The sequence below is a fragment of the Malus domestica genome, chromosome 03, assembly GCF_042453785.1.
Source record: "Malus domestica chromosome 03, GDT2T_hap1".
NCBI classification, from domain to species: domain Eukaryota; kingdom Viridiplantae; phylum Streptophyta; class Magnoliopsida; order Rosales; family Rosaceae; genus Malus; species Malus domestica.
This window is the reverse complement of record NC_091663.1, coordinates 12500873-12572961: the sequence shown is the minus strand read 5'-3', so window position 1 is coordinate 12572961 and position 72089 is coordinate 12500873. Positions and strand designations below refer to the sequence as shown.

Genomic DNA, 72089 nt, shown 5'->3' with positions numbered 1-72089 from the left:
ATAAATTGTGAACCGTTGGATTTCCAACGGTAAAAAAAATAAAAAAAACTTCATTTAATATCACCCATTAGATCTGAGATCAACGGTCCACGTTATTAGACTTTAAAAATAAAATAAAAAGAAAAAACTGTTAAAAAATCAGAAATATTACCGTTGGGCCACGTGGCACAATCTGGAGTGTTGGAATTCAAATTGGTTTAAATGAAACAGTATAGATTAATTAGGTGAATAAAAAAAATTTAAAATGTAAAAAATTATTAAAAATCCAAAAAAAAAAAAAATTGAAAAATTAAAAAAAAAAAGATTTTACTTTTCTATTAATACCTTCTTATTATCTTCTACCTTACACAACAATTTCATATCTTCTCAAAGTTTGAATCCAATTTCATATATTGTCAAGTTTGAATCCAATTTCATAGTTTTATATATTTGGTTTTCTATAAATTCAACATATATTGTCAAGTTTGAATTCAATTTCATAGTTTTATATATTTACTTTTCTATAAATTCAACATATATTATCAAGTTTGAATTCAATTTCATACTTTTATATATTTACTTTTCTATAAATCTAATTTCATATATTGTCAAGTTTCAATCCAATTTCATAGTTTTATATATTTACTTTTCTATAAATTCAACATATATTGTCAAGCTTGAATTCAATTTCATACTTTTATATATTTACTTTTCTATAAATCTAAGTTCATATATTGTCAAGTTTCAATCCAATTTCATACCTATCTTTCTTAAATACCTACCTTTTCTATAATCTACTTTTCTATCTTTCTATAAATCTAATTTTATATATTTGCTTTTTCTTAAATACCTATCTTTCTCTCAAAGTTTCAATCCAATTTTTTCCCAAGAAAATGACTAATGATGCAGATACGAATTGGATGCTTACTGAAGATGTTACGTTGTGTACTAGCTGGGTTGAAGTTACTCATGATCCGATTTCGGGTAATGAGATGCAGTTGAGATAAATGTGGGGTCTTATTCATACCAATTATCTTGAGAAAATTGGTGGGAAAAGAACCAAACAATCTTTGTCCAGTCGTTGGAGACTACTGAGCAAATCGTTTAATACATGGAGAAACGCCTTGGAACAAGCTAGTGATAATCTTCGAAGTGGGGAAAGTTTAGCGGATCAGGTAACGATATATTTTTTATTTGTTTGTACTATACCCAAATTTACATTACCTACTTTGATTATAATTATTTCTTCTCCTGCATTGTGTAGGACCTTCAAGCACAAGCTTGGTATAATGCCAAAACCACAAGCAAAAACTAATCGTTCAATCGGTGGGAGAGTTGGAATATTGTCAAAGATTGTCCTAAATTCAAAGTTGTGCCTATCAATCCAGAAGTGGTCTTTAACAGCACCCCTTTACCCTCTACGCCCGATCATGCCTCTCACGATCATGATGAAGATGATGCAGAAGAAGTGCCCGAAAGCCTCCCGTTGAACAAGCGTCGGGGTCGACCCGTTTTCCAATTAGGCCACAACAAGGTAGGAAGGCTTCAAAGAGAAAAGGTAATGCTTCTAAGAATGATTATGCAAAGTATATGGAAGAACTTGCCCGCCAAGGTGAATTGAGTTTGGCCCAGGAAATTGCCAAATTTAAGGCTGATAAGGCTAGAGAGGATGCAAAAGCTGCAACTATTGAGAAAGAATTTCAAGCTAATGAGAGAGAAAGAGAACTACTTCGGTAAGAAAGGGAACGAGTTAGAGAAGAAAGAATGGCTCAACGAGATCGTGACATTATGAAAGAGCCTTTAGAAGGGAAGTCTCCAAACTCTAAATATTTTTGGAAGTCAAAGAAAGCAGACGTGGTGCGAAGGAGGCGTGCAAGAGAAGTGAGAGCAAGAGGAGATGGTCCTAGCACGACAAGAGAAGAGCATCCTAGCACCACAAGAGAAGATCATCCTAGCACCATAAATTGGTTAGGTGATGATTATCCATTCACGAACTCATAATTTTCCAATCACTTTGTTTGTAATCGGAGCCCATAATTTTTCAAGCAATTTGGGTTGTAATTTCTTATTTAACGAATAGAGTACTTTATGTTGTTTCCAATTTATTGAATTTAGTACTTTATTTAAACTAAGAGTATATTTATTTAATTTGGTAATTTATTTATACTAAGATAATCTTTATTCAAAACACATTTAAACACACCAAATAAAATTACATCAATATACCAAATAAAATTACATCAACATACACCAAATCAAATTACATCAACATACCAAAAAAAAAATCACTAAATGAACTTTAAAAAACACACCACATAAAATTAAATAAACACACCAAATAAAAACAAACACTAATGAACTTAAGTATCTTCAGCTTGTTTCAATTCCCAATGGTGCTTTATCAAGTCAATTTGGCGGGCATTGTGCATATATGGCCTTTGAAGTGCAGTATATCGTTGAATGACCCTATCATTGTAACGTCCATCCCTTTCTAATGGCTCGTGTTACACGGGTTCTTCGGTGGTGTCATGAGCACAATATATTTGTGTTCTGGAATTTTTCATCGTGTATGGCTCATATTTATCAACGACATCATAATCGTACTCATCTTCCACAATCATGTTGTGAAGAATGATGCACGTCATCATAATGGATTGAAGTGACTCTAAATCAAACATTCTGGCAGCACCCCTAACAATCGCCCAGCGAGCTTGGAGGATACCAAAATAATGCTCCACATCCTTCCTACACCCTTCTTGATAGCTTGCAAAGTGTTTTTTCTTTGCACTACGCGGACGTGGCACTGTTTTGACAAATGTTTCCCACTTTGGGTAAATGCCATCTGCTAAGTAGTATGGCCCATTGTACTTATGTCCGTTGACATAGTATGTGACTTTTGGTGCATTTCTTTGCAGGACATTGTTGAACACTGGGGATTGTGCAAAGACATTGAGGTCATTTTGAGCTCCCGAAAAAGGCATGCCAAATCCATGTATCAAAAGATGCCACCGCCTCCAAAATTATACTTTTTGATCCTTTCCTGTCCCCATAAGCGCCTTGCCATGCACTTGGACAATTTTTCCAAGTCCAGTGCATATAGTCAATGCTTCCAATCATCCCTGGAAAACCTCGCATCTCCCCTTTCTTTAGAAGCCTTTCCAAGTCCATATTAGTAGGTCTCCGGAGGTACTCTGCGATGTAGATAGATTCGATTACCGAGAAAAACCTCATCAGGGACTCAAGAATGGTTGATTTTCCCATCCTCGCTATCTCGTCCACTTGGTCTGCATATGCTCCATACGCAAACATTCGCAAAGCAGCAGTAATTTTTTGCTCAGGCAGAAGACCCATAACACCAAAAGCATCTAGCTTTTGCACAAAGTAAGAATCATGGTTGCAAACAGCGCCCATGATTTTGTTGAACAAATGACGTTCCATTCTAAAACGACGTCTAAATTACATATCAAGGAATGCACTGTTACGGACAAAATAATCGTCCAAGAGATACTCACCTCGTCGTTGCCTGTCTCTATCAATGTTTACAGCATGGCTGGGCCTGTAGATCTGACCCACAGCTTGGATGACTCGACGGAAATGTGAGGCTCTTGCCATTCTTGATTTGTCGTCTCTCCTTCTACGCTCCTCATCCTCTTCCCTCTGATTTTGGGCCGCTTGGTGTTTGAACATTCCTTCTGATTAGTTAAACAATTCTTCCTCTTGTTGATCGATTTCCCATATCATCCTTGAGGAAGAAGAAGACATTGTAAGAAGGAAGCAAAAACTATGAATAATGATAGAGATCTTGAGAAAATTGGTGTGAGATTTCTGAGGATGGATGATGGATTATATGGAGGATTCAGAAAGGATTAGGTTGTAGATAATGCCACGTGACATGCTGCCATTCGTTAAAAATCTGGTGGAAATCTATCCTTAAAGATTGTAAACAGATTGTAACACGTGACGCGACGTGATAGGTTAAAAATCTTATCGGAAATCCATCACCAATAATTGTCTTTTCGGATAATGACACGTAGCACAACAAGAACGATTAAAAATCTTATCGGAAATCCATCATCAATAATTGTCTTTTCGAATAATGACACGTGGCACAACAAGAACGATTAAAAGTTTTATCCGAAATTACGAATAAAATTATTTTGTATTATTTTATAAATAAAAAAAATTCTAATATTTTATTGCTATATTATTTTCGATTAATGACACGTGGCGCAACAAGAACAATTAAAAATCTTATCCGAAATTACAAATAAAATTATTTTGTATTATTTTATAAATTAAAAAAATATTAATATTTTATTACCAATTGCCAGGGCTATTGAGTGCAGGGGTAGAGATGCAAAAGGCGATTACTGTTCATTAAGGGCAGTTACTGTTCATTGGATGGATAGCATAGTGGATTGCCTTAGGGACAATGGACCATGCTGGAACTGCTTTAAAAGCCCTCGATCTTGGGTGGAGATGGTAAATGGGAGGTTGTGGAGTAGGTTGCAAGTGATGGATGGATGAATTTTGCTTGAAAAAATGGTGGAAGTGGCCGAAATTCACACCGGTAAAAACCAGGTAAGGTGTGTGGGTGTACGGTCAATGGGAAGGGGATTCTCCCTTTCCTGATTGGCTGTTGCCTTTTCTTCTAATTTTCTAATTTGTCTTCCTTTCTTTAATTTGATTGGTCCCTTATCTATCATAATTGATTGGTCACCTAAAAGACTTCATAATCTATAGTTTAGTAAAACGACTTCAAATGTTTGTAACTATACCGTTATAATTCGAACTCGCAAACGGCTTTCGCCTATGCGTTTGTGGTTTCGAGATCCATTCAGAAATATTACTTATGACTTCAAACAATGAACGAATTTTAAAGATTAATTACGAAAATTCAAACCCAATAACTATTCGATTTAATTCCTAAAATTAACGGAATTAAAATTAAGTAATGAAAATAACGTAAACATGAAATACGAATTTAAATAACGAGATGTGTAATGAATAGTGAAATTCTGGGGATGGATTTTACAGGCTGGCTCCTGAGTGATAGTAGAAGGCTGAAATAGAAAAATCAAGTACATTAGATATATGAAGAGCCAAGGCTGAGCTAAAGATTGGACAAATCAATAGCATACCTAAGTAGGAGCATGGGAAGCAAAAGTTGTAGTATCTATCCCACCTTTTGCACGTATTTTGGAGACCAACTCAACCTGGGAGATTACGGTATATGAATAGGATGAACCTGCAGGATCCAAGGGAGCATTCATGGCTTCAGCAGACAATGACCCACTTGGGCTCAACGCCTAATAAATGAAAAAACCAAGGACATGATCAAGCTTAGTTCTAAAAATAACCAATAGGGGCAATATAACAAGCAAGGGTTTAAGGGATGAGCATTTACCCCAACCTTCTTAGCAGTTACTTCTTTGGTAGATTTGGGTTGGACTTGCCACCCTAGAAGAAGGAGAGACTGGTGCTGCTTCCTGAGCAACCCCTTGGGACTCATTAATTTTAGACTGCTCACAACGAATAGGCCATGGCTGAAAAGAATGAGCGTGAAAGGAGGTTGGAGGTCTCTTTGGTGTCTCAATGATCCCAGGAACCTGAAAATAGTTATCAGATAAAGATCAACTCAAAAATTCTGGCAAGATGATTAATTAAATTGGTTAAGTAAAATACTCTGAGGGTTGAAGTAATCGAGCAATAGCCTTTTAGACACTCATGTCCTCATGACCCTGATTGGGAAGCTTATTGGGAAAAGAAGTTGGTGAATGAAGCCTATCTTCCTTAGAAGTTTGGGACTCTGAAATATAAACCAAAGAACAAATCAAGATTCACATCATTCCTCACCAAGAAAGACAAGGAATGAAGGACTTACTAAGGGCCCTTTGCTTTTTCCTCTAACGAGAGCATTCACTCATTTGAGGCCTAACCTTTTTTTGAAAAGCAGGTGGAAGGGACACAGAGGCAGGCTGGCTGTTCCTCAGTGTCTTTTGTTCCTGTGGAGCTTTAAATGACTTTTCTAAAAGGTCAAGGGTTACCTAACGAGAGCCTGAAGTATGAAGAACTTCCTGCAATGAAGGAGCTAGAGAATGAGTAGGGTTGGGAAACAATTCTGTTGATGGAAAGTGGCCCGAGCGACGCATAGCCTATTGGATCTGCTGCTCCAGCTTAACCATATCCTTCTCAACTAGAAATATGGCAAAGCAAAGTTAGAAGGGCAGTGTATGATCAAGGGTTAAGACCATCAATAAAGGAATGAGTAAAACATACTTTTTAAAAGATTGGAAACCTTGTTCAAGACCAAGTTTTTCCTCCTCCTGAACTCTTCATCGGAGGGTTTTGACTTAAAAACAAGTTGTTCATAAAGCCTCAGATGAGCGAGATGAGGTTCATCTTAGTATCGGGCTGTAAATTTGGCTTCCCACCACTTGGCAAATTCTGGAGTACACTTGAAATTCATGACAGTAGGCTTTCAGGGAACCTTAGACACCATTGCATGCCTTCCCCTAATGCTTCAATAGCATCATTCACCCATTGATAAAAAGGCAGTGGCATTATTCACCCTTTGATAAAAAGGCACAAAGATAAACTACCTAAAACCCAATTGCCTAAAGCAATATTAGGGTTTATAAGCCTTTTAAAGGAAAGTTTGTGAAAAATATGTTCATTTGAACAACATCTATGGCATGCAATTAATATTTAAAGGCGGAATCATGCTTGTATGCACTCAAAACAAAACATTACCCATGAAATTCAAAGCCTAGTAGAAGGGTGAACCAAGACTCAACTCAAGAACATAGTGAGTTGAGATATTTTATACCTTTGTTGATTCCTCTTTGCATAAGCAAAGGCTAACCACCCAAGGAGAGGGCCTTCATTCCTTGCTTCTTAGTTCCATCTATTTCTTGGAGGAGGATGGTAGAAAGGATTCTCCAAGTTCCTAAAATTGAGAACCTCTAATTTTTCCACACCAAGGAGGGACTTGAAGAAGAGATGAGTGACCTTGGAGGATGAGAGATTGCTAGCTAATCTCCTCCAAGGGGGCCGGCCTCTTAGAGAGAAAATGAGAGCATTGTGTTCTCATCCTTTCCCCAAAAGAAAACCCTAAGGATGAAATGGCTATAAAGTTGCCTTTATACCACCTCACAATGGAGTGGCAAACTTGCAATTAAAGCAAGTTCACTACCCTCCTCTATTTGGCCGGCCTTAAGGGTTTATTGGGCTTTCAAGCCCTTTGTTTATTCAAGTTGTCATACAACTTGAGTTAATGGGCTTGACATTCAAATCCCATTGGGCCTTGCGGCCCAAAACTAACCCTAGGTCTATAACGAACTTATTCGTTTGATTAATTAACATATTAATTAATCCTAGCCATAAATAATTAAACCATTTAATTATCCTTACTCATCTCCGTTGTTTCTTCAATCTCTACCTTACACGGTGTACGATCCATTAGGTTCCTTTTAGCGAGGCAGTGGGCGATTGTTACTCTTAACGATCGATTGTGAATTGAAACTTACTTTCAATTCTCCCTTTAGTGATTATACACATTTAGGGCTTCCACAAACCATGAGTGACACCTGGCAGTATGTCATGGTTACCCAAGCTAATTAGAAGAGGTGGAGAACCTATTCAGTTTAGGATTACAATGCAATACGGTCTTTCTCTAATACAATACTCTTGACCACATTGTTTGGTTTGATAGTTTAATCATGTCTACTATCCAATGTGATTCATTTACGTATATGATTACCTTGAATGTGATTTGGAACGACTTCCTAAATCTCATTCATACTCTGGCTAGAGATTCTTAATCATATCATAGAGTATTCTCCCTCAAACGGTTTGAAGGTTAGAGATCCCTTATTGCGCATTCACTTGCCTCCATGGCTAAGTGGCTTAACCCCAACTATGTCGTGGACACCCTCTGACAGAGTGACTTTGACATAGTCAAAGATCAAGGACCTAACCACAAGACAACTATGATGCCTTAGGGCAAATGACTACTTTGCATTATCCCAACCATGAGTTCTCATGTGACATGAGTATAAGAACTCCTCGTTGATCGTGTTCAGTGGACTCATTCTCTATTGAGCATCTACATGCTTGTCTTGGTGTCAATCACACCAATGACTCGAGACCAGTCACTCTCCCTGAGAGAAGACACATCACGTACTGATCTTAACGGACTGTCAATGCCCAATTGGCAATCCTATGATCAGAAACGTTTAGGATATGTATACGAAAGAGAATGGTCTCATGAATCTAACTTCTTTAAATTACATTCTCCTAATTACATATTCCTTGGACTTATCGTTTAAGCATATAACATTTATATGAGACGGCTTAAAACAATAATCTTTGCCCTTGATATTAAACTAGATTAGTTTAACATGTGAAATGTCTGTAAAGTATCATCATATGATTGGTTTTAGGGCACATTTCCAACACCTTTATCCCATAAGCATACGAGAAATCGGTCCTTACTCCCTAAGAAATATCCCTGACTTGAATGCAACTGAAAAACTTATTCATGCCCCACTTAGCATCCGAATAGCTCAACTCCAACAAAAAGTGCCCTTCCACCTTGAACTAAGGATAACCCCTGAATAATGAGAAACCACATTCTTCCATTGAAAGTACCTAACACTCTCCAAAGAAATATAGGCACTCTAAGGTGGTATGGCGAGTAAGGGGAGCAAGGGCCAATTAAGATACTTTATTTTCAAAGAAAATGATATCTGGATTCCTGAATTCTACAAAATACCACTAGGGCCAAATCTGAACCATCCAGATTAGCTCTTGGTGACCCAGTTGGAAAGGCTTGTCCCTGGTCATTTTGTCCAGCATTGAGTAAATTTGAGCCAGGACAAATAGACCGAGGGCAACATCATCATACAAATGCAAGGTTTCGTCCAATGGGATCTACTCCATTTTCATGCACTTGGAAGGATTAGGGAACAAGAATTTGGAGAGTTAATAGAGGAGAAAGCATATATGTTCTTGATCTTGATTAGAACAAAGAGAGCTAGGCCTATATGCTCTTCTAATGTTCATAATGAAGTTATAATAAGCAATACCTGCTGTTTTAATCTCCATGGTCTAGTTCTTGAGTCAAACGATACCTAAGATGACATCAACCTCCCCTCTTTTCTTTTGGTTTTTTTTTTTTTTGTTACCTAGGGGGCAACCCAATCATGTGAAATATCAACACACTTGCCTACTGGCTTCAGACCAAAAAGTTAGGCCATGTCCAAAATGCTGAAGGTCATGGGTCCCATCCTGAAATTGAAATGGTTGTGGTGTTGTCCCAGAATACCATAGATTAAGCAACTCGGGCTTTAGGGTGATACCTCATTTGGCCGTAATGATGAGGTCATAGAGCATTTATCCACAAGGTCCATGCTTCTATGAAGAAAGTTGGGAAACATTGAGAGATGTGGCTCCAACCTTTAGGACATAGACCCTCCTTGACAGGGTATGGGTTGGGAGATATCCAGGTGTCACCAAAAGGGTTGCATTCTACAAGGTTTAGCATGACACCATCGCATGCAAGGCCTAGAGAGAAAGCCTCGCCATGCTCAAAGAATGCCTCTTCATGAAGGCCGACCTGGGTTTGTATATAAGGCCAAATTCATATCAAAGGTTGTTGAGGCCATCCCCAGTTTCGTGGCAAGGTTGAACAGAGGAAAACATTGTTGCAAAGGTTTTTGAGGTTTGAAGAGCTTTTAGAAGGCGCAGTAGTATTCAGAAGACAAGAGTAAAGTAGAAGCTCTCTTCTTGGTTCTCTCTCAAAACTTATAGGGCAGAAGGCCAGACGTCAAAACTGTTAAGAATCGTGGGTTAGTGGACCAGTTTAAAGATACGAGTTGACACAGGCGGCATTAAATCATGACCTTGACAGGGAAAGGGAAACTTTAAAACATAATTAAAACCCGCATGCCAACAGTTTAATCATGTTTAAAAGGGGCACTGTTTGGGCCCAAATTGGACATTAGGCCAGAAGCTTAACCCAATTGCACGTGAAGCCCCAGGAAAGCACTAGACTATCAAAGTAAAAAGGACTGAAGATGGAAGCTCGGCCTAGAATTCAAGATATTGGCTGATGTGGAAAAACTGGGCGGCAAACCTATGTAACTGGACATGCATAAAGGTAATTAACGAAGGGTTTTGCAAAAAGGCAAAAACACTTTTTTAGAGGTAAAACCCCGTAATTTAGAGAGGGTTAAGTGTGAAATCACCACTTGTCTGGCACATCAAGCCAAGGGGGTTTAACCAGAATGGTGAAGGTCCTATAAAAGCTACAAAAGAACACAAAGAAAATGACACTTAACTTAACTTTCAGAAAAACACTTAAAAGCTCTATCACTTTCTTTACATTCTCTTTGCACCCCCAGTTATTCCCTTTAAGTTATAGCTCTGCTACAACGTTCTCGCAATATCAATTTAATTTGTAGCCATTACTGCAACCTTTTTCATTCCGAAAGTCGACCCATACTCTGTAAGTTTGCAGAAGAAGTGCTTGAGAGGTAGGGACTTGAGCCCGATAAGGTTTATAACCTGCCCGAACTTACTTATTTACCTTTTAATGCATTAAATACTGTCTTTATTTACTTCATTTTCACTCTTGACTTCATTTATTACGTTCTAACATGGAATGTTCTGCTTATTGAAACTTTCATTGTCGCTCTACTTTTGGTTGTTCCCTATCAGTTTTGATGCAATCATGGACTAAACCTGGTAATCTTGACCTAATTAAAACTTGGTAAATATGAAGGGAAAATTATGAGATTCATGTATGGGTTTCTAAATGACTATCATGCATATACAAATCAAATTTAATATACGAAAGCAGCGGAAGCATTTATAACAAATTATCAAAGCTATAGTCATGCAAATCCCCTTCAAGGTTCATAGGTTTATATATAATGCATCAAATAAAATTTATAGAGAAGAACAAAGTGAAGGTATAGTCTAATACCTCTTGATCTAGACTTGAGACCAAGGATGGACCACCTCCAAGCCCTTTGTTCCTTGAACTCCTTGAGCCTAGCTTCCCTCCTTGCCTCCTCCACTTTGTTAGAATGAGTGCTCCTAGGTTCTCTTCAAGTTTCCAAAGTAGGAAACCTCTAAAGATCCTCACCCACTAGTGTAGTGAGAAGGATGAAGGAATAACCAAAAGGGTGTAAGATATGTTAGTAAAAACACCCCTAAGGTGGCCGGCCTTTGTAGTGTTTAGAGAGCTATTTTTCTTTTGCCTCTTTGTTGTTTTAACACTTCAAAAACTCTTTTGAACAACATCTCTATAAAGTTCCTTATATAGACAAAAGAAACCTAGCCAACAACTTGACTAAATATCTCACCCTTTCCACACCTAAAATGGCCGGCCCTTTAGTGTTTGGTTTGGGCTTTGGGCTTTTATTATTTCAAGTCATCCAATGCTTGAATAAAAGCCCAATGGGTTTAGGCCCAATGGGCCCAATTAAACCCGAACGTTTCTTTAAGCCCAAAACGATCTTTATCGCTTTTATGATTTCTTTAGACTTTCTAAATTAATCACAACACTCAATTAATCCAATTAATTATTTCCATCATCCATTAGTTACTCACTACAATAGTGTATTGGTGAACAATCTTTTAGGTTCTAATTAGCAAGGCAGTGAGGTGATTGGCATCAATCCAATTGATTATATTTAATTCAATCACTTAGTGAATTAAAACTTCATTTTAATTCACCTTTCTTCTTTGACGACTACATTTAATCTTCTAGAAGAACTCACAAGCTATGAGTGACATCTAACCATATGTCATAGCTACCCAAGCTAATGTAGAAGTTTATTCGGAGAACCTATTCAGTTGGAATTACAATGTAATTCGATCCTTCTCTAAAACAATACTCTCAATCACATCATTAGGGTATGGATATATTATGTCAAACCCCTAATGTGATTATTCCTTCTTATATGATTCATTTGAGTCGTATAGGAACGCTTTCCTTTATTACGCTCGATACTTCGGCCGAAGATTCCCGAATCATATCTTAGAGTATTCTTCCTCTCTTATCGAGGATTAGAGATTCCTTGTTACGCATACACTTGCCTTCATGACTAAGTGGCTTAACCCCAACTATGCCGTTGACATTCTGATAGAGCGACTTTTGAGATAATCAAATATCAAGTACTTAACCACAAGACAACGACGATGCCTCAGGTCAAAGGACTACTTACATTATTCCAACCATTAGAGTTACTTGCTTGACATGTGAGTAGACCTCCATGCAAGTACTCTCGTTCGATTGTGTTCAGTGAACTCATTCCCTTAATGAGCACCTACATACTTGTCTTAGTGTCATAACACGAATGGGATGAGACTTTCCATCCTTCCAATTGAAGCGGACACAGTATGTACCGGTCTACGCATTGTCAGTATCCCTCCGACAATCCAATGACCAGGAACCTTTTTGGATATTTGGTTATGTGAAGAAGGTCTCTGTAGTCTAACATCATTAGATTACTTCTTCAATCGATCCATTGTCCATGGATACACTATTTAGGACATATATCGTTTATTGAGATAGTCCTAATTAGTATCTTTGCCAGTTGATGTATAAGAGTCATCCATACATCGATTCAATTGTCCTGAAAGGTTTCTTCCAAAGATTAACTTTCAGGGCATATTTCCAACAAAATAACTACAACACAAGCCCTTGATCGAAAGACAGTAAAAATGACCTTTTATGGACTTAACCCCTCTATAAACAATCCCTTAATAAAAGAAGTCAAATTACTTGCGGCATAAGTAATCAATCCAGTCATGCCTGAATGACTCACAATCTGTTAGTCTTGGCCAACAGTGGCATGCTCAACATTCATCTAGTTTTGATAGATAGCCTGAGATCCTAACCAGAGGCCCCGCAGAGGCATCTTTCAAGCTAATCATCACTTTCACCATACACACATGGGGAATTGCGCAAGGCGCATCCAAGGCCAAACAGAAGTGTATGATGTTTTTAGGTTGTTTTTGCTCGATCAGAACAACGACAACTAATTTGTTTGTCAAGGTACTATTTCTTTCATTCTATTCAAACAATCAACAAGCTTATAGTTATTTGCAAAGCATCGTCTCATTTTCTTATATGTTTTCCATGTGCAATGCTTAGAACAAAATGAAAGGTGCTTTCATGGATGAAACTCGATTAAGGGTTTGATCAATTTCTCTTCCCAAAGCTTTCACTAAAGCTTCCAATGAATTGTGCATGCTGTGTTGGTTGTTGTTCCTGGACTAACAAGAAAAATTCTATTGTGCATAACATGCATACATTTTAAGGATCAAAACAAGTAGAAGTGAAGGCTTAATTGTTAGGGTATTTATCCTAAACCTCATTATTCTTGTTTAAATGGAGCCTCCTCTAACTGATTCAAGTTTGTATTCTATTCTCGAACTATTATTTAGTTGAAAAGAAAAAAGAAGTTGAGTTGATGAAAATAGTCTTTCCTGGTCAATTTCGCTATCATTGGCACACTTATCACCAAATTCTCTATTGGTCTCAATGGTACTCCATCCCTCCCTTTTTTATATCATTGGCACATTTATGTAAAACTAGATTTTGCTTTGATCGATTTAGGGATGTACAACTTTGGCAGAGTAGGACGCGAAGAATTCTCTATTCATACGGAGGCATAAGAAGTATGCATCTCAAACCCTAATCTCTTGAAAAATTCAATCATAATTTGAGTTTATTATAATTAATTTCTCACCCCTGTCTTTGATCCAAAATTTTGATTTCCTGAATCACTCAAAACCTCAAACCAACCAAAACAAACCTTCTCACGTTCAGTCTAACCCTGAAAACGATTTCTAGAAATTCTTTGCCTTTTTCAAGTATTGGGAACTTAGGACTCAAACAAACTTAAAATCTCTGTTAAATTTTCTTTCATCATATCTTTGGCACATTAAAGCACCATCAAAATTTAAAATTTTGGTAATTTTCCATGCGGCTGTTGATGAAGGTTGTTGGAGGTAGATGCACCCTTTTAAGGTTGGCATCAAAGGTCAAATCAGGAACAAAAATATACACACAATATAGAATGAATTTCCATCAGATCATATGAGATCAGAGTAACTGACAAATACATCCAACCAAGTAACATATAATATATCCAGTTCAAAATATTCTAACTCCACCACTAGTCAAAGTGTTTGGGCTGAAATAATTAATAATGGACTTAATGTATGGAAGGCCCAAGCTCGCAAAAGCCTCTTGACTCTAGGTTGATTGAAGCACAAGCCCAAGACAGATTTAAAAACCATTTTCAATCGTTAATAGGCAGCAACCCTATGATGGAAATGACAAGTGACAGGGGGCAGCTCACCTCCAGCAAAAGTGCTTTTCTGTGGCATGAGTGGGTCAATAACAAAAGTAGATGATGACTCACCCCACTCCAAAAGCTATCTCTGGAGGGGAGAACCTGGCATTCAATCTAAGAAGTCTATAAAAGCAGTAAAGAAAGCAAGCAGAACTCTCTCTCAACCAATCAAAATCAACTCTACATTCTAACAGCTCCATATCAAAAAGCTTTAGTTTGTTGAGCATTCACCTTTGTAGGACCACTATAGAAAGTTATCTTTTCTCAGTTTTATAACCTCTGCTATCTTCCTTTGTGTTGTGGTATTGAATCCCTTTAGTGATCCTAGCTTATATTTCATTTTCCAAGTCTTAAATCTTTGTAAAATACAAGGAGAAGTAGCTGCAAGAGGATGAACCTTGCCCAACAAGGTTGTAATCTTCCCCAAATCTTCTCTATTTGTACTTATATAAAGTAGATCTATTATTTATGCATCTTTCATTAGATCCCATGCTATTTTCAAACACTTTTGTTCAAGTCTCATCTTTGGTTAATCTTGTCAAAGTTCATTAATCTGTTTTCCTTGTTAACTTAAACTGGTAACTAAAAAAATAACTTGAAGGACCTTGAACTCCCCTTACTTGGACATACATATTTATGAGATAAAAGTACTTGTTTACAAGGCAAGAAAACGACTTTATATAGATTTAACCCATCTATGAACAATCCGATCGAACTAAGACGTCGAAATAACTTGTGGCGAAAGTAATTGACCTATTTACATAACTAAAAAGACAATATGTTATACAAAGATAACAGAGGGACGCTTAGACTCATATTAGCTTTGATTGTGAGCCTCAAGGCCTAACAAATGCCCCATAAAGGTACCACTCAAACTAATAACAAACTTCTATTGTAGTACACCAAACTACAAATCTTGCCTGACAGGCAAAACCTAGGGGAGTTATGCGAGGGATGGATCTAGCTCGAACATAGTTTTGGCATGCCTAGTGGGACCCTATCTTGTGTTTTGTATGCCAAAAAGAAGGAAGGATCAAATATTCATGTGAAAGGTAAAATTCGGGTAACCTCTTTGCCCACCAGAAGCAAACATGGTCGATCACCTAGAAGATTTTTCTTCACTTGCACTCTGGGATCATAGAAAGCCCGACCTCTTCTGAGAAGTCGGGTGGAAAGGTTACTAATTTAAATTTGCAAGCCACCAGGATGCAAGTGCTAAGAAGTATGGAAAATATCTCATTAGAAACCAGAAGGGAGGTCAGGATACTATATTCCTTAATAAAGACATTACAGAGGAAGTTAGAGTTGGAATACTCCCTACCAAATGAGGAGTTTGTGAATAAAGGAAGTTCAATCTTGGATCTGGAAAGAAAACCAACTACCCCTAGTTTCCCTTGCTCAGGAAAAAGAGAGGATAAAGGGAAAAAGAATAAGCAGACAAAGACTAGCCAGCAAAGAAAAGTTGGGAACGAGCTACATGAATCAAGCTTACTATACCTCCTACCACCACAATCGGGGATCAAGAAGCCAAGAGGGCTAGATGTGATAAGGTTAGGCATGCACGACCAAGAAGAAGGCCCAGGTGCCAGAAGCTTACCCGATGATGGAGGCAAACCTTCTCCTAATCGACCACCTTCATTAGTTAATAAGGAATGAGGATAAGGAACTAGTTGGAGACAACTAGATGCAGCAAAAGATGTTTTCTCAAACGCAGATCATGGCCTGAAATAAGGAAATTCTTTATCCCCAAGGAACAACTTGGCCAATCAGTAGCTTAAAAATAAGTTGGCAGAATTAAGAATGGTGATCAGAATGCTCAGCATCAAGCCTGCCCGATGTTCAGGGTCACATATTAAAAGCCTTACCCAACATATATGGATGAACATAATCATTTCCCGCTCAATTTCAAAATGCCTGCATTCCCAACCTTCAGCGAAAAAGATTGTACTGTGTCTTCCAGAGTTCACATTTTCAAATTTTCAAATCATTATATGGCGTTCAAGGACAACTCGAACTACAAACTGAAATTGTTTGGGAATTCATTAGTGAGATTGGCTTCCCAGTAGTATTCTCTGTTACCCCCTAATTCCATTAATAATTAGGGCAAATGAAGATGGCATTTCATGAGCAGTTAGCCTAATATGACCATTAATGATTTGGTAGAAGTAAAGCAATATGAACACGAGTCCACATAGGATTTTATGATGAAGTTTAGGAAAACTAGGATGAGATGTTAGTTCCTATCAACCATGCCCAACTTATAGCCATTGCCCAGAAGGCTCTAAGACTACCTTTAAGGAAGAAGTTTTATGACGTGCAATTTAATGAACTATAAGAGTTGGTGAATGCAGCCACCAAGTATGAAAAACTATTGGCCAAAGAACAGCAAATGAAGCACTCTTGTAAAGCACACCCATTTTTTATAAGAATCAAGCTCTAATACATCAACTAGAGTTCGAAGGCCTAGAGTTATGAGACAATGACAACAGCTTGGGATAAAGGATTGAGTTATGTGCTGCAGAGATGACTACTCTTTTCAAACCTTTAATGGTGAAAGGATTGGTTCAACCCATCAAGGACCAAAAGATTGTGATGAATGATGGAGGTTTTATACCTATTAAACCTCCAAAGTATCAGTCATAATCTTTTGACCTAACCAAGGCAACAGATATCTACGAGGTACAGGTGAGAGCTTGGGTAATCTTGCTCGATCCCACTTAAAAGATGCCTAAACCTAAAGAACTTAAAGGAAAGAAGTATTGCAAGGCCCATTATACTTTCAATCACTCCATTGCTAATTGTGTATAGTTCAGAGATTGAATTCAAGACCTTATGGTCAAGAGGAAGCTGCTGTTAGAAAAAAACCCAGGCCAACATGATGATTAACACAGATCCACTCCCTGAAGCCCTAATTAACATGATAAATCTTAATTAGGTCAAGAGGGGGAAAGGAAAGGTCATCCAGGATGAAAGAAGAAAAGTGGTTAGGCCAAAAGATGGGTAGCAAAAGGTTGCCCAACAGACCCCAAGCAGCTGTAGTAAAAGGAGTAGTCTTGTACAGTAGGTGTCAATATGAATATGAGCTTGAGGTACCAGCATCAGGCGCCATTATTGATCAAGAGTTGGTCAAGAGGAAATAGAAAGAAGAACAAGATGCCTGTAGAAGTGTTCTCTAAGTTATTAAGATAAGGCAAAAAGATACCAAGAATGTGTTCCAGAGGTTGGGAGGGGATTCAAAGCTTAAAAATCTATCTAAAATGTTCAGGGACTTTGAAGCCTCTGAAAAAATGGAAGATAATGAGATATAAAGGTACCACGCTGGATGGAGGTTAAGGCCCCCCAACCAACTAGCCATAGTGGCATGAGACAGGGGAGACCAAGAAGGATCATGAGCCCGATATCGCAAACTACCAAGATGAATTCAGCTCGACTTGGCTGAAAATGGTATGTAATAAGCAATGATGGAACGCCTATCAGAGAAATGGGGGCATCCATGATAAGAAAGGTGCAAAGACAGCATAAAGCTTATATTAACTCATTAAAGATCCCCACTATTTAAGACATTTCTAAGAATATTAAAGTTGAGAAGTTTACCCAAGAAGATTAGAGACAACCTAGCTAGATGAGCAGCAAAAATGATGAAGAAAGCTAACAGGAAAACTGAAAGAGAAGGAGAACATGTCCCTCAAAATCCTCATCCGGGCAAATACAGAGTATTAGGAAGAATGCAAGAAAGCATGGTCATGGTACCCACACCAGGATGGAATCTAGTGCCTATGCTTTGGAACCATGTCCCCTGAAAGAAAGGCACCTTTAATATCACAAGAAGGAATGTTTTTTTTAACTCAGGAACCCTTACTTGGTTTCAATATGAGCCCAACAGAAAGGGTAGAAGAGGCATCAGAGTTGATGTTGAATGAAACGGCACAAGCCTAGATGGATCAATTCATGTGCCAGATTGGGGAGAAGAAAGAATGTGTACATAGGCTTAGCAATTTTCATGTCAACATGACCTATGTATTATCCTTCATGTTCTGTGCAGATCCAGATCAGCAAGCTGTAATGGAAGATGATTATTTAGCACAAGAGCCAATGATGGCCTTAGTGAACATTGAAGAGGTTAGTAAGGTGAAGTCTAGTGTGACAGACACGCCCAACACCACACTAAAAGAGCCCGAGAGAGTTTATTTTGATAAGATGGTGTTTAGAAGCCCGAGTCTGGCCTTAGCAAACCATTCAAAGCCTATATATGTAACAGTTCATTTGGAAATGGTACTTTTAAAATAGTGTTAATGGACTAGAGGAGGCAGCAGTTAATGTACTGCCACTTAAACAAATAAAGAAGCTTTGCAGAGGTGAAGATGACCTTATTCCCACTTATCTCACAGTGTCTAGTTTCTTTGGGGCCATCACCAAAACATATGGGATACTGACTTTAGAAGTAAACTTACGGTCCAAGAAGATTATGATGGCTTTCTTTGTAGTAGACAATAGCTCTACATATGGGGCTTTGTTGGGAAGGGATTGGATACACCAGAGTTTGTCAGAGCCATTTACCCTGCACCTATAAGTTGCTTTGTATCATGAACCCACTGTTGCAATATAAGGATTTTGTGAAATAGTGGAGGCCGAAATAAGGGATTCTGCAATGTTTAGGAACTGATCAGAATGACCTCCCTTCCAAGGTGACGGCCCAAAAGCTCTTAGAACAAGGACTTTCTCTCACTCATGAGGAATGGGACATGCCTCATATTATTCTTGCCAAACAACACCAATGATCACAGACCAGAAGAGAAATGACTAGGTAGTAGCAGTCGGGTCTTTAATCAAGAGACTGTTGGAATATAGAAGACAAAGAAGAGAGATCAAGGAAAGGTCAACAAGGCAGAATGGGAAGAAGGAACTTCAGGCACCAAAGATGATCAAGGAAGAGAAATTTTGGAAGAAGAAGAAGTGAAGGCAGCTATCTGCATGGCAGAAGTGAATACGTCTATCCACATGGTAAAATGTATATATGACTTGGATCTACTGGAGGAAGAGCCCAAGACTCCGAAGTCGGTAGAATTTTTGTCTACAGAGGCTAATAAACCAACATCAGATGTTCAAGACCCCTTAGAAACCATTAACCTGGCAACTAAAGAGGATATAAGGCTAATACAACTTAGTGGTCTGCTGAAAGCAGAAGATCGGGCAAAAATAATTAATCTTTTGCATGAATTCAAAGACTGTTTTGCATGATATTATACAGAAATGCCAAGATTAGACTCCAGTTTGGTAGAGCATAAAATGCCTATTAAGGAGGGGTACAGACCTATAAAGCAAGCAGCAAAGAGGATGTAAAAAGAACTAAAAGAAATAGTTAAGAAGGAAATAGAGAAGCTGGTAAAGGCAGACTTTATTAGACCAGTTAAATATGTAGAATGGATGTCTAACATTGAACCTATATTAAAAGATTTAACTAATGTCATTCAATGTTATATGGATTATAGAAATATTAATGAAGCAACTCCCAAATATGAATATCATATGCCTATGGCTAACCTATCCATTGATGCAGTTGCAAAACAACATTCAGATGCCAAGGACATATAGGAGCTTATGAATATGTTGTTATGCCCTTCGGGCTAAAAAATGTTGGTGCTACTTATCAAAGGGCGATGAATGTTATTTTCTAAGATCTGATCGAGCATAGTATGAAGGTGTACATTGATGACATCGTGGTGAAGTCTAAAATTGAATAGTAGCACTTGGAAGACCTCAAGCAAGCCCTGCTAAGAATGAGAGCTCACAAGTTGAAGATGAATCCTAGGAAATGTGCCTTTAGAGTGAGATCAAGTAACTTTCTGGGATTCTTGGTCTATCAGAAAGGCATGGAAGTGGACAAGAACAAGGCTAGAGCCATAATGGAGTCACCTGCACCTACTAGCAAAGTGCAATTGCAAAGGTTGCTGGGGAAGATTAACTTTTTGAGAAGATTCATTGCTAATCTTGCGGGCAAAATCCATCATTTGACTTCTTTGTTGAGATTAAAGAATCAAGACAAGTTTGAATGGGGCCTCCAACATCAAGAGGCTTTTGATAAAGTGAAGACTTATTTAGCCTCTCCTCTAGTGCTCATGCCTTTCCAGAGGCGAAAGCCTTTAAAGCTCTATATCTCGGCGTCTGAAAGATTAATAGGGAGTTTGTTGGCTCAAAATAATGAAGGGGAAAGGAACAAGCAGTATACCACCTCAGTAGGATCCTTACAGAGGTGGAAACAAGATATACCCTGATTGAGAAATTATGCTTAGCATTATATTTCACTGCCAATAAATTGAGACACTACATGTTGCCTTGCCATATCCATATAATCGCCAAGACAAATGTGATCAAGTATATAATGTGCAAGCTAATGCTAACTAGAAGAATTGGAAAATGGATTCTAGCATTGTCAGAGTTCAGTTTCCAATATGTACCCCAGAGGGCAGTAAATGGGCAAGCAATTGCAAACTTCCTAGTTGAGCACTAAAAGCCCGAAGAAAAGCTAATCAATATCCTTAGAACCTTGGAGGTGGCTAGCCTTTGGATCCTGCCCAGCCAAGCTCAGTTGGGCAAAAAGAAATGGATACAGCAAGAAGTAAAAAGGATAACCAGCTTATGGATCACTCATTGGAGGTTGTATTTCGATAGTTCATGCACACAACATGTTGCAGGAGCTGGAGTTGTCATCATTGACCCCAAGGGATTCCAGCATTACTACTTATTTCTTTTAGATTATAAGGACACTACCATTAATAGAGCTGAGTATGAAGCATTGATCATTGGTTTAGAAATCGTAATGGAGTTTGGGGCAGTTGAAGTAGAAATATATGGTGATTCTAAGCTAATAATTAATCAATTAAATTAAGAGTACAAGTGTAAACACATCACAATGGCAAAATATTACCTAGCACCTACTCAATTATTGGGATATTGGGGTAATGAAGTAGTAATTAGCCATATTCCCAGAGAAGCAAACTTAATTGCCAATAAAAGGGTGTAGATAGCTTATGGAGCACAAGTTGAAGAAGAAGTACCTGAAATGAGAATAGAGATTCAAAGGAAAAGTCTTTTCTCTATCTTTGAAAGAGAATTCATCTTGGATATGATGATTGAAAAGCCTGAGATAGAGAACTGAAGGACATTCATCATCCAATACTTGAAAAACCTTTTTCTTCCCACTAGTAAGAAGATCAGACAACAAGCAACTAGATTTGTTATGCGGGATAAGACATTGTTGAGGAAAACCCCAGATGGATTTATGTTGAAATGTTTAGGCTTGGAAGAATCAATGAGGGTGATAACTGAGGTGCATGAAGGCATCTGTGGAGCATATTAGGAAGGAACGAAGATGAGGTGGTTGCTGAGAAGATATGGCTACTTTTGGCCTAACATGGAGAAAGATTGTAAAGCTTATGCTAGAGGACATGAAGATTGCCAAAGACATAGACCACTCCAACACATACCATCAGTACCTTTGAATCCAGTAGTAAAGCCATGACCTTTCAAAAGGTGGGCTATAAACTTTGTCGGGCAAATATATCTAGCTTCTAGCAAGGGGCATACCTTCATAATTGTAGCAACTAATTACTTTACTAAGTGGGCATGAGGCTTTAGTTGTGAAAACCATTAATTCAGCTATTGTGAAGAAGTTCATTGAGACCAAAATCTTACACAGATATGGAGTGCCTGAAATGATTACAAACAGGGGGCTATCATTTATTTCAAGAGAAGTTGAAGAGTTTGTTGCTAAGTTCAAGATAAAAATAATCTAGTTTAGTCGATATTATCCCTAATCTAATGGTCAAGCAAAAGCTAGCAACAAGATATTAGTGAACATCATTAAAAGAGTGGTGGCAAATAGCCCAAAAAGATGGTGTGAGAAGTTGGGAGATGCTCTTTGGGCTTATAAAACTTCAAAGAAAGCAAGAACTGGGACTACTCCTTATGCATTAACATTCGAGCAAGATGTAGTGCTTCCAATGGAGATCAATGTGAGTTCTATAAGGCTTCAAAACCAATTTGGTCTACCCAGTGATGAATTTGTTCAAGCTATGTGCCAAGGGATTAGAGACTTGGATGTTGGCCGAATTGAAGCTCTGAACAAGATCCAAGAAGGGAAAAGGGTTGTTGCCTGAGCCTACAATAAGAAAGTCAAATTGAAGACTTTTGAAGAATGAGAGCTAGTATGGAAGGCAGTTTTGCCCTTGGGAGCTCAAGTCAGAGGATTTGGGAAATTGAGTCCAGGCCATTTTACAATTGCCAAAGTCTTGGACAGAGGAGGATATTATTTGACTGATTTAGAAGGGAATTCACAGAAGCACCTAGTCAATGCTAAATTCCTTAAGAAGTATCACCCAACTATGTGGGATGCAAGAGATTGTTATATTGATGAAGAGTGATACTTAGGGGTGTTTTCTGAAGTTCTTTATGTTTAAAAAAAAAGTTACTTCGGATAAGTGATAGCCAAAAATAAATAAACAAGTAAAGAAACACAAATATGAAAGTCATTTCATTTAATAAGTAATAGAGTATAAGAGCCTTGATCTACAGGCTTACATCCCTAGCTAAAGCAGTTATCCTAGAACAGTAAGTCTGCATTATAGTAAAAATGTGACTTGGTTCTTCTAAGGCTATATTGTTGTTAGCTAGTTGGGCTTCTAAGTCTTCCACCTCTTGGTTGACAGTCTTCACCTTCTCGATCTTTTTGTATAGTTTGCTGGAAAGGGTCATCTGTTCATCCTTCAAAACAGAGATTTGTTCTTCTAGCTTCTGGATCTTTGAGGCTACCACCATAATCTGGTCCTTTATAGCTGAACCCTCATCCACTAGCTGCTGCAGCGTAGTTGAGGTCCGAGTATGCTTTTCCTTGTAGCACATCACCATGTTAGCTTGCCTCTCAGCCCGAATGTGTTGTTCCCTCAGAGCCCTCAGGTTCTCAAAGAATGAGAGGAATGATTCATACTACACCTTGGTTATCAGTTGTGATTGATACAACTTAGTGAAGGATTTCTCAGTTTCTTGAAGGGTCTTGAGACTGAAAAAGAAAGTAAAGTCCTTCTGCATCCATTCCCTGAAAATCATGCATTGTTCTTTAAGATAAGTGGCACTTAAGGGATCCTAGCTTGGTCTTAATTTTCCTGAACTCTCTCACTAGTTTAGGCAAGGAAGCCATGGCTGGAAAGGAAGCCAGGGGATGAAGAAGCACACCAGCACCCTCATAAGCAGCAGCAACAGTGGCAACCTTAACAGAGATGGAGGGATCAGTAACAGTAGCAACTTTCTAAGGCCGAGGGATTGGAATCCCTGAAGCTCCAGTAGCCCAATGAGGTTCCACCCTACTCATAACGGGCTGGGAAGACTGGCCCGAGCCCTCACCAAAAGCCTATTAAAACATAAGGAAGACGGGTTAATGAAGCAATCTTAACCCAAGTTAAGAAATGACAAGACTGAGAACACGTTTATACCTTAGGATTACTTTGTGCTCGCGATGAGGGTTGGTTGTTGTAGTTGCTTTGGAGGAAGTTGGCTGGCCTACTGGAGTCAAAGCTTGGGAAGCCTTGGGTATAATCACCTCTGAGACAATAGGTATCTCAGTAACTATAGGCTCCCCAACTGTTGGCTCTAGAAGGGTGGTAGCCTCTAGCAAAGGAGAAGGCTAGCAAAAGGCAAAAAGAAAAACATAAGTTCAAAAATAAAAGATATTAATAAAGCTTAAAATTACTTAAGGAAGAAAACTTACAAGGTTGCTGTCATCTTCCACGAAGTGGACCATTTCCCCAGTTGTGGGATCAAATTGGGAAGTAGGGGTCACCACTATTACTAGAGAAATAGGAAAGGAAAAAGGAGTTCGTGTTTGTCCAACTGAGGGCTCAGCCCGAGAAGGAGGAATGCGTATAGATCAGGCTGGAGATGAAAAAGGTTTGGCCTATGAAGCCTCTTATGCTTTGGAAGCCTATAATGAAGAACAACAAAACTAATTCAGTATAAGAAGTTAACTTCAAAAATAATAATTAAGGATTAACAGTTTAAGAGCATTACCTTCAACTTCTCCAAGGTTTTGGAGATGGCCTCTATATCACTTTGGTCCTCCTCCTCACCTGCCTTCATCTCTTTAGAAGGAGAATCAAGCTTCTTGTTGACAATAAGTCCTAATTACAAGAAAGAACATATTCAGCTCAAAATTTAAGAGAAAAAGACTATATGAAGAAAGATCAAGTTTGAATCACTTACTGGCAAACTTCTATTTTTTCCTGCCAGCTCCAGCTGGAAAGGCAGGAAGAGCTTGAGAGACTTAGGACGTCTATGACCTTGTCCTCTTCTTGGTAGGAATGGCTATGGGAGCAGAGAGATCATGCTTGGCCTTGGACCCCTTTTCGAGCTCAGAATCAGAAGAATCCACGACGTTAAGTCTTGCCCGAGAATGAGCCCTAGTTTCAGCTTCAAGCCTAGCCTCTATCTCTGAGTCACTTAACATGGCATAAATATTTTCAATATCCTCAGGGGTATGGATGAAGCTTGCTTCTTTCCCAGCCACCTCTATAGCAGCCTCTTAAAATACCAAGGCATCAACAGCCTTTTCTTCTTGCCCAACCTCAGCTTCACCAAGAGTGCCTTAGGCTGCAAGATTAAAGAAAGAGCTAGCAATCACAACTATGGGATAATAAATTAGAGAAATAGACAACAATGCAGGGTACCTATCAGCAGAAGTTGGTTTTTGTGGTTGATGGCCTCTCTCAAGCCATCAACCTATTCTTTCTTAGGCAAGGCTTTGAAAAACACTTGCTTGAATAGCCTGCCATGGGGTTCTCTAATGTCTCCATCATACTTCTTGCACCATTTAGCTTCCCATCAAGTAGTGAATAAAGTAGTGCACTCGAAGTTGAAAGTTGCAAGCTTATGGGCTATCTTTGTGATCACCTCTAGGTTGCGTCTTCTCACCCGAAATGTAGCCCCTGGAAACTAATGGAAGTGATAGGAAGTCCCACATTGGACTGAGTCAAAAAAAGGAACTAAGATTACTTGTCTAAACCCCAGTTGCCTACCACAAAAGTTGGGGTGGTAGACTTCTAGCCAACGCTCATAGCCCATTCGATCACTTCTGACTCCCCAGGCTAGGTCCCTCTGTTGGATACAGCTGATGAATTTCTCCTTGTAAAAGTTGTTGGCATATTCACCAAAGAACTCTTAGAAAAGGTGATCTGAGAACCAATAGTACCTCCTAAACACAGAAGCACCCCACTCAAGATTAGCCCGAGCCTTGCAAACTCTGAAGAAGTAGAGACAGGCCAAAATTGAGTGGTTGGTGGGAAGAGCGGCTGCCAAAATTTAGGCTGGAGCCACTCCTTCTGGAAATTCAAAGTTTGGAGCCCGAAACTCTAGAAAGTATCATTGGAGCCAGAGTTGCACCATCTAGGTAGCTTTATTGATATTGGTCTCGAAAGGCTAGCCCTTTGTCATCTCATAGAGGAGATGGTAGAGATGTGCTAGGATGAATGGGCCAATGACAACGTCATCAAATGAGTGTAGAGCCTCCACCAGAGGGATCCACTCTAGCTTCACTCCTTTGGATTTGTTGGGAAACACATGCTTGTTCAACAAGTACAAAATGAAGTAAATGTGCTCCTAAGCTGGGTTAGCAATAAGGGAACTTGGGTTGAACATCTTCTGGGCGAATGGGATGAAGCCTGCGAATGAGGTCCTATAGGCCTTGAAGGCAGTGGGGTTGTACTCCAAATTGGTGACAGACTGGGAAGTCTCTAAGCCTTTAGTGGCAGGACGTGAGGGCGCTGACTAGTTATGTATGATGTCCACACACCTGCCCGATGGTCTTAAACCGAAGACATGAGCCATATCCAGAATGGTGAAAGACATGTGACCCATTATGAAGTTGAAGGTATTGGTCAAGGTGTTCCAGAATAGAAGAGTTGTTGATAGGAGCTCATGCTTGATGGAGACAGTAACCTTGGACATCATAATTAACTTGTAGATGCCATTTGCCATCCACTTCTTCTTCTAGATGGGCTCTATTTCGTCCACCCACTTCGACCAAGCTACGTCAATCATAGAAGGAAAGCCCCTCTTAAAGTTCGACCATTTTGCAGCAGAAATGCTCTCATCAGCTTCATAGGGGTTAAGGGTAAGCCACTCCTTAGCGGGCATGTTGTTTTCCACAACAATTGGAACCTTGGAGGTCCATGCAGGTCCTAGTAAGTGTACTCCACCTTTTTCTAAAAAGATAAGGAGTTGAAGGCCAGCCCAAAAGTGATGAAGGCTATTCAGACAGCAGCGGAGATTGACGATGCCCTCTCCAAACTCGTAGGCAGAACGAGATTTGGGAGCCATTGTTGAAATTGGAGAATGGAGAAGGTAACTGGAGTTAAGTTAAAAAGCAATTGAGAATTTGGGAAAGTCTGTTTGCACTAGAAATCAAGATTGTGGAAGGTGTTGCCCGAAAATAGTAAAGTGGGTGTTATGTAACGAGCAGTTAGTTAACGTTTAAAAGTCGTGGGTTAGTGCAAGGGTTTATTTAAAAATGGCTAAGGTAATTGGTGCTGATACCCAATTATGGCAAGCATTCAATTTTAATCATTATCAATGTCTTGATTAGCAGACTTAATAATGATTAAATGGGGCATTGTTTGGGTTGAAATAATTAATAATGGGCTTAACATATGGAAGGCCCAAGCTCACAAAAGCCTCTTGACTCTGGGTTGATTGAAGCATAGCCCAAGATGGATTTAAAAACCATTTCCGGCGATTAATAGGCAGCAACCCTATAATGGAAGTGACAAGTGACAGGGGGCCACTCACCTCCAGCAAAAGGTGCTTTTCTTTGACATGGGTGGGTAAATAACAAAAGCAGATGATAACTCGTGTCTAAGAACTACACTCAAGCATAACTCTCTGGAGGGGAGAACTTGGCATTCGTTCTAAGAAGTCTATAAAAGTAGTAAAGAAAGCAAGCATAACTCTCTCTCAACCAATCAAACAACTACACTCAACTCAGCATTCCAATAGCTCCATATCAGAAAGCTTTAGTTTGTTCAGCATTCACCTTTGTAGGACCACCATAAAAAGTTATCTTTTGTCAGTTTTAGAAGCTTTGCTATCTTCCTTTGTGTTGTAGTATCGAATCCCTTTAGTGAGCCTAGCTTATATTTCATTTTCCAAGTCTTCAACCTCTGTAAAATACAAGGAAAAGTGGCTGCAAGAGGACGAACCTTGCCTGACAAGGTTGTAATCTTGCCCGAATCTTCTTTATTTGTACTTATATAAAGTAGATCTGTTATTTATGCATCATTCATTAGATCCCATGCTATTTTCAAACACTTTTGTTCAAGTCTCATCTTTGGTTAATCTTGACAAAGTTCATTAATCTGGTTTCTTTGTTGTTCACTTAAACTGGTAACTAAACAAATAACTGGAAAGGTCTTGAACTCCCCTTACTTGGACATACATATTTATGAGATAAAAGTCCTTGCTTACAAGGCAAGAAAAGGACTTTATACAGATTTAACCCATCTATAAACAATCTGATCAAACTAAGAAGTCGAAATAACTTATGGCACAAGTAATTGACCTATTTACATAACTGACAAGACAATATGTTATACAAAGATAACAGTGACACGCTCAGACTCGTATTAGCTTTGATTGTGAGCCTCAAGGCCTAACAAAGATTACAAAGGCACCACTCAAACTAATAACAAACTTCTATTGCAGTACACCAAGTTACAAACCTTGCCTAACATGCAAGACCCAAGGAAGTTGTGCAACGGACGGATTTAGCCCGAACACAAGAGTTACGGACCGACCTACAAAACTAGTTTCATAAGCCTCCCTAGGACACAAAACTAGTTTCATAAGCCCCCCATAGGACACAAAACTACCATCACGGATAAGATTAGAGTCTTGTACAACTTTAGTTCATACAACCTAGACAAAACACGACTGCTAGAAACTAACCGGCACCAGTGACAAAACGGACCTTGACAAAACACGACTATTAACACCACCAGTGACAAAACGGACCTCAAGACTGATTCAGCAGTAGAACATGACTTCCTTCACATTTTCCTTGATCTCTGAAAAGGCACGGAACGTCACACCACCAGCACCCCTGGCACCCCCAGCCGTAGATCCGGTACTAGAACCTCCATCAGAATACTCGCCCTTAATGTAGTATCTTCCACGGAAGGCAGCCAAATGAGCATAGTATGCAGGAGGAACTGCATGAAAGAACGGAAACATCGGTGGTGCAATCAGGAAAAAGCATAATTTCTGAAAACATATATACAAATCCAACTCAAATACGTACCAATGGAAACTGAACGAGTGCACCTTGCATACCTGAAAATTCACATGCCAAACGATTAGAAGTTAGCAAACAAAATGTTATCAAACGATTAGAAGTTAGCAAACAAAATGTTATCTTCAAATTGGCATCGTACAAGTGCAAAAGCCAGAGAAAGAATTGAAATTATTGTCTGCTTACGTATAGCATAGGTTGTTCGTTAGCATTTGCAAGGCATCAGGGGTGAATTTGTTCTCATCAAATAAGACATGGTAATGTGCAGGCCTACTAGTTCCCTACGCGAACAGAAGATAACAATCCAAACTTTAGCACAACAAAAAATGGTATCATATTTAGCAGTGAATAGAACATATACATCCTCAGAAGAGGGCAATGAAACTACCGCTAAAAACGGAATTGGCACATATAAATCCACAACACAAATAGTACCCGAATGCCAGCATGACTGTTGAGATAGAAGTCAAACTCCGTCGGATGACAAATCTGGGTGTCAATGACAGTGCCTAGACAACATAAAGTGAGAGTTAATGCACAAAACGGAAAAGAATCAAATTAATATATCTCAATGCATCTAAATTTGTAACCTGGTTGAATATTGCCACTCTGATCAGTCTTCCGATGATCAGTAGGGAATAGGCGAGTATGATGCCTTCTCTGCACCACAACAAAAGTAACTGGTGGTAGATATCCCTCCTGAAGCGATTGACAAGCCTGAAAATCTAGTAACACACATTAGATAAAGTCGCTTGTCTTATAAAATAATTCTAGAATTCAAGTAGTCAGCATACCTTTCTTATAGAATCCATTTCATACAGCAGAAGTTGACTAAATTGCCCTTCACAAACTCCATCTCTGTCAAACAAACATCAAAGCAAATATTAGCGGAGTGTTGTGTAATTTTCCTTGACCACAGAACAAACAATTATTACCTGAAGTAGATAATTCTCTCTGGTTTTAGGCCAGTTGCTTGTCGAAATGCTATTAAATGCTCCCTAGCATAATGAAAATAATCATGTTAAGAAAATACACTCACAACTATTATCTATAAAAAAAATAGAAACAATAACAAAAGAAGGTGCATGTTGACCCAATTACCTCATCATTCCTCCAGCAACCAGACCTCTGCTAGGGTCCTGTTTAATACTATAAAGATCTTGGATTATTTCTTCACGGTGAGCCTGTGCAGAAACAATTCCTCGGTACTTAGTGACCTCTGGCCAATCCATGGACGCCACCACCTGAAAGTATAAATTAACAGGTTAGCACATTATGCATTTTAATTAAAATGAAATCAAAATAGAAGACAGAAACTTACAGCTGCAACTGACGGACGGTTGCAATTCCATGATTGCGGATGGGTAACATCCGCACCAAAGATGATTGTGGGAATGTCACTAACCAGAGGAATCCTTCTTTGAATGGCGTCTGTTAGAACAGTGTTCCTTCCACCAACCTACAACAGTTTTAAATGTTGTCTCAATATTTCAATGCTAATAGAAGACAGCAAGTTATGTGAGAGACAATACATAAAGAACAAACGCAATAAGTAATGTGACAGACAATACAAAAAAAGGAACCTTCACATTTATCTTGAGTGACAAATTTTCTAGGTATTGTTTTCTGAGCTTTGATGCTGCCCTAGGCCGACAGCACTGAGATACAATTCCTAACTCAGTTTCACATATTCGTTTTATCATACCTGAAAGCATTTCATATGTCAGATTTTAAACATGATTTTCTTGAAATACAATGTTTTTAGATTGCTACTCACCATATGATCCAGGGACATCAGGCAAAATGATAATTAACAACTGAAGAGGCTTTCCCTTATGTCCACTTTCTTCAAGTTTCTTCCTAGACATCTTATGGATATCTCTTAGCACCCTCTCTATTTGCCCAGGATGAGCTGATTGATGAGGAATTAAAGGTTGCGGATGGAAATGCTACGAAGATAAACAATTTGGTTAGGAAAAGAACAAAAACAATTCAATGCAAAAAGAGGAGAGAGTTAAGAAAGGGAGTCGTACCACTCCCTTGCTGTTGCACATGTTGACCAAATCATCACAAAATCGGAAGTTAAAACTTGGGTCCAATCGGGAGAGATTGACACATGCCCAGAAATCTACTCGACCACCATTAACCATTTTCTACAGAACCAGAATAAATTAAAAATAATCAGAAATCAAATTTCTAACAAGAAAAATGTTTTAATTTTGGTGCTGCATCACATATCACAAAAGCAGTAAAAGACAGTATTTTAAATTGTTTACAAATCCATAATAAATATGAACAAGTGAAGTTACTGGCTGCAAAGACTCTTACATTGCAAAAATCTTGTGTAACTAACCTCAAAACACATCAAAGATTTCAAATTTATGCAATGGAATTCAACATACACAGATCCATCTAAACAAATGAAAAACCAATACCATACCTTGTTGATCATATTCCAATGCCCCATTCGTGGATTTTCAGACTTCTCACGACCAGCGTCATGGTATTTCAGCTGTTGTCATCAATTCAAACACCAGCAAAGAAAACAAGATGAATAAAAGAACAGTTGAGATGAATAAAAGAACACTTGCACTATTCAAACGAGTTTGGAAACAAATAATTACCGTAGGTGGCGGCAGAACACGAGCATTAACTAAAGCCATATCTTCTTTTATTTTCATTCCAAATTCCCGCTGGATAAGCTCATCCTTATTGTAACCATTGTATTTAACCATCTGCACTGATGCGGAAACAAGATGAAAGCCATCTGGATTAGAAAAAGAGTTCCATTGATTGAAAGATGAAATCACATTCAGACCTGGTTTATACTTAGCTCCCTGTCTCCAGGGCGTTGACAAGTTAATCTCAGAAGAGCTGTTACTTGTCTCTCATTCAGCTTCCTAGTGTACCTCTGCCGAGCAACAATGGAACAAAGCTGCCAAAAAGGTAAATAAGTAAATTATCTCCTCAAGCAAGCTACCGTACTTAAAACAGAAACATGCTAGGAAATAAAATGGTTAAGAAGTCAAGAAAGGAACCTCCATAGGCAAATAAACAGGGTTTGAATCACTCCCAGATTGAAGCGCAGGCATTGCCACATCCCATAGCACAATATTGTACCTCTCACGATAATACTGTACTACTGAAGTTCTAGTTTTATCGTCCAGAGTGAACCTAAAACGCATAGATGGATAATAAGTTATGAATGTTCTATTACCATTGAACACCGTTGTAACTCAATTTGATTTTCTTTCCATATTTACCCTTTATGATGTATGACATTGCAAATTCAATCAAAATAGTTCAATCGAAAATAAGATAATGAGCATGAAAATTCCAGTTCTACATTTCAAGCGAATCAAGTACCACAACAATCTATATACATATAAACAAGACATAAGCGTAAATGTAAAGATTACAAGACTCACGCTAACTTGCTCAACGGTTCCACTGAGACCCCGGTGATTTTATAAGATATATTCTGACGATAAGAAATTGCTACATGGACCCCCTTTAAGGCCTTTTTCACCTATAAGTAACAGAATGCCAATCAGTTTTGTTCAAGACAAATATTTTTAAGTAACCATTTGTGGACAAACATAAGTAAATACGTAGAACTCTGAATAATTTAGTCTGTGTGGACATCTACACCCGATCCAAAGGAAGTGAATCCAAAAGGAACAAGTCAATTCAAAATAAAAGCAAATGATTACACGCTACGCAGCTTCAAAATCAAATGAGTATAAATACTAACAAATCTACATAAATATAACCTGTAACTAGTATATAATATAACTTGTACTTTCGTTGTATTTTATTCATATAGCTTTACTTTTAGATGAGTAGCCTAACAAAACCGCATGAAACAAATCGAAATATAAATGGAGAATACCTTCAAACGATCACAATTAGGCAAAGGCCTTGACAGTTCTCTGTAGTTCAAAAGTTTTTTCACAAACTCAGTTACAAGAATAGGTTCATAAAATGCTTTGGCAGTGACATCTGCAAATATATGAATAAAAAATGTTAGTCACAACCATAGTTGCCAGATACAGAGAGCAGTTCGAGTTTGCAGTTCGGTTCGGGTATGGAATTTGCTAGTAACCTATAATACTCTTCGCCAGAGATAGGCATAGACATTACGATATTTAATTTGGTTTGTTCTACATTCGTTAAACAATGTAAATTGGTTTGATTGTAAAAATATTTATAACCATACATTTTACAATTATATGTTATAGTTATTATTTATTGTAAGCAATTATAGTGAGTGGGTCACATGGAAGCACAGCGCCACACCAACAAGAAATTTTTCAGGGTTCTGGGTACGAATGACAGTAGGTGTTCCAATGAAAACAAACATGCAGCTTTTCCTATTTTAATTAAATTACAGTCATAAAAATCTATAACAGTGGGCCCCGAAAACTGGGAAAGATAAACTCCGTCAGACTCTTCATCTTTGTAGTCTAAAAGAGGAGAAAAGGCATCCAAAAAATTGGTCTTATCTAGTTTTGAAATCACTGTTCTAAAAAAGCCTGACTAGCCCTCCATCCCTGATTAATCCCTTTGCGTTTAAAAATTAATAAAATGGGCCTAGACTTGCTTAGGCGCCCGTCTAAATCCGCCTACACATCCACTTAGATCACAACTCTCAATTATACAGAAGATAAATAACTTTCATTTTGCCTTTCTTTAATAAATTATAAGAGACTTGTTGAATACTTGGATGAACACTCATTATGTTCTGATTCCCCATGTTTATAATATGTTCTAATACTTTTTAATCTATATGTCATTCTATTTTTCAATTTTTGTATCCCGATACAATTTTATATTTTTTTAAATATAAACAAATACTTATTTATACGATATATAATAATAAGTTTACTTAAATCTGATTAGTCCTCCTAAGCCCCAAGCTGCCGTCTAACTAGCGCCTAGTGTCTTTTACAGCTTTGTTTGAAATAAAGTCATCCAGATTGCTTGCCATGTGCAATGGCCTACTCCTCCATCGTTAATTTCCCAGTCGACAATAGGTTCTTTGTGATTTGTTATTCTTTTATGTGTATTTCTGGGGTTTTATTTTCTTCTTCTGGATTTTTATATTCTGATTTCATGAAGCCAAAGCAAGGAGTATTGAATGATTTATGCTTGAGAAAAAAAAATGCATCGCAGTGGATTGGCACTGATTTCATCAAATTTCTCAACGGAGTTAAACAATTTTCAATTCTCATTGAAATCCGGTAGAAATTAACCTTCTCTAATTTCTTTACTTTGGATTAAATATATTTCTTTGAAAACCAAATGGCCCAAAGAACACAGCCAAAACAACTGTACAATACAAAGAAACTAAAACCTGGAGTAATTGTTCATAAAATGCAGTACTAGATTGGTGTCTCCAAAGGAGGGCAAGGAAGGTCAGCGGAACGAAGGACGAGGACCAAAGATAATTACGTTGAATGGTTCAGATCATTGATATCACGCTATAATATTTTCAGTTAACTGATATATGAGTCGATACTATATAATTTCTAAACACTTCATAAACTTTGATCGATATTTTCACCAACTGTAAAAATTTGAACATGATATCAACGATCTGAACCTTTTATCTTTATGCATGCTAAAACATCATGTTTTAAAATAAAATAAAAAATCTGAAAAAACGAAAATCGGATCAAAAGAATAATGAGTGTTTGTAAACGATAATCGACGATAAAATACAATTTTTGTGTTTATGGATTATGATGTCGAATTTCGGAGTTGACCCTCCACAAAAGTTGTAGAGCTTGTTAGTACAAGCGTTTATATATATATATATATATATATTACATTTTTCACACTTGTACATTAATTTTGCACTCAAACAAAAAACACTATTCATGAGGTTTGAAGGGTGTTAAAAATCCAAACACTATTCATTAATTTTTACATTTTCTAATTTGCTTTGGCATGAAAATAATCAAATTACATTAAAAATTCATAATAATTAGTTTACAAGTGTGAAAAATGTGAAACAATTTGCACACGCTCATGACTGCATCCTTTCTGCTTTGACAATGGGTACATTGTCATTTGAATTTTTAAAACCCTCGTAAACAGTGTTTTTAATGTGGAGTTGAAAATGTGTAATAATTTATAATAATTAATTTATAAATGCAGAAAATGTGAAAAAAAAATTGTTAACACTCATGATCAAGTCCTCTACACTTTGACGATGGTTACATCGTCGTTTAGACTTTTAGGGCGTGTTTGTTTGGCCTCGTTAAGTTTCATTGGACTAGACTGGATTAGATATTGGTGTAAGCATGTGTTTGTTATAGGCAGGACTAAGTTTAATGGGACAAAGGAGGACTCGCCTCGACTAAGTTCCTCACTAGGAGGTCTTAGCGAGACCACCCAAAAACAATATGGATTCTGAGTCCCCTCTCCCTCGTTTGCAAGCAGTGAACCCAGTCATTCTCCTTCGTGCATGAGCAGAAGCTGCAACCCCATTCTCTAATGACCAAAGCAAAGACAACTCTCGCAGATCTCCACTGTCTCGCAAACACAACGCCGATTTAGGGTCTTCCACCATCTGAGTTGGCCCGAACACGACAAAGACGAATCTTTTGCTATCTTGGACCACACGCACATCGCTATCTTGGACCACACGCACATCGCTATCTCAACCTCACAAATGCCTAAATTTTCACCCTTACCTAACACCTGCTTCCATTGATTCTCCCCTACCAATCGCGCTTCATCGCAAGATTTTAGCGAACCGTGATCTGAATTTGTGCGACAGATAAGGTGAGCAGTTAGTAGGAATTGGGAATTTTGAAAGGTGTTTGGTTGGTGAGAAAATTAATAGAGAAAACGAAAATGGAATGGCAATTAGTAGGAATTGGAGATTTTGAAATGTGAATTTATGCAAATGGGAATCTCTACAAATGGGAATGCCATGAAAGCATGGTTGATGAAGGAAAAACAATTTGTGTGTCTAAATTGGAGAGCTTTGTAAAGCATGGTTGATGTAGGCAAAGAGGATTAAGATTTCGAGAGAGAGATAGGAAGTTCTAGAAAGTTAGAAACGAAGGGAAAAAAATAGAATTAATAATAAAATATTAATAGATATCAATTAAATAATATAATTTGAGAGTTTGTTAATAATCCTGCTTCTTAATCCGACACTACACCAAACACTTCACTAAGTCAGTCTAGTTTAGTCTAATCTAAATCAGTCCAACTTACTTCCTAAAGCTAGTCCAGTCCAAGATAGTCTAGTGTAATAAACGCATCCTTAGGGTTTAGGGTTTTAAGAGGCGTTTGTTTGCCCTCACTAAAGTTCATTAGACTGGACAAGACTTGTCCAGTCCCGTGTTTGTTCCCCACACGGACTAGATTGTCAAGTCCCGTGTTTGTTCTCCACAAGGACTAGATTTAATGAGACTAACTCACTCTCGCCTCAACTAAAGCAGGGGCTAGCCAATCTTAGCAAGACCTCCGAAAACCATGGGACTAATTAAGATTGTCTTCTCTCTCGTCCTTGTTATGCTTGACGACCACTCAGTACGACTCCTCGTCATCTCCAACCACTCATTCTGCTAGATCGATCGTTAACTTTCTAATTTGACTCACTCTTTTAGATTTGTTTCACAACCAATTTTCACATAAGATATACCAAATTGAAGCTGGGAGTGAGGGAATTACGATTCTACCTAAATTGAGGCCAAAAGGTGGTCGAAGGTAGTCAAAAAATAGCCTAGAAGTCTCGGCCTATTTGAGTTTCTTCAAATCCATTACAAATTCGAGCATCCAAAGGTCGAATCTAGGTTTAGGAATGGTGAAGAGTTTGTTGGTGGTGCTAACGTCATCCAATTCAACAAGGTTTGATCGAAAAACTCGTCGTAAAACCTACAACTCATCAAGAAAAATAGAGCCATGAGGTTCCGCTCGAATAGTGTAGAGCTAGAGAAAGATAGAAACTGGAATCAAGAAGGAGTTGGATGGGAAAAGAAAGATAGAAGAATGGAATCAAAAGGTCCAACCTGAGGAGGAAGAGAGTGGGACGAAGAACTGAGAAAAAGATGGAGAGAGTGGGACGGAGAACAGAGAAAAAGATGGAGAAAGTGGGATAGAGAAGGGGGAAAGGAGAAAAACATAGGATAATAATGGAATATTAATAATTATGAATTAAATGATACAATGTAAAGTTTGTTAATTATCATGCTTCTTAGTCTGACACTGCACTAAATGTTTTACTTAGTTGGTCCAACATAGTCAATCCAACTTAGTCCCTAAAGCTAGTTCAGTCTAAGATAGTCCGGTGCAACAAGCGCACCTTAGGGTTTAGAGTGTAGAAACTAAGTTAGCGACAAGGAGGTATGTAGATACTAATTTAGTATGATGTTTTTCATTTGATTATTTATTGAAGCAAAATATATTTTATTTACCTATTAACAGGTCGAGTCATATTCGAGTTCGGGTCAGGTCATATTATCCGTACATTTGACTAATTTGACACAACACCATCTATTAAAATATAGGGTCTGTCACAAACACGACAAACAAGACACGATCACCAGGTATACATGGGAGTTGAAGAGAGAAACTTATTTTCTCTCTTCTTTGCTGGAACTAAGAATAGCAGAGAGCAGCTCTGCGTTCTCCTCCCAAGTTCAAAACAAAAAATTTCAAAGGTATGATCTTAATCCTCTGATTTTGCCGAGTTTTGAAAAGTACAATCTTAAACCACCAAAATTACCACCGAATCGATTCATCTGTATCAATTCAGAATTCGAATGCTTTGTCACTGTATTCAGCAACTATGGAAACAAAACTCTTGTTACTTAACTTCATATGATTATTAGAACGTGAAAATTTTGATCAATGCATTACCTATATTGAGTGCAATCCCAAACTGAGTCATCCTTAGACTCTGGTAAAAGCCTCTCCAGCATTCCAGACCCTCAACAAAATCACCTTTCTGCCCAAGCTCACCGTCGAAAAAAGACCTCCCAACAACAGTGTACCTATGATACAAATTACAACAGTCAAAACAGTTATTAGTGAGGAAACAACACATACAAGGAGAAAATCAATCTTATGCCCTTCTACCAAATAGACTTTTACTTTTCAGAAGTTGTGGCCCTAAGAACAACATCCAGAACTTGAAGTACGCCTTGAGGCGACTCATGTTGTTGGCTTCGTAGAAACTGTTGCAGCTGATGCAGGTCGGGTTTGCTAGCCAACTTGAGAGTGACCTTGAACTCTCGGTCCCTCCTGTAGCCAGTCAAATACAAAGAAGAAACCATTAAAAGACCACAAGAAACAACAACAAAGTCTTATCACACTACGTGGGGAAAATATCACAACAAATAAAACCAAACATATTAAAATGAATAAAAAAAGGACATTAAACAGGACAAAAACATACAAAAATGAACCAGCAGCAACAGCCGAACCCTCTCTCTCGGCCAACTTTACCACAAACTCTTTCGAGGCAAATGGTAAGGGCCCTGCTGTATAAATACTTTTCATGCCATCATAAGCTGGGATTCTCTTGCCCAGGTGGGACTCCTTGTAAAGTTTTACGAGCTGCTTAATGACATCTTTGTTGATCTTTTTCGATGCAACTTCAGGGGTAATCGACACCTACAACAACCAAATGAAATCATAAGACACCTCACAACCACATAACCTATTGATGAACACCCACAACAACTTCAGGGGTATTCCTCTTCACTTATAAGTGAAAAGGTCTTAGATTCGATTTTCGCCAAAGACGAATTTGAACCATATTATTGATTGCCCATTGTGAGGCATTCTCTCCCACCTCCTGGGTTTACATACTATCATCTGTTTTAAAAAACGATGGTGGAGTCCATTAACAATTTTGTCCACATCAAAATTTTCCGTTAAAAAGTTATGTGCAGCTCACATGCTATGGACAAAAGTGTCCTTTGATATTATTGACTGCCACAAACAACGACAAATTGCCACATGGTCATGTAATTGATTTTTAAAACTAAAAAAAAGATAAAAGATTAAATTAGAAACAAAAGAAGTGTGCAAATAACAAGATAGAAAAGGAAAACCATTAGTGCTCGCTCCACCCCCATCTATCCTCGCCGTCCCACCCTAAATCCAAACCTGCTTCTTCCCCATGTCCTCCACCAAAATTCAAAACTTCCTTTCTCATCTCCCCCACAACAATAATCTCATTTTTCCCTACAAAATCAAATTAACAGAACAGTTTACTATTATGCAATCAATTAATCCCATGTTCTTTATACAGCCAATTCTTGATCACCTTCTCAATGGTCTGGAGAACACCTTCTTATAGCACATTGACCATTGTTTCGATAGCACTGCACGAATGGGGTTGGTCTGTGGTAATAGCAGAATTGGGGGTGGGTGCCAGAGGTGTTGGCGGGACAAAGGGTGTCCTGTTGGTGACGATGGAACTGAGGTCCAGGGAGAATGCGGCCAAAGAGGGAGGAGGGTGTACAATAAATTTTCTTTTCTCAGTTTTATTTACTTTAATCTTTTAAAATTCCTTTCACATTATTTTTCAGAATAGGATCAATGGGGTGGATAAGACAATTATACCCTTGCTTGTGAGCACCACACGTAAATTTTTAACGAAATTTGAATGAAAATTTTGATTTGGACCAAGATTGTTAACGTACTCCACCACAGGTGTACGATTGATAACATTTTTTCACGAAAATTACTCTATTAGGGACCACGAAAAAAATTTAGCCGTATCAAAATAAATAAAAATATATCAAAACACAATGACAACGCTCATAGTCCAAAGCATCTGAACAGATCAACTCAGAAATATTTTTAAAAAGTGTACAGTAAAATGTAAAAGAAATTTTTGGAGTCACAGATGTTTTGAGGGCACCAAATCATTTTTGGGTCCCAACACGACATTCTGAGTCAAGTTTTCAAAAGGCAATGAAAAGGAAACTGTAAACTTACTACACTCCACATTACTAAAATCTATCTTAAAACACCTCATGTTTTGTTGACTACATCTCATATACTTACTACACTCCACATTACTAAAATTTATCTTAAAACACTCCACATACTTTCCAATATCCTCACACCCCACACTTTCTACATATACCCCAAGCTCTACACTTAAAATCCAAATCCAAATTTCTATGAGGTGTAAAGAGGAAGTGCTTCATCTTCAAACCAATGGTTTAGGGTTTAGGGTTTAGGGTTTATGAAGAAAAAGTTTAACCAAACTCCGTTATTATCAACTTGCGTCTTTCTTTGTGCATCTTTGAGGACTCCACTTTTTCCTCTCATCTGGAATTGTTAGACTTGAGATATGTCAAGTTCAGGGGTTTCTCAAATGGTTTATCATCTATTAAAAAACTCGAATCAAGTACAAAACGAAAATTTTCTCATATTTTTTTTTTCAATTTTTAACTATTTCATTAGTTTCTATCAATTAAGAATTTTAGGGTTTCTCTATTCAATTAACTACAAGGATTTTTGTCCATTTTAAGGGGTTAGTTTTCACTCAACTTCGTGTGTTTCTGTCAATTAGGGATTTTAGATTTCACACACACACACACACTTTGAGAGCTTGAAGAGAAAAAATATGAAAAACAATTTAGGGTGTATCAGAAAATAATTCTATTTTTTAAATTCATATATGGCCTAAATAGTCATTTCATAAAATGATATATGTTATTTAAAAATAAATTATGTAAAATGTATTCAACAATATGATGTGTTAATAAAAAAAATTCAAAAATAAACTGTAAAATGCAGAAAGAACAGATAAACACAGAAAAATAAGATCGAAAAGGAATAACTGCAAAAAGAAAAAAAAGGAAGGAGGCTTACATCGTAGTGATGGAGATCTCTCTCTCTAACCTCCATTAGGAAGTGGTTGGCCCTGACTTGGACCTTCTCGCCGACCTTCCCGTAGCCAGGCCTAGCCGGACACACGGCGGGCTTCGACGACGACGGTGGCGGGGCGGTCAGCATCAGTTTCTGCGCCAACTCACAGATGAGAGGGGCCTGCGCCCAGCTGGAAGACGACTGAGCGGGCGCCAGTCCGCGAGAAACCGGTGTTTGAGCCAACGGTGCCGGCGAGGGAGTTTGAGCCGCAGTCGGAGCGGCAACGACTCCAGGATAACCATGGCTAGGGGCCAATTCGGACTGAAACGACGGTGCAGCACCTGTGTTTCGTACCCAACCACGGCCTCTGTCTCCTCTACCGCCATTAAAAGGCGGGGCGTCCGAGCCGTACGAGGGTTCGGAATGACGGCCTCGGCCTCGGCCGCGTTGAGACATCGCGTCTCTGTGCGCTCTGTATTTGAGAGAGAGAAAGTGAGGTTTTTAGAGAGTGAAAGGAGGAGTGCGCAGAGTGAGAATAGGTGGGAAAAGGGAGGAGCAATTGCTTTAGACTTGCTGATGAAGACTTCGGGGGTTGAAAAGGAAAAGGAAAAGGAAAAGAAAAAGGAAAATGAGTGGAAAGAGAGAGTCTGTTAATTGACTATAAAAAATAAAAAATAAAAAATAAAAAAGAGTGGACAGAGAGGTTCTGTTAATTGACTATTTTGCCCTTCCGTTGTTTTTTCGTACCCCCGTGAAATTAGGGGAATTAATATGGGATCATGCTCGAAGGGGTGTAAAGGGAATTTGGTTTGGGCAAGGGTTTTTTTGGGAGAAGAGACAATTGGTTTGTTACGGGTAATGATGACAATTCAAATCGTTAAACTTGATAAATATGGATAATCACCTGAATAGAATGGATTTGAAAATGAAAATTCAAGCATACTTTAGATATGGAAAAAAATCGAAAACATTATTCTGCCACGTGATAGTTTGGCAAAACACGCAAAACATACCACACAGTTTTGGACTAGTTTGAACTCACTACTTTGTATTTTGGGTGTCCAGACTAAAGAAGCGGAACCATAAATCATCACAGTCAGTCAAAGCATACCAAGTGAATTTTATAACCAGAATGACAAAATTGCTCTTATTGATGGAAAAAGCTCATTATTTAATCTATATCGGGCTAAACAGACTCAGGTGCAGTTTGGGATTGAGGTGATTAAAAAAAAAACTGGGAGTTTTTCTGTGTTTGGTAAACATTCAGCTTTAGCTTTTTTTCACAGTTTTGGGTGAAAAAAAAGCCAAAAATAAGAAGCTGCAAAACCTAGCTTTGAAAAACCGGCTTTTTTTCACATCTGTTTTACATAAAAGTTTAACAAACACTATAATACTGCTTTTTTTATTTCAAAAGCATTTTTAAAAAAGTTTACCAAACACTCTACAGTTTTATTTCACAGCCTCTTATTCTCAAAGCACAGCAGAAGCAGTTTTTTTTTCAAAGCACAGCAATATCAAACCAGCCCTCAATGAACTGTTGCACAAGTATTGAGATACAATTACCTTTAAGCACCCTCTCCATTTGTCCATGATGAGCACATTGAAATGCGGACCTTTCACTAGCGACCGTTGTCATGCTATTTTAGCTGTTGGCATAAATTCAAACATTAGTGAAGATAAGTTCATTAACCAACTAAAATAAAAATAGAAGCAATCAAACAAGTCGCTTAGAGCAAGTCCACGGGGGACTTTTAGGCCGGCACCCAACACAATTGACAGCCCCGCACCAAGCCAATTCCCTCCAACCCAGTAGATAGGACGACACCCACTCCAAGCTAGTTTGCAAGCCAGCCTAAAATGGACTGAGCTATGGGACGGCCCGATTGATGTCATGCTAACGCCTACGTGATGTCACAGGGCATTTAAAATTTTTTTTTTTTTGCGCCAAACACATGCGAAAAGGCCATATTTCAAATCAACTAATATTGGGTTTCTTTTGTGATCCCAAAAAAATTAAGGTTTCTTTCAAGATGAAAGAAAACGGAAACAGAAAAGGAAAATCAAAAGGAAAAAGAAAGAAGAAGGGAAGAAGAAGAGACGAGAGGGCAGAGAAAAGGCGAAGAACTACAACAACGTTGCTGTGGCAGTGGGTCCAGGATCTGGACACGGAGGATGACATGTCGTCGATGGCGGAGATGGTGGCTGCAAAGTAGGCAAGCCAAGTAAGGGGTAGGGACTCGGTGGCGAGGGTTTGGAAGGAACTTGGGATTTGGTATTTTTGGGGTCTGAGGTGGATCTAGACCAAGTACTGCTTTTATTAGTTTTTTAATTTTCTTTAATTTCCACATGGCCCCTTAATGACACGTGGCTCCCAGTCATTACTCATATAAAAGCCACATCACCAGTTAACGGCTAACTTAACAGCCAACTTAACATATGTACGAGATTGTCTCAAAATTAAGACTTGAGGTATGACTCTTGGATGAAAAAAACTTCATGTACTAATGTTGACCCTAAAAACTACCAAGTCTACGTGGTGCGTAGACCAAGTAACTAATGAGCTAACTACGTCCTTCGGTTGTATGCGGGCGCGCCAACTCGTCGGTCGAGCTCGGTCGAAGAGTAAAATATGTTGATGTTGCGTCGGATGCACTGCTGACTTCTCGATCTCACGACAGCGGCCAAGGAAGGAACATGTATTGGGCTTCGGGTTTTAGAGCCTGAAGACAAGGCTGTTAGTTATGCAAAGTTCATAAATCGTCGGCGCCGGATTCAGTCACGGTGATTATATTCGTAAGAGTATTAGCATGCCGAATCGACACCAGACTATATGGACACAAGTATTCAAAGCAGATGTACGTCTTAATCGTAAATGTGGTTCGGCCGTCAGAATGCCAAATTCTAAATCCAACTTGTGAGTATCCAATCATAAAATAACTCGGCGTTCAATGCGCCGAATCTAGTGATTCGTAACACCTCACTTCGCTGAGAAGTCTCATGAGATGACCTCTACTAATAAGGATTTGAAAATCCTTCTTGACCGAGACTTGGATAGATAACCAGTCGCCCTCGCTGCAGTGTTGTTTATCCAAACTAAAGATGCTTCCCTGTCGACTGATTCTACAGCAACAGTGTTGTTTATCCAAACTAAAGATGTTCGCCAGTTGCCTTCACAGTGCTGTTTATCCAAACTGAAGATATGTCGGCGAAAAAGAAAATAAAAATCTCAAGGTTGTTGAGAGGTTTCATGTAGTGCGAGAGTTTGCACAGGGCTTTGTGTGTTGAATTGGAGGGGGCCTTTTGTTGTTGGCGCTGCCTCTATTTATAGATTTTGTAACGCTCATCCACTGAAATAAAGTATTCCAGTTCCATTTTAACTCTCAGCGTTAGGATATTGTGATAAAGAACCTTTTTGATAATATCTCTCAAAGTCAAGATTTCTCAGGTCAATGTCGTGTTCCTTTCATCTTTGCAGAACACCAATCTAATCCAAAGATTGGTTATAATATTTAAATGTCGTGGATCTCTGTCATCCAAATTCCCATGCACCATTATCTGCTCCAATTTGCATCATTATCTTGATTTCAACATTTTCCCAAAACCATGCATCCTGACTATTCAAACCTCATCCTAATGCACCATGCTGCTCAATCTGATAATAGGAGTCCCAAGTCCATTTGAATTGTACTGCTTGCTCGGAAATATACTTTGCATCTTCTTATCCTGTATAAGAAACTATCAAGACAATTTGTTGAACGATAATTATTATGATAAAAACCATAATATTATCCTTTAATAATAAAAATTATCTCCACTTTTCCATCCGACGGTTGAGAACTACGCTTACTCAACGGCCTTGATTACATGGGCCATGTTGTAAATTTGGGTCCAAACAACTAAATGTTGAAAATCATGAAATTTGAAGGTAGTAAACTGAGATTAACCCTAAATTCTATAAAAAGTGGGTATCAAAAAAGTTGAGCCCTAAAAAGTGTTTGGTAAACATTTAAAAACAGCTTATTTTCACAGTTTTGGATAGGAATGGCAACAATTTGGTTTGGGGAAGGAAATGCTATATCCATCTCCATCACCACGAAAATTAACCATATCCATAACCGCCGATTAACTATCAGATATTATCCATAACCATACCCACCAGGTAACGATTCCCTATCAGTTAACGGTTATACCCATCTTAGTCAATGCAAAAAATATATTCGTTCAATTAGCACATGATAATTTAGTAAATATTAATTTTGTCACTGAATATTTGATGTATAAAATGATTTAATGAATGGATCTTGTTGAACATAAAAATTAAAGCTAAACATTGATAATATTGACTGATATTTGATATCTCTCATAAGTACTATTAGTCTGGATTCTCATAGATTTTGATTCATATCAAAACTTTTTAACTTGCCCACAAAATGCAACTCACACAATGCAATTTTTGTATTCTCAAGGTAATGGATTCAGTGAATAATATATATACACACACATATATATTATAATACAATTATATTATATATATAATTAAGCTTGGATTCGGAGACAGTCAGATATGAATTGGGAACCCTTGTAACCATATCCAAAATCATGCGAATATTATTCATGGTTTTTCCTCGTATTCAAAATATACCTGAATTTTCAAACTTAAATCCAATCTATTCAAAAAACGGTTATCCACGGTTTTCGATTTTAACTGTTAGAATTATCATCTTAAATTTTGGATGAAAAAAATTGAAAAGTAGAAACAGCAAAATTGAGCTTCAGAAGACCGGATTATTTTTCGTCAAAACACGGATGAACAGTGTTCGTTAAATGAAACTTTCAAATTTCCAAACCTACCCTTTTGTATCTTTCTCCTACAAATTCTCCTTCGCTGTTGTCTCTCACCCGCTCCTACTCTCCAGCTCTCTCGTTGCGTTCGAGCTCGATCTCTCTCTCTCATCTGGTTCGAGCACTCTACACCAAGAAAAATGTATATTTCCTTTTCTAAACCTCTTTTTGTGGATGGTTGGAATATTGAAATTGAATAATTGGAAGGTAGAATTGGAAGATTTAGATTTCTGGGTAATCTGGGTGATCTGCGATTCTGGGTAATCTGGGTTTCGGAGTGATGAGGCCGACAATGATGGACTTCTTCAACGACATGGAAGACCAGGGCTCCACCATGGCCATGGAAGTTGACGACGTCGACCCACTCAAGGCGTTCCGCGAGACCGTGACGGGTGAAAGCAAGCTAGCCGATGCCGATTTCTTCACCTTCTTCGAGGACGATTTCGGTGACACCGACATCAACTGAACCAGCAAGCCAGGTCATCTTCCTCTTTATTATTTTGAAAATGGAATTTGCAATATTAATGGTTCGATGGTTATTTTGAAAAATTGGATATATAAAGATATGGATTTTAGTATGTGTTTTGCAATCTGTGATTTTTCTGTGAATGATTGATGAGTTTTCTGTGTGATTTACTGATAAATTAGTCTAAACTTGATAGTAATCGGTTGCTTATTACCATGCTGATAGTTCGAATCTTTAGAGCAGATTTATGCCTTGATGTCTTATAAACAACCCATGTACTATTTGGTAGACGAGTGCAATACAATGTGATTTGGGAGTAGTTGGAGATGATGTGTTTGCAATTCCTCTCGTTTGAGGATGTTTCTTGTAGAGATGATAAGAGTTTTCATCATGTGTTTTAGCTTTGTATTTTAAGCATATTACTGTCAAGTAGATTTCATGACAAACTCAGAAACAGAGAGAGAGAGAGAGAGAGAGAGGAGGCAGGGATGAGAAAGGAAGAAGGGGTTCATTGAAAAATCCATTTCAGTGAGATCGTTGTTTAATTATAATTCTTGTGGATACTATCCTTTATAGTTTGAGAAATCCATTTCTGTGAGATCATTGTTGTTCTTCAAACAACTATTTACTGAAAATATATACAGCATGGTTTTATATCTACACTATGTATGCAACTAGTTTTCACCTATATGTACTAGTACACGTCCATAACACACGGGACACATGCTGCCATGCTTATTAGCACAATAGATGGAATTATTTAATGATGTGGCTGAGTTAAAGGAATTAGGAAGAAAGAAACGGAAAAAAGGAGAGAAGGGACAATAATATGAGAAATATAGTTTTTGAGTTGTGCTTGGCTAAAGTGCTCTAAGGTGCTCTAATTACTGTTAATTAAGGGTTTTGGTTTTGTCCTTTGGACATTGCTTGTCTCCCACTTTTGATTTTGTTTGTGATTGTGTATTGCAGGCAAGTGACAGGTTGGTGCTGTGATATATAGTGCAGGGTAATCACTTGGTGAGACTTCAATCTCTAATGCAGTTCTCACAATTTCTAATGGAGTTCATATAACAGTTGGCATTTGAACGTGGTTCATAGTCCATGCTTGAGACTACAAACAAAACCCAATCCTCCATCAACTGTGCTACAAAGAAGGGAGGACAAGGAACTTAACTACACAAAATGAGCCGCAGCGTGAGACTTCATAGTCCTCTGTCTATTGAATGGTGGAGATTGGTCCAGCCGATGAAAGCTATTAGAAGAGTCTGTTGGAAGGTTGTAAAGTTGGTTATTTTTTTTGTAGGCTAGTATAAATTTGTAAACTCTCTCTCATTCTCTATAATATTTTGCAACTCAGAGGATATTAATACAATCTTTCATTTCTTTCTTAACCTTCATCTTTTTATTCTTCTCTGTTTCGCTGTAATGTGGATACTCATGCCTTATTATCTAGTTCATAGTTAATACCTTTGAAGTATATAGTATATAGTTGACAGTATTTCAATTAACTCCAGAATATTAGACTATTATTATATACTAGACAGTATTATAACAACATTATTTCAATATTTAAAAGCAATTTTATCATAATAATTGTTTAGAATTAGGGCTAAGTAAAGTAAGACAGATTATAAGAAAAGAAATGGTATATGTCACAAATCGACCAATATTTTATAATTAAATGAATAATACATCTAACAACATGTCCTTATTAGTCATTTTACACAGTCACAACAGTTTTATACAAAAGTTTACCAAACACTCAGACACTTTTTTTTTTTTTTGCTAAAAGCATTTTTAGCACAATAGTTTACCAAACACTTGTTTTGTTTCACAGCTGTTTATTCTCACAACATAGTAGAAGAAGTTTTGATAAAAACACAGTGATCCCAAACTAACCCTTCAACCCACAATTTTAAGCCTTCAGCTTTTATTCGGTCTATAGAGTCTTCGACCCTCGGCCATATATGGTCTTCGACCATGAATTTGGGTAGTACACTCATGCCCCCAGAGTTGTTCAATGCATTGGTTTTTCGCTCTCTGACAACAACTACGAAAAATATCAAGAGTAGCATTGCCTGGATTGATACTCCATATAAACGTTGATGAATATCCAAACATATAGGTATGAAAAATTCTAAACTTTCTTAATTGTCTTCGTTGGAGTAATAGCTAACCCCAACCTTTATTTTACCATCAATGTAATTAGGCGGCTTTCGTTTCCAATTGAATCCGAAGTCTAATATGCTCCTCGCTTGGAAGCTTTTTATTGCCAATCAATTATGAGGTTAAGCACACGTTCATTTTCCTTAGAGCAGTTCCACCAAGGGGGTGTAAAGGCCGGCACCTAGCCAAAAAAATGGCCCAGGACCCAGCCAATCCACTCCAGCCGAGTAGATAGGCTGGCACCCAACACAAGCTGGTCTCTAGGCCGGCTTAGAATGTGCTGAGCCCTTGCCCGGCCTACATGACACCTGGCGATACCGCCACACCTCCCTCGACCCGAATTCGACTCCCTGGGTGTGGAACACCTTCTTGGCGAGCTCCGGCGAGGAGATGACAATGAGGTTGCGCTACCCCATGCGGAGGAGGAAGCAGTCATTTCTTGGCGAGGTTGGTGAGATTACGGTGGTTGAGGTCGGCGAAAATGGGTCATCTGCAGAGGTTGTTGGATCGGTTCTTGGCGACCCGACCCACCGGATTAGCTAAAAATAGTCGATTGGTTCTGGTGGCTGTGTACCTGTTGGTGAGGGAGAGCTTTCAGCTGTATGCTGATATTTGTGAGGTATTGGCGGTTTTACTTGAATCCATATTGCGTTAAGGCTTTCGATGCTTATGTGAGTGCGACGAAGCAGATTGATGAGCTGGTTGGGGGGTTTTATGGGTGGTGTAAGGATTCCGGTTTGGCGTGGTCGTCGGAGTATCCGAAGGTGCAGAGGATTGGGAGCAAGTTGCTAGAAATTGGGGTCTTTTCTAGGAGGAGTAGAAATTAAAAATCAAATTATTATTTTATAATAAAAATTAATAAAATTTTAATAAAATTGACTAGACTATTTAGTTTTAGGGGTGGAGATGCATTTGGCTTATTACTGTTTATTGGAGTCTATCACTGTTCACTGAGTGGATAAATGCGCTGGGTACTGGCGCATTTGTGTTAGGGGTGGAACTACTCTTAGTATACATAATATTGACTGTTCAAAAAAATAAAAATGTAAAAAGTCTTGTACATCTCATTTATCTTTCCGGTAAGATGTAAATATAAGTTCTACTCCAATTTGAAATCCTTTTTTTTTTTTTTTTAATTTTTATTAGTGAGGCTCACCTTCGAAAGATGAAAAGCATAACTTTACATTTTCCATTAAAGGTAGAAATTTTTACCCATCATTCAAGGGGTTTCCGCCAAACAAGAAATACAACATGACTATTCCAAGACTCTATGAATCTCCCATTAGAGATGTTCTTGGTCACGATTCATTCGGGAGTTTTCGTCAAACAAGAAATATAACATGACCATTCCAACACTCTTCGAATCTCCTATTAGAGATGTTCTAAGTCATGATTCCCGTATTGCAAAAAAAAAGAGAAATTTTTCTAATGATCGGGCTTGCTTAGTTGGAGTTCCCTTCCAATTAAATGATGCGTCATATCCCACTAAAAGCCACATAGATTAATTTTGTTTAATAAAAATCAGGTAAATAAAATTAAAACGGAAAAATAAAAGCAAAAAACTTGATGAAGGCTTAAAGTCTCCCCCCAGAAGCCGATCCCCACCCCAACGACGACTCACTGTCGATCTACAATTACGACGAGGATCTCGGCTTCCTCGAGGACCCCACTGTCCACAGCACCGCCGCACCGCACCAACTTGCGTACTGCAACATGAGTCTCTAAGACCATCTTTTTGTACATAAAATTTAGGGTTAATATCAGTTTATTACTTTGAAGTTTTGTGGTTTTTAACATTTGGTACATAAAATTTTTTTCATTCCAGAATCATACCTCAAGTCTTAATTTTTGAACAATTTCATACATCTGTTAAGTTTTTAATCGGAATATATGTTAACTGATGACATGACATCTACGTGAACAATAACAAGAAACCATGTGTCAACCTGACCCTACTTGGACATTAGAAAATAATAAAAAAATTAAAACATAAAAAAATTTAAAATTAATTTTTTTTTTCTGGGCCGTCTCCTTCTTTTTCCTAGACCCGGCAGTTTCTGACACGACACAAAAATAACAGATTTTGGGTCAACACGATAACTTATCGGGTCATTATCGGGTGACCCGTTAAGAACCCGTTAATAATGGGTTCTTAACGGGTATACATGTGGGTAACATGTGTGTTACCCGTTAAGAAAAAATTTATTTTGATAATTTTAAAGTTTAATTATTGAAAGATTTATTATAAAATACAATAGCCATATTAATATATATAATATATTCTATATTAACTATATAGTTTTGTATTATTATTCTATATAAGTTTTAAGAAAAAAGTTTTAGTCATTATTTATTTTTATTATGAGAGTTCCTTATTATCATTACTAGGATAAATTCTACTTAATATGTTGTTGTCCAAAATTAAAATAAACTAATATAGTATTTGTATAAGCAAGAACTAAGAAGACATACATACAAGTATGAAAAATGTGAAAGAATATATAAACACTCGTGATTCATCATTATTCTTCCACGGGTAGATAATGGTTACACTTATATTATCGTTTAGATTTTTAAAATCCTCCAAACCTTCATGAATAATGTTTTTTATTTGAGGGCAAAATTAATAAAATTAATAATAATTATTGTAGAAGTGTAAAAAATGTAAAAAAAAATATATATACAATCACTCATAGTTACAAACTTTACAACTTTCATGAAGAGGTCAGCTTCGAAATCCAACATTATAATTCATAAACCTTAAATTTATATTTAACCGTCGATTGTCATTTAGGCTTTATTCTTTTTACTGAATTTCATTTTTAAAATTTTCTTTTTTGAAAACATGATCATATGGCGGATGTAAGAAGATGAACGGTTCAGATCTTTGATATCATATTTCGATATTTACGGTTAACTGAAATATGAGTAGATGTCATATAGTTTGTAGAAACTTTATAAACATCAAGCAATATTTTCACTAATCATAAACTTTGAATATAATATCAACAATCCAAACCGTTCATCTTCCTGCATCCTCTAATAGATCAAGTTTTCAAAAAAGAAAATCTGAAAAAACAAAATTTGATGAGAACAATGAAGCGTAAATGTAAACAACAATCAACGGTTAAATTTTGATCTATGATTTATATTATTATAGTGGCGAATTTTGAAGTTAAGCTCTTCATGAAAGTTGTAAAGCTTGTCATTACGAGCGTTTATATATTTTTTTCTATATTTTTTTACACTTCTACATTAATTAAAAAACTATTAAAGACTTAAGGTAAGTGAAAAAAATACTTGAAAGAAAATTGCGTTTTTATGTTTTGGATGTGACAATATGGTATGTATATTGACACTCCCCGATCCCGATATTCTCCGAATACCAGGATAGGCATGTGCTGGCCAACACCCAAGGATGACGAAAGCCATTTGTTGAGTGCAAATACTGAGAATAAGGAATAGATAAGATTTATAAATATAAAAAAATAATGAATATGCATTTAAGGAACGTGTTCAGAGCATATAGCTAACTAGAATACTAAAAGAAATAATATAAAAATTGAATGAACAGGGTATGGGTCCTACACCGAGAGGACTCGAAGATGCCAATGTATAAGTGCTTTGATGCTGGGATTGTATGCCTCGATTCTAAGTCCTAAAGGGGGCACAAAACAAACATGAGTGGGCCAATTTGATATATAAATAGTAAAACAGTTATCAACGTACTAACCCCCAGGTTTTCTGAAAACACATATATAATGATAAACATAGGTTTTCCGAAACCTAGCATGATGTGCAATGTCTCAAAATCATAACTTGTATATATAATAATCACTAGTGAATTGTCCGATAACCCCCAGGCCCCATGCCGGCTCCCCGTCTCTGAGCAGACAGTCAGAGGAAAATACACTTCAGGCCTCATGCTAGCTCCCTGTCCCTATGCTAATAGCCAGAGGAAACACACTCCAGGCCCTATGCCAACACCAAATCGTCGCCTGGGACAGACTGGAATCTATCCCTACATCCCGTAGTGGAAAGGACCACTAGGTAAGTACAATACCACTGAACATATATATTTTGAAAAGCAACTTCATAGTATAAAGTCATCCATCATCTATACTATAAAGAGGTGTTCGAAACATATTCTAAATATCATATCGTCATCTGTCGGATATTCTATAAGAACATGGGTTATAAGAAAAATAGTAATAATTCAAAATAGTCTTAGTAAGCATGTTATCTCAAAGCGTTTCATAAATAGTAATCATCAAATCATGCTTTTCAGGTATGCATTTCTACTATTAAAACATGCAATTTTAGAAAGGGTCCACTCACAGTACTTCGCCGCCGAAGAGCCACGCAACTAGCGAAGACAGAAACACCACTATAATTGCCCCTAAGCACATAAAGGGCTCAATTAATAAAACTATACTCAATCGATTTAATTTGGGAAAACAGACGTCGAAAACGGATTCAGGACGTCGAATTACCCTACGAAGGGTCCCAGATAAATTTCGTAAACGTCAATAGAATATTCCCTGACGGAATATTCTCTGATGGAATATTCCACAAAAGGGTTTAAGCCGGTTAGGGTTTAGGGTTTGAAAGATTAAAGGGTTTAGTGCTTAAGGCCCTAGGTTAAAAAATGTTTGGATTAGGCTTTTAAAAAGGGTTGGGCTTTAAGAGTTTGGGTTTAGTTTCAAACAAATAAAATAAATAAATAAATAAATAAAAGGGTTTCTAATAGATTTGGGCTTGAAATAAAATAAATAAAAATAAAAGGATATGGGTTGGGCTCGGCAGGAAAGGCCCAAAGGCCTTTAACTATTTAATTAAACCAAAACAATTAATAAAAGAAAGAAAAGGACTTGGGCTTGGATCTGAAATGGGCCTAAGGCCCGATGGTTTCTAAGGTGGCCTAAAAGGCCTGTTTCGACTGGGAAAGGTGGACGCCGGACCTCAAGGAAGAGGAAGGCCATACTTCGGCCTAAGAATTTCCAAGCTCTGATGAAGCTTAAAACTCAACCAATTTATGCAATTCAATATACCAAATTGAAGCCCGGAAAGTAAGGAATCGAAATATACCCTTAGTTCCCGTCATCGTGGCCGGAGTTGGCTGGAAAATGGCCTGGAAGGCACGGGTTCGCCAAGAAAACTGGGCTTTCCGCCTGAATTTCTGGGTAACCTTTAAACATCAATAACTTTGACAATACTCAACGAAATTGAGTGAAACAAAATGAAAGTTATAGTTCTCGAAGAGACGAAGAGAATGGTACCTCGCACAACATCTAACTCGCAGTGGTTTGGCCGAAAAAAGACTCGAAAGCCACTAAGGTCGCCGGAAACTGGGTAAGATTCAAATGAGTATAACTTCTTCAATACTCAACGAAATTGGGTGATTCAAAAAGTAAAGTTATATTACTCAGGGAGACGAAGAGATTGATACCTTGTATGCTGGCCAACTCATTGTGGTTTGGCTGAAAATTATCTCGAAATTGACGGTGCTCGCCGGAAAATATGGAGAATGCTCCCTGAGCAGTTTTCACGTTTAAACCTTCACCAAAATCCATTTTTTAGCAACCACTAAGCCTTATAGACTACCAGGGAAAAAGATGGAAGAGTGGTTCAACTTACCTTCGTTGAAAAACATCTGCACAATGACTGTGCATAGTGCCAAAAATAGACCGGAGATGTGAGGGAGAGAATGAAGGTCTGAGTGATGGTGATGGGTGGTGTTGTCTTCGTTGATGTGGTGTTGAAGTGAGGGTGTGTGGGTTGGTTCACAGGGAGAAGGAGAGAGTGCAGAGAAAGAGCACGGTAGAGATGAGAAAGAGAGGGAAAAGAGAGAATTGAAAGAGAAGAGAAATCGGGGACACAAAAGCAAGGTGGGCTCCCTAGGCACACCTATTAAGACCCAAAAAGAATTTTAAAAGCAAGATAACTTAGTGAAAATACAATTTAAATTGGGGGTGGGGTGTAACAATCTACTCCCTTAAAAGAATTTCATCCTCGAAATTTAAAATCATTTACTAAACTGAAATACTCGAAAATAGGAAGAAGAATATATGTATAAAGAGAAATCAAGTCAGAGTGGGTGCATCAAAGAGAATATGCCACACCGTCGCGAGCGGGTTGCAAAATCCTCTATCATGCCTCCAAACTCTTACTTTCATTCTCAATAATGTGAAAGTAGAAAACATACTTTATAAAGATATAAAGTCGAAAATGCATAAAATAGATTAAAGTCAAAAGTAAGAACATAAAATACGATAACGTCAAAATAGACAAGTAATAACATATAGGTCAAAAACTCGTGCTGAACTTAAAATTGAAAACAGAAAACACTTTCCTCAAAACAATTGAAATGACAAAAACAAATAACCAAAGTAAAGGAAGTTAAAATACTTATATTGAAAGCCAAAATTGAAAATGGAAGTGGGTCTCGCCCAAGAATTCTTAACTTCACGTACTCCGAGAAAATATGTGTCTTTGGGTCAAGTCCCAAGAATGGCGAATCTGTAACAATTGTCGTAGATGGATCTTCCTGCCCACTTGTTTAACGAACCCAACGAATAAGTTATCGATACAACAGTCGACCGCCCGTGATATCGATCACACATTTGTTGTCTCGATAAGTAAGCAGTAATTTCCTGAAGATGCACAATTTCACACGTCGTAAATTCGATCCTCCGACTACTAGTTCACAATACTCCTATATCAACCAGTGTTGTCTGTAGAAACTCTCGTACCAGGTAGCAACAGTGCCATACCGTAATCGAACAAAACCAAAAACTGTCGTCGTAACAACTCCATCCAGCACCAATCATCTTATCCCCCTCGGTTCTTCCAAATGTGACCAACTACTCCAGTGTTTCACTAGTAAAGAACCCTTTTGAAAACTATACCTTGAGATTCGAGAAAAATGGCTACCATGTTAGTAGTAGACCTAAAAGCTCGAGCCAAGCAAGCAGAAAATGATAAGTCATCTTCCTCGACAAGCAGTACTTCTTGGGAGTTGTTGTAGTGCTCAAACCACCTCTCCATTTTTGCTTAGTTGCAGATTTCTAGTCAAACAAGGCCAAAGTTGGTGGAAAGAAGAACGACTCACAAATGGTCAACCTAAAAACAAAAGAGAGTACACACCTTTCGAGAGAAGTGTAAAGATTATCCAATTCTCGCCTCGATCATGCTGTAGAGCCATCCCAGAATGCACCAAACCGATTTGCTAGAAGTGTTTCGACAACCATGTACTCACAACAATAAGGTTCGGAAGTGAAGTAGTGGAAAGATGCGTTGAGACGAACATATATCGTTGGAAAATAACCGATGTGATGACCATGAATTATAGTAAGATGGTGATACAATATGCTAACCTTCTGTACTAAAACCTTTAACCAACTCTTACTAAAAGACCGCTCAAACCTCACGCCCACATGCTCGTGAACCTATGGGTTTTGGTGCGAGGTAGTGGAAATCTGCATTGAGGCGAACGCATCCCATCATCAAAAATATCTACCAGAGTACGACATGATGGTTATGAATTGTAGCAAGATAATGAGTGGTGACCATTCAATTCAGCGTGAAGATAGCGATGTAATCTGTTGATCACCTGCACTATAATCTTCACCAATCTCTTACCAAAAGGCGGTTCAAACTTCACACCCATGTGGAACTCTTTCTAGTAAGTCTGGTAAGCTTGTGAAAAGGTTATGCTCCTATCGTTCTTGTCCAAATCGATATGAATTGGGTGCACACTTTCGATGAAATGATCGATCATGAATTCTTCACTAATTGAGCGAGAAGCCATGCCGAGAAGGCTGAAAGAACACTCAAGAATTTAAGGGGTCAAACTAGTCCATTAAAACTGAAGTACAAGATATTGGGATTTGAACGAGAAACCATGCCGAGAACAAACGTTTTTTTTTTTTTTTACACCCTCCGTGTAATGTCCCGGCATGATCTAGTTCACATTGAGAAACAAACAAGTGAAGGAAGGTAAAGATACAGAAATCGAAGTCACTATTTATGATTATTTGGCTAATCATCACAATAAGGTTGACGGTTTTTCTTAGCCAAAAGGGAAACAGGTCTAAGCTCAAAGAATAGTTAAAAACTGCTTATAAGATTTAACGAGGTCAAAGACATTTCGCAATTCACGATACTTTGTGAGAGCTTTTTCAAAGTTCAAAAATTTAACATAGAACCTCTGAATCAACAGAATGACAAAGAAGAAAGATACAAAACAGCCTGTGTATACATGCAGTGACACGATTGGCTACCTTAAAGTGGTGCCTCTAAGCAAACCAAAGCTCAATTAGTCCAGAGAAGTTTAGAGTAAAGCTCGATCTTCGTACAATGATGAATATGGTAGAGTCTCAAGCCATTACACTGAAAATTACAAGGCTAAACAGTTGGTGGACAAGAGCACTTGTCAGTTGAGCTACAAGCAAGAGGCTAAGTTCACCTATACCGAAAATTACGTGGACAAGGAACTAGGGTTTACTGCCAAGTATCAGACCCAGGTGAAGTTCAAGAAGTTTGTTTATCCAAACAAGACTGGATCTTCATCATCCAAATCCAACTACAACAATAACAATCGCAACTCCATTTTAGGGAATTAATGAGAATATCGTCTGCTACCGAGGACTTTCCCAAGAAAAGCAATTAATGTAAATGAAGTCAACACTCGAAGAATTTGGTGTAAAGCTGACGGTTAAAGGTTAAGGAACTTGACTTCGTTAGAGTAATCAAGAAGGTTATCGATAGAACAATCGCTGATAATTGTTATAAAGATTCACACGAATTTCTTTAGTGGTAATGAGTCTGAGAACATTGATTTGCTCCCACTAACTACCACTTACTAACCGTCATCACAACTAGCACTTACTCGCTTTCTCTAACACGCACTTCGAATGTTTCAAACAATTTCTAAGATATATGATTATGCTCGCCATTTCCAGGGAACACATGTCGCATAGTGACATCACCATTTCAGGTTTCTAGTTGATCTTAACCAACTCGTACCACCAAGATTTTTTCGTTTCCCAAGATTTCGATGTAAAGCCGACTCCGCCCGCAATTCCTAGGGAACGCATGATGCAGAGTGGCATCGCCATTTCGGATCTACAACTGATCTTTATTAGACTTCCACAAACCGAGATTTCTAAAACATGTTGCTTCCAAGTAACACCGACTCTGCCTGTCATTCCCAAAGAATGCACGTCACAGAGTATCGATCTGATGTTGAAAGTCGTCCAACAATCCACTTCTTCATTATTAAGGTACAATCCCGACACGAATTCTTGTATTTCAACCAGAAGATGACAATTCAAACAAACAAAGATTCGCCTAATTGCGCCGAATGGCACCAAATCCAGAAGTCATGACATCCAAATGATGTCAAAACCAACACATTACTTTAGTAAGAGAAGATCCTAAGTATGCTTTGAACAAACTAGGCTCTGATACCAATCTGACACACCCCGATCCCGATATTCTCTCGAATACCAGGATAGGCACTTGCTGGCCGACACCCGAGGGTGACGAAAGCCATTTGTTGAGTGCAAATGTTGAGAATAAGGAATAGATAAGACTTAAAAATATAAAAGAATAATGCATATGCATTTAAGGAACGTGTTCAGAGCATACAACTAACTAGAATACTAAAAGAAATAATATAAAAATTGAATGAACAAGGAATGGGTCCTACATTGAGAGGACTCGAAGATGCCAATGCAGAAGTGCTTTGATGCCGGGATTGTATACCTCGATTCTAAGTCCTGAAGGGGGCACAAAACAAACATGAGTGGACCAATTTGATATATAAATAGTAAAACAGTTATCAACGTATTAACCCCCAAGTTTTATGCAAACACATATATGATGATAAACATAGGTTTTCCGAAACCTAGCATGTTGTGCAATGTCTTAAAATCATAACTTGTATATATAATAATCACTAGTGAATTGTCCGATAACCCCCAGGCCCTATGCCGGCTCCCTGTCTCTAAGTAGACAGTCAAAGGAAAATACACTTCAGGCCCCATGCCGGCTCCCCATCCCTGTGCTAATAGCCAGAGGAAACACACTTCAGGCCCTATGCCAACACCAAACCGTCGTCCAGGACGGACCGGAATCTATCCCTACATCCTGTAGCGGAAAGGACCACTAGGTAAGTACAAAACCACTTAACATATATATTTTGAAAAGCAACTTCATAGTATAAAGTCAACCATCATCTATACTATAAAAAGGTGTTCGAAACATATTTTAAATATCATATCGTCATCCATCGGATATTCTATAAGAACATGGGTGATAAGAAAAATAGTAATAATTCAAAATAGCCTCAGTAAGCATGTTATCTCAAAGCGTTTCATAAATAGTAATCATCAAATCATGCTTTTCAGGTATGCATTTCTACTATTAAAACATGCATTTTTAGAAGGGGTCCACTCACAGTACTTCGCCACCGAAGAGCCACGCAACTAGCGAAGACAGAAACGCCACTATAATTGCCCTTAAGCACATAAAGGGCTCAATTGATAAAACTATACTCAATCGATTTAATTTGGGAAAACGAACGTCGAAAACAGATTCAGGACGTCGAATTACCCAAAGAAGGGTCCCGGATAAATTTCGTAAACGTCAATAGAATATTCCCTGACGGAATATTCTCTGATGGAATATTCCACAAAAGGGTTTGAGCCGGTTAAGATTTAGGGTTTGAAAGGTTAAAGGGTTTAGTGCTTAAGGCCCTAGGTTAAAAAATGTTTGGATTAGGCTTTTAAAAAGGGTTGGGCTTTAAAAGTTTGGGTTTAGTTTCAAACAAATAAAATAAATAAATAAATAAAAGGGTTTCTAATAGACTTGGACTTGAAATCAAATAAATAAAAATAAAAGGATATGGGTTGGGCTCAGCAGGAAAGGCCCAAAGGCCTTTAACAATTTAATTAAACCAAAACAATTAATAAAAGAAAGAAAAGGGCTTGGGCTTGGATCTGAAACGGGCCTAAGGCCCGATGGTTTCTGAGGTGGCCTAAAAGGCCTGTTTCGACTGGGAAAGGTGGACACCAGACCTCAAGGAAGAGGAAGGCTAGACTTCGGCCTAAGAATGTCCAAGCTTTGATGGAGCTTAAAACTCAACCAATTCATGCAATTCAATATACCAAATTGAAGCCTGAAAAGTAAGGAATCAAAATATACCCTTGGTTCCCGTCATCGTGGTCGGAGTTGGCTGGAAAATGGCCTGGAAGGCACGGGTTTGTCGAGAAAACTGGGCTTTCTGCCAGAATTTCTGGGTAACATTTAAACATCAATAACTTTGTCAATACTCAACAAAATTGAGTGAAACAAAACAGAAAGTTATAGTTCTCTAAGAGGCGAAGAGAATAGTACCTTGCACAACCTTTAACTCGCCTGGGTTTGGCCGAAAAATGCCTCGAAAGACACTGAGATCGCCGGAAACTGGGTAAGATTCAAATGAGTATAACTTTTTCAATACTCAACGAAATTGGGTGATTCTAAAGGAAAGTTGTAGTACTCAAAAAGACGAAGAGATTGATACCTTGCACGCTAGCCAACACATCATGGTTTGGCTGGAAATTATCTCGAAAGTGACGGTGCTCGCCGAAAAATATGGAGAATGCTCCCCGAGCAGTTTTCACGTTTAAACCTTCACCAAAAACCATTTTTTAGCAACCACTAAGCCTTCTAGACTATCAGGGAGAAAGATGGAAGAGTGGTTCAACTTACCCTCGCTGGAAAACACTTGCACAGTGACTGTGCATAGTGCCAAAAATAGACCGGAGATGTAAGGGAGAGAATGAAGGTCCGAGTGATGGTGATGGGTGGTGTTGTCTTCGTTGATGTGGTGTGGAAGTGAGGGTGCGTGGGTTGGTTCACGGGGAGAATGAGAGAGTGCAGAGAAAGAGCACGGTAGAGATGAGAGAGAGAGGGAAAAGAGAGAATTGAAAGAGAAGAGAAATCGGGGACACAAAAGCAAGGTGGGCCCTTGGGCACACCTATTAAGATCCAAAAACAATTTTAAAAGCAAGATAAACTCAAACTTAGTGAAAATACAATTTAAATTGGGGGTGGGGTTATAACTTATTTAGTATTATGTTTTTCATTTGATTATTTATTGGTTTAAAATATATTTTCCTTAACGGGTAATGGGTCGGGTCATATTACATGTTAATATTATTGGGTCGATTTCGGGTCGGGTCATTTTACCTGTTTATTTTAATGGGTGTTACACGTCATGACCCGTTAAGATATCGGGTATGACACGAACACGGAAAACACGACACGAATGACAGGTCTACTTTTCCCCCGAGTCCCGACACTCCCTCCCTCCCTCCCTCCTATCATTTCCACCTACCCAACCTTATCCTTCACACCCCAAAACCCAACCCTAGACAAGAGATGCCGCAGTCCCCCTCCAATACCACTTCGACAGCCACCGTCCCCCTCCTCCACCTCCAATTCCCACTTTATTGAGTATCGCTTTCAATTCTTCTTCTCCACCGTCCCCCTCCTCTACCTCGGGTTTGGGAAGATCCATGTATGCGTCAGATTTCGAGTGAAGAGTTGGAGGCCGTGACCAGATCTGGAAGATTTCGAGCAAAGGGTTGGAGACTATGACCAAATCTAGAGGAGAAGGTAAGAGAGACGGGAGAGGGGTAAACAGTGAATTTGGTCGGTAATAAGTGGATACGGCGATGTTGGTCTGGAAAATCCTAGCAGACAGGGTTTAAGACGGCGCTCGTAAAGATTTTGATTTTGATTTTGCTACTGCTGGTGTTTCTGAATTGCATTCGAGGAAACGAATGGTCATCATTGTTGCTACTATTGCTATTGCTGTTGGGGAGAAGAACTAGCCTCAAGATCTTTTGTCTGGGGTTGGGTTTTGGGGTGTGAAAGATGAGGTTGGGTGGGTGGAGCGGATAGAAGGGATGGAGTGTCGAGACTCGGGGGAAGAGGAAGGAGATGGCCTAGAAAAAAAAAATTAATTTTTTAATTTTTTATGTTTTAATTTTTATTAATTTTTAATGTCCAAGTGCGGTCAGGCTAACACGTGGCGTTTTGTTATTGTCCACATAGGTGCCACGTCATTAGTTAACGGATGTTCTGACGGAAAACTTAACGAATGTATGAAACTGTCCTAAAATTAAGACTTGAGGTATAACTTTGGGATGAAAAAAACTTCATGTACCAAATGTTGAAAACCATGAAACTTCAGAATAGTAAACTGATATTAACCCTAAAATTTAAATTTGAAGGCTTATGTGGCACATTCATCTTTTTGTAAATTTGGTTCTTCACTTGATATGTCAAATTTAAGCTATTATTAATTGCATTATTTACTTTTTATAATTGTAATTAGTAATTTTGAAACAAAAGATAAATACAAAAATTATAAAAAAGCATTTATTATCCCCTAAAGATTTGAAATTGCTGCCAAATTTGACAGCAACTCTATCTGCTACCATTCCATGTCTTATCACATAGGAATTGACATTTCGGTTGGAAACAAGTGCTATCTTTTCCAATCGTTATTGCTTATGTAGACTTTTTGACATCTCCTTTGGAGATGCTCTAACACTCTTCTTTTTCGGCATAATAGAAGAGGAGAAAGAAAAAAAAACATGAAAAGATGATGGGAAATGGAGGTTTTGGTGGGGGTGGGGCATAGGGTTAATAGCTTAAAAATTAAAATTTTCCACCACTTACATAAAAACATGTGGTGTATCATCCGTATTCTTGTCACAACTAAAAATTTTCCCTTTAATTAAATAATTTAAATTATATTGTGCAAATAAATATTATGTGTCAGATATCAATAGGTGGTACTAGGGCTGAATTTTTTTTCTTCTGAAAATCCCAAATAAAACCAAAAAAAATCCCTATCCCATAACAAAAAATTTCCAAACAGAAAATATCAAATTTTTTGGGATCCATACCGTACGGGAATCGGGATTACATATTCAACGGTTCGGAACCAAAATATATATATATATATATATATATATTGGTTGCATGCATGTTAAGTAATTTGATAGTAGACTATATTAGAAATAGACGTATGAAATTAAGTAATTTTAAACTTTGGAACGTCAATTTGACTTGGTAAGAATGAATTGGTATGAAATTTCAAATTGGTTATAGGTAAAAAGCCTAAATTTCAATTGATATGAAATTGGACAACAAAATTTCAAGCCGAAACCCAAATCTTAGCCCACAACCCAAAAATATCACATTTTTACCCAAAAGCCTAAAACCCAAAATCTAGTGCTGATCCATCCCGAAATACCCAAAACATTTCAGGAATCCCAAAAATTGAGAATATCGAAATTTCAATTCGGGATTGGTCTTCAAATTCACATACCAAAAATTTTCGATTTGAAATTCGGAATCCCGTTTTTTGTTTGGGATCCCATACTGAACCACTCCTAAGTGGTACTCCACCTTAGCAGAAGTACCCATGACCTTGAAAATTTTCTCTAGAAAGAGAAGCAGCTAAACTTAACCTACAAGTTGCTTTTTTGGTAAATTTTTTCAAGCCCTTTTAGCAAAACCAAAAATTTGGACAAAATATCCAAAATCCCTATCTGGAAAGACCTATCGTCCCAAAACTTGAGCTCAGGCCTTGAGAGGAAGGTCAAATCCGGAACAAAAGTATGCACGAGTATAAACCGAACCTCCATCAGATGAGATCAGAGTAACAGATACATCCAACCAAGTAACAGCTCAAAATATTCTGACTGCACTTATATATAAAGTCAACTTTGAACCAAAAATCCATGTCCGTCAGTAGCCAAGAGTTCAGGACCAAACCCACAAAACTAATCACCAAAACCATCACGGATGAGCGATTTAGAGATCAATCTTCAAGACGATATAAGATTAGAGTCTTGTGCAACTTTAGTTCATACAACCTCAGACAAAACACGACCACTAGAAACTAACCGCCACCAGCGACAGCACGGACCTCAAGACTGTTTCAGCAGTAGAACATGACTTCTTTCACATTTTCCTTTATCTCCGGTAGCGCACGAAACCTCACACCACCAGCAACCCCAGCAGTAGATCCGGTAGTAGAACCTCCATCAGAATACTCGCCCTCTATGTAGTATCGTGCACAGACGGCAGCCAAATGCGCATAGTATGCAGGAGGAACTGCATGAAAAAACAGAAACATCAGTGGTGCAATCAGGAAGAAGCATAATTTCAGAAAACAGATACGAATCCAAGTCTAAGTACGTACCAATGGAAACTGAGCGAGTGCACCTTGCATACCTGAAAGATCACATGCCATAAGATTACAACGTCAGCAAACAAAATGTTATCTTCAAATTGGCTTCGTACATTGCAAAAGCCAGAGAAAGAACTGAAATTGTTGTTTGCTTACGTGTAGCATAGGTTGTTCGTTAGCATTTGCAAGGCATCTGGGGTGAATCTGTTCTCATCATACAGGACATGGTAATGTGCGGGCCTGCTAGTTCTCTGCACGAACAGAAGATAACCGTTCAAACTTTAGCACAACAGAAAATGTCATCATATTTAGCAGTGAATAGAACACATAAATCCTCAGAAGAGGGCAAGGAAACTACCGCAAAAAACAGAACTGGCATACATAAATCAAGGATACAAATGGTACCTGAATGCCAGCATGACTGTTGAGATAGAAGTCAAACTCCGTCAGATGACAAATCTGGGTGTCAACGACAGTGCCTAGACAACATAAAGAGAGTCAATGCGCAAAACGGAAAAGCATCAAATTTAATATATCTCAATGCATCTAAATCTGCAACCTGGTTGAATATTGCCACTCTTATCAGTTTTCTGATGATCAGTAGGGAACAGGCGAGTATGACGCGTTTTCCATACCACAACATAAGTAACTGGTGGTAGATATCCCTCCTGAAGCGATTGACAAGCTTGAAAAATTAGTGACACGCATATTAGATAAAATCGCTTATCTTAAAAATAATTCACTAACTACTTGATCAAATTAAATAATTAAGTAGTGATTAATGTCAAGTCATCTAAAGTCTAAACAATAACAAAATAATTCTAGAATTCTAGTAGTCAGCATAACTTTCTTATAGCATCAATTTCATACAGTAGAACTTGACTAAATTACCCTTCACCGACTCCATTTCTGTCAAGCAAATATCAAAACAAATATTAGCAGTGTTGTGTCATTTTCCTTGACCAATGCAAAAACAAGTATTACCTGAAGAAGATAATTCTCTCTGGTTTTCGGCCAGTTGCTTGTAGAAATGCTCCCTAACACAATGAAAATAATCATGGTAAGAAAATACACGTAAGAAAATACACTCACAACCATTATTTGAAAAAAATAGAAACAATAACAAAAGAAGGTGCATGTTGACCCAATTACATGATCATTCATCCAGCAACCCGACCTCTGTCATGGTCCTCTTGAACACTATAAAGTTCTTGGACTGTTTCTTTACGGTGAGCCTGTGCAAAAACAATTCCTCGGTACTTAGTGACCTCTGGCCAATCCATGGACGCCAGTCACGCCACCACCTGATGGAATAAATTAACAGGTTAACACATTATGCATTTTTAATTAAAATGAAATCAAAATAGAAGACCGAAACTTACAGCTGCAATTGACGGGCTGTCCTCCCCAGGATGCGGATAGTTAACACCCGCACCAAAGATGATTGTGGGATTGTCACTAACCAGAGGAATCCTTCTTTGAATGGCGTCTGTTAGAACAGTGTTCCTTCCGCCAACCTACTACAGTTTCAAATGTTGTCTCAATATATCAATGCTAATAGAAGACAGTAAGTAATGTGAGAGACAATACATAAAGAACAAACACAATTAGTAATGTGGCGGAGAATACAAAAAAACGAACCTTCACATTAATCTTGAGTGACAAATTTTCTAGGTATTGTTTACTGAGCTTTGATGCTGCCCTAGGCCGACAGCAATGAGATACAATTCCCAACTTAGGGCTGGTTTGGTATTGTTGTGCTTTGAAAAAAAACTGTTGTGAGAATAAGCGGCTGTGAAATAAATCAGCAGAGTGTTTGGTAAACTTTTTTGTAAAAGTTCTTTTGGAAAAAAAAGCAGTCTGATAGTGGGTCTTTTCATTAAATGAGCATTGTTTCATTAAATGAGCATTGTAGCTTCGTGTGCTTTGACAAAAAGCCATTTTTCCAAAGCTGCAAATAGCAGCTTCAGCTTTTTCCTTTGATTTCAGCTTATTCTCACAGCAGTTTCCAAAATAAGCTTTTTTTTTTAGTTTACCAAACACCTAAAACCCTCACAGCTTTTTTTCATGGGTGTTTTTTTTTTAAGCACCTCACTCCCAAACCACCCCTTAGTTTCACAGATTCGTTTTATCATACCTGAAAGCAATCATATGTCAGATTTTAAACATGATTTTCTTGAAATACAATGTTCTTCGATTGCTAGCTACTCACCATATGATCCAGGGACATCAGGCAAAATGATAATTAACAACTGAAAAGGCTTTCCCTTATGTCCAATTTCTTCAAGTTTCTTGCTAGATATCATATGGATATCTCTTAGCACCCTCTCGATTTGCGCAGGATGAGCTGATTGATGAGGAATTAAAGGTTGCGGACGGAAATGCTAGGAAGGTAAAAGTGTTAAAACTAGGAAAAAACTTCGAGAAACTGAGAGACTAAAAGTTCAATACACACTTGTTTTGCAGGAAGGATTTTCTTATTGAATTCAAAGATAACAATGGCTTCTTATAGCCTAACAAAATAACTAAATGAAAAGCAACAACCCACGATTCTACACCTCCTAGAATCGTGGTATCTGACTAGGGTTTAAACCTGAACGTGCAACTCTACCTGTTCCTAAAAACCAGGAATTATTAACAACTACAAAGTTGACCTAAAAACTAGGAAGTCTAACCCTAGTGGTTAAGAAAATCCTAACAACTTTAACATCCTCCCTTAAATTGAATGCCATTATCATTCTGGCTAAGAGCAGACACCTAGCAAACCTCGCAGCTTCAAGAAATCTTCAAGCTTTAACGGCTTTGTAAGAATATCCGCAACTTGCTCTTGGGTTGAACACTGAACCAACTCCACAACTTCTTCCTTTGTAAGATCACGCAGAAAGTGAAAGCGAATATCAATGTGTTTGCTTCGACCATGACAAAACAATAATGTAGACTTGCACTGATCATGACAAAGTTCCTTTAAAATTCTCCTTAGCCAGACAGCTTGACACGCACTTGATGTAGCAGCAATAAACTCAGCCTCAATAGTGGAAAGAGTGACCACTGGTTGTTTCTTCAAAGACCAGGACACAGCTCCTAAACTCATTCGAAACACATACCCCGAAGTACTCTTTCTGTCATCCTGATCACCTGCATAATCACTATTTATGTATCCCAGAAGCTATTGATTTCCTCCCTTCTTGTTAAACACCCCAAGGCCAACAGTTCCCTTCACATACTTCAACACCCTTTTTGCCGCCTGTAGATGCATTTCAGTATGACGCTCCATGTACCTACTGATCAAACTAACTACAAAAGCCATGTCAGGACACGTAGCAGTCAGATACATAAGGCTTCCTACAATTTGTTTGAGAACGTGTTGTCCACCCTTACTCCATCTTCATCTTTCCTTAATTTAAACCCAGGAACTACTGGATTATCCACTGGATTACATTGATCCATATTGAACCTGTTAAGCACCTCCTATGCATATTTCCGTTGACCAATGAAAACACCATCTGACCTTTGCACTACCTCAATACCAAGGAAAAACGTCATCCTTCCAAGATCAGTCATATCAAATTCTATCATCGTGGATCATTTAAAATCTTCAAACATAACTTCATCATTTCCATTAAATATGAGATCATCAACGTAGAGACAAATAATCAAAACTTTACCTCCATCCGCTGCTTTTATGAACAAAGTATGTTCATATGGACACTTTTTGAAACCTTCATTGACAAAATAAGTCTCTATACGGATGTACCAAGTTCGAGGAGCTTGCTTGAGACCATACAAGGCTTTCTTAAGCTTGTAAACTTTGTGTTCATGTCCCACTTTCTCATACCCAAGAGGCTGAGTGACAAAAACTTCTTCATTTATCTCTCTATTCAGAAACGCAGACTTGACGTCTAGTTGATAAATCATCCATCCTTTCTGAGCAGCAAGTGAAATCACAACTCGAATGGTGTCGAGTCTAGCCACCGGTGCAAATATCTCAGCATAATCTACCCCATACTCTTGACTGTACCCTTTTTTTTGCAACAAGTTGCGCCTTATACTTATCCATTTCTCCATTCTCATTGAGTTTCGTCTTGTAAACCCATTTAACCCCAATAACCTTGCCACCAGGTGGTAACGTAGTAAGTTCCCATGTATCATTCCCTTCGATTGCCTCGATTTCTAAGTTCATGGCCTGCCTCCATTTCCTGTTTTTAACTGCATCTTTATAGAATATAGGATCACTATCAGGAAACATAGCCAAGCAGGCAATGTTTGAGTCTTCTTCCTCGGAGCAACCTTCCCCACTCACATAGTCTTTCATCTATATTGGTGGTCTTCGTGTCCGTGCCCCATGAGGTGAATACTCATCCATCTCCTCATGAGATGAGTCTTTTTTAGCAACATCACGATTTGTGTCTTCATTGCTCTCATTCTCCTCAGTGCTGCTAGCTTCTGGTTCATCTTCATTATCATCAACTACTGCACCATCTCCTTCATCTATCTCCCACTTAAGGTCAGCCACAATAGCGCCTTTGTGACAAGCCGCCCAATCCCAACTTTGATCTTCCTCAAAAATGACATCTCGGCTCATAATTATTTTCTGGGAAGTCGGATCAAATAATTTGTAAGCCTTGGACTCATCACTCACCCCAAAGAATATGCATTTCAAACTCTTGTTGTCAAGCTTTACTCTTCTGTGATCCGGTACATGGACATGAGAAATACATCCAAAAATTCTGAAATGACTTACTGATGGTTTCATTCCATTTCATGCCTCTTCTGGCGTCTTGCTTCTTACTGCAAGTGTGGGACTCCTATTAAGAATTTGCATAGTCCAGTTTACTGCTTCAGGTCAAAATGTTTTTGGAATGTTCTTTCCAGAGAGTATGCTTCGAACCATGTTCATAATTGTTCTATTCTTCTTCTCGGCAACTCCGTTTTTCTAGGGAGAGTATGCAGCTGTCAGTTGTCTTCGAATACCATTCACTTCACAGAAATTAATGAATTCCTATGATGTGAATTCTCCTCCATGATCAGTGCGAAGTGCCCTTATGTATGCTCCTGTTTCTTTTTTAACCCTAGCTTTATAGTTCTTAAACACAACAAAAGCTTCAAACTTTTCAACCAGAAAATACAGCCAAGTTTTACGACTAAAATCATATATGAAGGTGATGCGATACCTTTTTTTGCTGTTTGATATTGGATTTAACAAATATCAGCATGTACCAACTGAAGAATTCATGACGCTCTCCATGTGCTTTCTTTTGGAAAAGAGTCCCTTCGTTGTTTCCCCACCAAGCAATCTTCATACACCTTAAAAGGGGCTTTGAACTGTGGCATACCCTCCACCATCTTCTTCTGTTGAAGAACATTGAGACCACTCCAGCTTAGATGTCCATATCGACAGTGCCAAAGTTGAGATTGGTCCGAGACGAGAGAGACAGGGCACTTTTGCTCCTGAAATCATACAATGAGAATGAACATCCTGTTGTGTAACATAGCAGTTTCTATGATTAAACCTCGCTGAGGATGAAAGATCTTGCAAGCTCCATGTTGCATGAGAACTGCAAGACCTTTCTCTTGTAGTTGTCCAATACTTAGTAGGTTATTCTTTAGATCTGGCAAATAGAACACCTCAGTAATCATATGCATGATTCCGTCTATTTCCATTCGAACAATGCCCTTTCCCTGTACTATCAGGCTTGCATCATTTCCCAGTTTAACAGAATCTTTGAAGCCTTCGTTAAGATCACAGAAAAGCTCATTCTTGCCACACATATGATTGCTACACCCTAAATCCAGAAACCATACACAATCACTTCTAGTCTTGTTGTCATCCACAAACACCATAAGTAACATCTCTTCATTTGTCTCGGCAAGGTTTGTTTGCTTCTCCTTTCTAGGGCACTCTCATTGAAAATGACCAAGCCCATGACAGTGGTAACACTCCACTATGGATTTATCAAATCCCGATCGAACACATCCTCTTCCTCTTCCGCGGTAAGAACCATGGCCCCCTCTTCGTCCTCTATGATTTGTGACTTATAATGCTTGTTCATCCACAGTATGTCTACCCATTCTTTGTTCACGAACTAGTATACTGTTTTGAAGTTCGTCAATAGACAAACTGTTAATATCATTTGACTCCTCAATAGAGCACACCACATAATCAAACTTTGGAGTCATGAACCTTAGGATCTTCTCGATGATCACCACATCACCCATCTGTTTGCCGTGAACTCTCATCTTGTTGGCAATGGTGAGAGTTCGTGCAATATAATCATTAACCGACTCATCCACCATCATGTGAAGTACCTCAAACTCTTTGCGAAGAGCTTGCAGCTGTGCACGTTTAACTCAAGCCGTGCCTTGATATTTTTGCTTCAAGGAGTCCTAAATGTCCTTCGCTGTATCCTTCTTCAAGATGGTCTCCAAAATGGATCGATCAATGGCTTGAAATAGATTATTCTTTGTCTTGAGATCCTTTAGCCTTTGATCTTCGATTGTCTTCTTCTGTACTTTTGTAAGATCCACCCTTTTTGCTACTGCAGGGATCCCAGTTTCCACCAAACCCCAGTATTTTTTGGATCGCAGAAAATTCTCCATAAGCATACTCCAATGATCATAGTGTCCATCGAACTTAGGAATAACTGGTTGCACAAAACTGCTTTCACCGGCCATATCAATACTCTTTCTCACTGAACTCATGTTTTACTCTGAAGACTTTTATTCAGGCCCCGTGGTGGGGCTCTGATACCAGATGTTAAAACCAGGAAAAAACTTCGAGAAACTGAGAGACAGAAAGTTCAATACACATTTGTTTTGCTGGAAGGATTTTCTTATTGAATTCAAAGATAACAATGGCTTCTTATAGCCTAACAAAATAACTGAATGAAAAGCAACAACCCACGATTTTACACCTCCTAGAATCGTGGCATCTGACTAGGGTTAAACCTGAACGTGCAACTCTACCTGTTCCTAAAAACCAGGAATTATTAACAACTACAAAGTTGACCTAAAAACTAGGAAGTCTAACCCTAGTGGTTAAGAAAATCCTAACAACTTAAAAAAAAAAGATTTGGTTAGGTAAAGGACAAAAAAAATTCAATGCAAAAAGAGGAGAGAGTTAAGAAATGGAGTCGTACCACTCCCTTGCTGTTGCACATAATGACCAAATCATAACAAAATTGGAAGTTAAAACTTGGGGCCGATCGGGAGAAATTGACACATGACCAGATATCCACTCGACCACCGTCAACCATTTTCTACAGATAAATTAAAACTAATAATCAGAAATCAAATTTCTTATAAGAACAATGTTTTAATTTTTTTTATGCTTCACCACATATCACAAAAAAGTAAAGGACATTATTTTTAAAACCTTCACAAATCCATAATAAATATGAACAAGTGAAGTTGCAATCTGCAAAGACTCTTATATTGCTAAAATCTTGTGTTACTACACTCAAAACACATTGAAGATTTCACACGTATGCAGTGGATTTCAACATACACAAAGATCCATCTAAACAAATTAAACACCAATAATAACCATACCTTGTTAATCATATTCCATTGCCCCATTCGTGGATTTTCTAACTTCTCACGACCAGTGTCATGGTATTCCAGCTGTTGTCATCAATTCAAACACCAACAAAGAAAACAAACAAGATGAATAAAAAAACACTTGCATTATTCGAACAAGTTTGGTTACAAATAATTACCGAAGGCGGCTGCAGAACACAAGCATTAACTAAAGCCATATCTTCTCTTATGTTCATTCCAAATTCCCGCTGGATAAGCTCATCCTTTTTGTAACCATTGTGTTCAACCATCTACACAGATGTAGAAATAAGATGAAAACCATCTAGATTAGGAAAAGAGTTCCATTGATTGAAAAGATGAAATCACGTCCAGACCTCAACTATACTTCATTGCCTCTCTCCAGGGCGTTGACACGCTGCTCTCATAAGAGCTATTACTTGTCTCACATTCAGCGTCCTAGTGTACCTTTGCCCAGCAACAATGGAACAAAGCTGCCAAAAAGGTAAATAAGTAAATTAAGATAAATAGGTAAATTATCTTATTGAGAGTTACCAACCCTAGACAGATTATGCAATTCCAGAAATCATGGGTGCAGCATGGCTGCACGGCACCTTTTATTTTTCCTGACAGATTATGTGTAAATCTTCTTAGTCTTGTAGTTGGTTTCCTCCAATTAAGGAGTATGGCTGATGGTTGCACGGCACCTTCTGTTTTTCCTGACAGATTATGTGTAAATCTCGTCTTAGTCTTGTAGTTAGTTTCCTCCAATTAAGGAGTATGGCTGATATATAGTGTTTGGTGTAATCTCCTTTAATTAAGAAGCATAGATGGTCTCTAGGGTTTAGTCTTAGGACCGTTGGATGTAACCGGTCTTTATATATGTGTATCCTTGTACATTCATATTATCAAGAAATACAAGAAAACTTAAACCAAAACTGCAACATGGTATCAAAACAGTGTCATCCTTGACCTGTCTTTGCCTATTTTTTTTTTCTGTTGTTGTTCATCTTCAAGCTCCAGTTATGGGTGAAGAGAGCTCAATAAACCTTGGGGGAGAAAACTCACAAAGTTCTCCCTCTTTTGTTCCAGATACTGAGATAAATACGAATCAGCATTTATGCTCAGTTTTGTTGAATGAATTCAACTATCTCCCATGGTCTAGAGGAGTGTCTCTTGCTCTTAGTGGAAGAGGAAAGCTAGGGTTCATCAATGGAGGAGTTGAAGCACTCGAGCCTTCTACCCAAGCATACGAAGCATGGTTGTGCAATGACCAACTGGTCATGT

General features: G+C 38.1%; 2 protein-coding genes and 1 long non-coding RNA gene across 5 annotated transcripts; 1 reads left to right on the top strand and 2 right to left on the bottom strand.

Moving 5' to 3' along the window:
• Positions 1-2483: 2483 nt before the first annotated feature.
• Positions 2484-3390, bottom strand: LOC139194665 (protein ALP1-like). The gene is made up of 2 exons (XM_070819562.1): positions 3006-3390; positions 2484-2908 (listed from the first exon to the last, which is right to left on the bottom strand). Exons 1-2 carry the CDS (start codon positions 3388-3390, stop codon positions 2484-2486), a joined length of 810 nt encoding a protein of 269 aa, XP_070675663.1.
• Positions 3391-27934: 24544 nt separating this feature from the next.
• Positions 27935-41114, bottom strand: LOC139194435 (protein argonaute 5-like). 3 transcript variants are annotated; one of them, XR_011579262.1, is made up of 22 exons: positions 40540-41114; positions 38102-38319; positions 37798-37947; positions 37564-37697; positions 32576-32685; positions 32112-32212; positions 31722-31857; positions 31502-31618; positions 31308-31418; positions 31124-31195; positions 30717-30836; positions 30461-30632; positions 30267-30388; positions 30005-30142; positions 29785-29927; positions 29619-29681; positions 29478-29541; positions 29274-29408; positions 29119-29192; positions 28870-28964; positions 28693-28724; positions 27935-28603 (listed from the first exon to the last, which is right to left on the bottom strand). XR_011579262.1 is itself a non-coding variant. In XM_070819000.1 (22 exons), the coding sequence occupies exons 1-22, from the start codon at positions 40990-40992 to the stop codon at positions 28419-28421; spliced, it is 2937 nt and encodes a 978-aa protein (XP_070675101.1). In that variant the 5' UTR covers positions 40993-41114; the 3' UTR covers positions 27935-28418. The 3 variants fall into 3 exon arrangements, 2 of the variants coding, with proteins under 2 accessions (XP_070675101.1, XP_070675102.1); XM_070819000.1 differs by having other exon boundaries at positions 29274-29400; XM_070819001.1 differs by having other exon boundaries at positions 29274-29400; positions 30273-30388.
• A 4340-nt stretch (positions 41115-45454) lies between these two features.
• On the top strand, positions 45455-47235 carry LOC139194189 (uncharacterized). The gene is made up of 2 exons (XR_011578959.1): positions 45455-45857; positions 46814-47235. It is a non-coding gene; the product is annotated as an uncharacterized lncRNA (long non-coding RNA).
• The last annotated feature ends 24854 nt before the right edge of the window (positions 47236-72089 follow it).

Coding starts and splice junctions, on each gene's coding strand:
- LOC139194435 (XM_070819000.1), bottom strand. CDS start 40,992: ATGTCTCAACGCGGCCGAGGCCGAGGCCGTCATTCCGAACCCTCGTAC. Junction 38,320..40,539: donor GAGATCTCCATCACTACGAT/GTAAGCCTCCTT, acceptor TGGTTGTTGTAG/GTGTCGATTACCCCTGAAGT. Junction 28,965..29,118: donor ACAGTCATGCTGGCATTCGG/GTACTATTTGTG, acceptor CTGTTCGCGTAG/GGAACTAGTAGGCCTGCACA.
- LOC139194665 (XM_070819562.1), bottom strand. CDS start 3,390: ATGGGCGCTGTTTGCAACCATGATTCTTACTTTGTGCAAAAGCTAGAT. Junction 2,909..3,005: donor GGACAGGAAAGGATCAAAAA/GTATAATTTTGG, acceptor CACAATCCCCAG/TGTTCAACAATGTCCTGCAA.